This window comes from Helianthus annuus, chromosome 14 (genome assembly GCF_002127325.2).
Source record: "Helianthus annuus cultivar XRQ/B chromosome 14, HanXRQr2.0-SUNRISE, whole genome shotgun sequence".
Taxonomy (NCBI): domain Eukaryota; kingdom Viridiplantae; phylum Streptophyta; class Magnoliopsida; order Asterales; family Asteraceae; genus Helianthus; species Helianthus annuus.
The window spans coordinates 169,463,007-169,534,482 of record NC_035446.2 but is presented as its reverse complement, the minus strand read 5'-3'; the positions used below and the strand labels follow the sequence as shown (position 1 = coordinate 169,534,482).

The window sequence follows — 71,476 nt, the reverse complement described above, 5'->3', positions numbered from 1 at the left end:
ATAATAAAACGCTTTGTCTACTTATAAGTTCCTTAAAAAAAAGATCGAACCGTCAAATCGGAAAAATTGGTGAATGCCAAACATGTGTCTACTATTGAATTCCACCTGAGTAGTCAATAGGAATGTCCAATGCCAAAGTCACGTCACTGAATGGGTAAGGATACGTATACACGTTACACCATGATTGTTAATCGGAATGCAAGATCCAAAAAATATCTTTCCGTATTCCATGTGTGTTAAAATTAGATGTATAGAAGAATTTATATCTACAATACATAAGTTATGTATAATCGGATAAGATGTATTTACGGATACGAGTAATAAATGTTTATATACATGCAAATTTAAACAACACTGATAGGGCATGGCAGAAATTTTATCCAAGTCCTGTTGAATGGATCTGCCTTCTATGACGATAGTTACGTGTGACAACATTGATATCTATCACCGAAAGTAGCTTGCTAAACTTCTTGGCCGGCTTAGAAGGTTTAACAATTTTAGGGCCTGGTTGTTACTAAATTTGTCACATCGCACATGGTTTGATCTCGAGAATCATTTGTTCTAATTTGTTCTAATGGCATACAACACTAACAGACGGCAGAACACATTGAAGTTCCGATCAATAGAACAATATTTGTCCATTGCAAACGTCCATGGGCGGCAAGCAATGTATCAATCCAACAAATTAAGAGCACGCAAATTTTAGGATTCTAAAATAATTCTTAACCATTGAATGCCGTTAGATTTCTTAAAAAAATCTCTTAAGCCTTATGGTTATAGCATATACTTTTTTTGAACAACGACTATTTTATTAGATCATAAAATAGAACAACGGGCCAGTAAGGAACTAAGAGTCCCAAAAAAGAAAACGACAACATTACATAACAATATCTCGAACATTAAAGTCGCATCATCTCTCCCAAACTAAATCACCAAAAGCCGCTATGTCCTTAATCAGTTAATCCATAGGAACGTATCTTCTCTTATCACATCCACCACTCGCGGAACCGAAAACGGGATGCCTTCAAAAACTCTATCGTTACGAGCCTTCCAAATTCTCCAAACCATACACCACAGTCTCCAACACTTTTTTCCATTTTATAACATATACTTGTAGGATATTTCTAAATTGCATGTTTTAATCTTCAACATTTCCTTAAATATTCTGAAGAGTAATATTTGGGCTGAATATTCAAGCCTAGCCCAATGTCAGATCTCAGATGGTTAAGATTGTATATAAATAGTGTGCATGCTCAACCACCAATCCCTACACAGTCTCGTAATTCTCGCCGCAGCAGAAGCCATCAAACTCTACTACAATCTCGCCCTAAATACTCTCTACGTTACCATCACATCTCAGGTATATATTCTTTCATTATTTCACTTTTTATCATTCTGTACAATTATAATACAAATGTATATGATGTAATTCAGGGTTTGATCGTATCTGATTAAAACGTAGGGATTTTTATCAACCTGTACAATTACATTTTTTTTTTAAACTTCAATTTCATATATATATATATATATATGGTGTTGGATCGATCATCAATAGCATTAAAACCTTAATCAAACATTCAAGAGCGCAAATTTAGGGTTTCATATACTCCATATATGTTTATTTTATTTATTTCTCAACGGAGTATGTATTTTTTTTATTTGGTTTGTAATTTTATGGATTCTTTGAATAGATCTATCAATCAGCAATGTAGTTTACAGCAGCAATGAGGATCGCGTTAGTTATGTCTATCAAATCCCTGAGATGTTTTTTTACAACTGTGTTTTTTTGTGAATTGTGATTGGTCTAATGTAGACAAAACATGCAAATGATTTTAAAGTTTTCATATAAAAACAGATTTTAATAATGTTAGCTGTAACTTATGTTTAGAAAGATTTTTTTTAAGGATGGGAAAGTCTGGGACTTTTAAACGTGTCCAGGGCTAAAATAAATGTATATTTGTTCTAAAACTTTGGAGTGTTGAATTTGTATTGTTCGCTAATCAAAATAAAAGGGTGACGCTAAACGTATTCCTCATGTTTGCTAAACTAGGACTGCAAGCAAATTGAATGTTTAGCGAACAATTCTTTAACTGTTTAGTGGGAATGCGTTTGTGTTCGTTAACATAAACGAACTAGTTAATGCATTCGTTTAGTCAAATGAATGGACGTTAATAGACGCCGCGTTCGTTCATAATGTTGTTCACGAACGTTCGATAACATATTCGTTTGTGTTCGAAAGTTTATTAGGGTTTTTAATTTTTATATTTAATTTGAATACTTTAAAATTCTCCCTAATAAATTATTTAATAAATACTAGTGTGTTGTATATTTCATACGGTAATACATCTTATCCTTGACGAACGGAAATGAACCGAAAGTCTCGTTCAGTAAGTGTTCATAAACACATTTAGTTCCTTAACGAATAAATCTATAGGGGATGGGGTACGTCTAGCCCACCCTTCTTTTATAAAATTTGAATTTGGCTTCTCTGAGATAGTGAAATCCTCACTATTTACTATTAATCTTGTGACTATTTTAGTCTAAGTTTTATCCTAATTAGGAGGTTCAAAAGAATGTTTTTGCAATCTAATTCACTTCTATAAATTGAAACAACAATCTTGTTGAGTTGATTCTTGATCTTTCAGTATTTTTTTATTAACTTTGCAACTCACCATCAGTATCTAAATCTAGTCTTTCTAAACTGTCTACTTTTAGCCAATGGCACCAGCGCGCATGTTTGCTAAGGATAACAGTGAAGGCGTGGTTGATAACGTTGTCACTAATTTGGCTAAGGATAACAGTGAAGGCGTGGTTGATAACGTTGTCACTAATTTGGCTAAGGATAACAGTGAAGGCGTGGTTGATAACGTTGTCGCTAATTTTGCTAAGGATAACAGTGAAGGCGTGGTTGATAACGTTGTCGCTAATTTTGCTAAGGATAACAGTGAAGGCGTGGTTAATAACGTTGTCACTAATGTTGAAGATAGTATGTGTAGCATTGAACCAACTACCCTGTCGCAAGCTAGAAAGTATGTTCAGGATTCTCAAGTTTGTTTTTTATAGTATGTTAAACATGATTTTCTTCTTTTCTATTATTTTAGCAGCAAATCCCTGTTGGAGGGGCGACAATTCTTTCATTCTCGTACATTTCAGGTATTTCTTTTAGTTATTAAGTTAACAACTCACCATCAGTATCTAAATCTCTTGTCTGGTTTAGCCAATGTCATCAGAGTACTTGTTTGGTGACGAAGACAGTGACGACGAGGTTGATGATGAGATTACTGAACTTGAAGAAAAAAGAGTAGGTTCTAGTAACAAATAATAACATTGACAGGCATGCGATAGATAATAAATAACTAACCTTTTCTTGAATTGAATTCAGAGGCTGGATAGGTTTGTGGATGCTACCCAACATGAGAAGCGATTGATGCTTCTCTGGAACTCATTTAAGAGAAAGCAAAGGTAATTCAGTTCTCTACTTTTATATGTTTTTTATGATTTAACCTCGGATTAACTTAACTTGAGCATTGTTTATTTGTGGTGGTGTTAGGGTGGTGGCAGACGGACACATTCCGTGGGCTTGTGAGGCGTTTTCAACCCTGCATAGACAAGACTTTCTCCAGAGTCCAGAATTGCGCATGTATGCATCCAAACCCTTCTTATCACCATGCAAATAGATTTAAAAAAAATGTTACACAAAAATTAATTAATATATGTTATTAAATTAAAAACGAAGTTGTGAATCGGCTGCAGGTGTTGGAACGTATTCATGGTTAAGCTATGGAAGATTGGTCTTCTCGATGCAAACACGATGAACAACTGTGGATCCATACTTGGCCAAAATTCTGAAAAGAAAAACTGATTGAAGGTTTTGTTGTTGTGTTAAGATGTAGGTCTCAAGAAAACATTATAAGTTGTTTCTAATTCACTTAGGTTTGTTCTTGCAGTCAGTCAGATTTTGATGTTTGTTGTATAAGACAATCTTCCCATTCAGTTCCGAATTTATCTTCAAATAATCTCAGCTGATGTAGCCTTGTTCCATTACTGACAGATAAAAGCCCTTTACATATATAGGAAACTTTTGATTTGGAAATACAAAACTAAAATCTGTTTTTAAGTTACAAGGAATAAACTGAATTCTATGAAAGTTTTGTCAAAACAAATCATGAATCCTTGATTTTTACATATGTGATTTTGTACCAAAATATATAAATGGGATTAGTTTATAATTAAGAGGATAAAGGTTATAAGTTGGGGTAGGTAGATGTAAGAAGTAAAGTATTTTTTACATATGTGATTTTGTACCAAAATATACTTTAACCCAAATTAGGACCGTTAGGTATTCATTTATTCAAAATAAAGTAAGAATGTTGATTTATAAAATGAAATGCTAGAGGTGGTATATCTATTAGGGATCACAACGGACGTTAAGCAGACAGGAAACTCGAAACATCCAAGACACGCATTCGCATATGGAACTAGTTTTAAAAAGTGAAAGTTTGGGATATGTATGATACAAGGGGTTACTTGCTTGACTATCAAAACCTGTTTAGCCCCATGAAACTAGATATATATGTTAATAAATTATAATATCAGAATAATGGTATATCTATTATTCTCGTACAACAAGTCAACAGAAGGTTGATTTACAAAATAAAGAATGGGTTTTTTAATTTTCTTGGAACTGACTTAAAAGGCAAGCAGGAGGGTTTTTTTGGAAGTGTAGAGTAAAACAAAAAAGTGTTTTGTTTGGGGGCTGCACAGCTGGAATTATGGGACCATAAATGGTGGAACCAGGTTCCAGTGTTTCGGACTAATTTCGGGTTTAGTTTGAAGTTATTTTTCAGGCGATGAATAGTTAATTCACAGCAGTTCAGTGGCGAAGCAGTGATGGTGAGGGAGGTTCAATCCAGATTTGTTCGTGTTTTATTTTTGTCGGAGAAGCTTTCTCGCCAAGGAGGAAACTCGTAGCGAGAAGTTCGATTTTTTGACGGAAAAACATGTTGGAAATTTGTGGAAAAAGTATTTTTCACAAATATAGGAAAATGATTTTTTCCTATTTTGGACTAGAAATAAATATAATAAAATGAGCGGGTTTTATATATTTATTTGTGGGTTTGTGTTCTATGTCGGAAGAGCTTCGCAACGAACTAAACCACGTCCAAAACGGAGCTAAGATGAATGAGATATCGATACTCAAAGTTTGGTGTTTGAAACTTGAATACTGAAAAAAGTGGGAAGGTAGCACTTTGTCCCACATCGGATGAGAGATGAGATGGAACTTAAAGGGGTATTTAAGTGGGAACTCTCTATCCTTATTGTTTCATGAAAGCACTCACTAGTGTATTCGCGAAGGGTGCGGAGCACCCTAACCTGCGCACCCTAACCCGCACTCGCACACGCACGCGCGCGCGTGGCGTGGGCGATGACTGATGAGGCGCAATGTGGCGCTTTGATGGTGGAGCACAAGGGTTGCAAGGACCAAGTGGTTGGTGATGTGGCATGCAGGTGCATGACCCTAATGGGTCCGCGCGCGAGTACACATGGCGCGCACTGGCGCATGGAGCATGGGCACTGAGGTGAAGTGCGCGGCGCACCAAAGTGAGCCAAAACGGCGCGACTGTGTGGCGTGCTCGTAGAGGCTTACAGGTGACATGACGTGGCGTACGCGCGCATGGCAGTGAGCCAAAAGGACGCACCGCGCATGTGCGTGCAGACCTGCGTGCGCGCTCCAGTGTGTCTTGCGCGCGCGCAGAAGCTTCCAGCAGTAGTTAATGCTGTGCAATTACGATTCAGCATTCGAAACGGACAAAATTAATGCGTTTGACTGAGAATATAATGACGAATTAAGGTGCATTGAAGACGTTTAATGCAGTTTAATTCTCCCATTAAATTCGTTTTTCAGTTTCGACCTTCATCTGCAGTATAAATAGAGGATCGAGCTGCAAAATCAAAGACACCAAATTTACACAGGAAATTCAATCTTCTTCTCTGAATTCTTCTCTCATCTTCAAGAATCAAGGTACTCATTCGGGTTGGAGTCAAGACCAGCAGTGCAACTGCTTTGGGCTGTTGTATCCTGGAAACAAACGTGTTCTCCTGAGAGACACGAAATTTGTTTTAAGAGACCCGTGTCTAACACGATCCTCAGCTAAGAACAATTTTATTTTCTTGTAATTCTGTTCTTGTTTTTATTTTCTTTCAGTTGTAACCAGTTCTGTAATCTTTATGCTTTCCTAATTTCGCTGTAATTCAAGTTAATAAAGATTTTATTTTATTTTACACGAACGGATTACTACAATCTTAAAACAAATTTTTTAAAACACCGTTCGTGAATTCGAACCAGTTTTGAATTCATACAGTTATGTTTTAAAAAACAGATTTTCTTTTCTCTGTTTTGATTCAAAGTAGCGACTTTGTCAAAACAGAACTCTGCTTCTACACATTTCTGTCGCTGAGTCCTAAAAATCCTACTGTTGTAGTCTTCAAAGTTGGACTTAGAAGCTACACGGCTGGTTTTTTCGCACTCATAAAAATAATAAATTAGCGTATTTATTATTTTGAAAACAGTTTTATTAACTTGTTTTCTTGGAACTTTTCAGAATGTCGACTGAAAACGTGAATACCAGCAACACCAATGTTGTTGTCGGTACTCCTGCCAACACTGTGGGAGCGTCCACAGTGGCAAATCATGCTGAAAGACCTGAGAAGTTCTCGGGTCTCCACTTCAAAAGGTGGCAACAGAAGATGTTCTTCTACTTGACCACCATGAACCTTGCGAGGTTCTTGACTCAAACCGCTCCCCAACCTGCGGAAGGGGAGACCAACGCTCAGGCTCTGAGCGCAGTAGAGGCTTGGAAGTACTCGAATTTCATATGTCGAGGCTATGTACTTAACGGTCTCTCGGATGCACTGTATAATGTGTACTCTAATATCAATACTTCCAAAGAATTATGGGAGTCTTTGGAGAAAAAGTACAAAACGGAGGATGCGGGAACAAAGAAATTTGTTGTCACCCGTTTCTTGGACTTCAAAATGGTTGATAACAAGACTATTATGAACCAAGTCCAAGAGTTGCAAATTATACTACACGACATCCATGTTGAGGGAATGGTACTTAGCGAGACTTTTCAAGTGGCAGCCATGATCGAAAAATTACCTCCTGCTTGGTTGGACTTTAAGAACTATCTTAAACACAAGCGAAAGGAAATGACGATTGAGGAACTTTTCGTCCGTCTTCGTATAGAAGAGGACAACATGGTGGCCCAAAAAGGCACCATTTTGCAAGCTTCGGCTTAGGCAAACATGGTGGAAGTTGGGGAGTCCTCAAAGGGCAAGAAAGGCAAGGGTAAAAAGGACAACAAAGGGAAAGCAAAGGTTAACAACCTTGGACCTAAAAAGGGGGCTTTGAAAAAGAAGTCTGCGCCTTTCCAAGGTACTTGTTACAACTGTAATGAGACGGGGCACCGTGCTAACCAATGCAAGAAACCTAAGCGTGAGCGTGCGCATATGGTTGATGAGGATAGTATGCCTCTAATCGCAATGATAACCGAGGAAGCGGCTATGATTGAAGAAGTCAAGGCAATGGGTGAAAACCCAAAAAGGATGGTTCGTTGACACGGGTGCAACCCGCCATGTTTGTGGAGACAAGGCTCTTTTCTCTACATTCAAGGAAGCTTCGGGTGAAGAAAAGCTTTATACGGGAAATAAAGCTACCGCAAGCATCAAGGGGGAAGGCACGGTCGTCTTGAAGATGACTTTGGGCAAGTAGCTTACCTTGACAAATGTGCTTTATGTTCCAGAGATACGGAAGAATCTCGTATCGGGGTGGATGCTCAACAAGTTTGGATTTCGTCTAGTGTTTGAATCGGACAATTTCGTCTTGTCTAGACGTGGAATGTTTGTTGGAAAGGGCTATGCCCTTAATGGTATGTTTAAAATGAATGTAATGGTTGTAAACCAAAACAAAAGTTTGAATGAAACTTCTACTTCTACTTACATGGTTGAGTCTTCTAATGTTTGGCATGGTAGACTAGGACATGTAAATTTTAATTCTTTACGACGTTTAATTAAATTAAACTAGATACCAACATTCCATATCGAGTCCAATCACAAATGCGAGACATGTGTTGAATCCAAACTTACGAGATCATCGTTTAAATCAGTTGAATGAATAACCGAACCCCTTGATTTAGTTCATACCGATGTGTGTGATTTAAAAGCGGTTCCCACACGTGAAGGAAATAAGTACTTCATAACGTTTATTGATGATTGTACGAAATATTGCTACGTCTATTTACTTAAGAGTAAAGACGAAACAATAGAGAAGTTTATCTTGTACAAAAATGAAGTTGAGAATCAACTTAAAAAGAAGATAAAAGCTTTGAGAAGCGATCGAGGAGGTGAATATGTTGCACCTTTTGCGGATTTATGCACAAAAAGTGGCATTGTACATGAGTGTACACCTCCTTATTCTCCACAATCAAATGGCGTTGCGGAACAAAAGAACCGCACATTGAAAGAAATGATGAACGCCATGTTGATAAGCTCGGGAGTGAACCGAGAAATGTGGGGGGACGCCATTCTCTCAGCAAACTATCTTTTGAACAAGATACCTTTGAAAAATAGGGACGAAGCTCCATTGAGTTATGGAGAAAAAGGAAGCCTTCGTACAAATACTTGAAAGTGTGGGGGTGCCTAGCTAAGGTGATTGTACCACCTCCTAAGGCTCTTAGGATAGGACCCAAAATGGTTGATTGCATTTTCATTGGATATGCACATCAAAGTAGTGCGCATCGTTTTCTTGTATATGAGTCCAAGAATCCCGATGTACACAAACACACTATCATAGAAGCAAATTCCAATATCGTCTCATATTTTGAGAATGTGTTTCCTATGTTAGGACAAACACATGCGACTTCATCAAGAGCGGTTGATGAAGCAGGTCCAAGTTCATCTACGAGGATAGATGAAAGACATGAACGACCTGAGGTCGAGGAGGGTGAGCTTAGACGAAGTAAACGACAAAGGGTTGAAAAATCCTTTGGTCCAGACTTCATGAGCTATATGGTTGAGGGTGAGCCCAATACCTACCGCGAAGCGGTTACCTCCGCGGAAGGACCTCAATGGCAAGAAGCAATTTAGAATGAAATTGATTCTATATTGCAAAATCATACTTGGGAGTTAGTAGATCTTTCACCTGGTTGTAAACCACTTGGATATCGTTGGATATTCAAAAGGAAGATGAAAGCTGACGGAAGTATTGATAAACACAAGGCAAGGTTAGTGATCAAAGGATTTAGACAAAAGGAGGGTCTAGATTACTTTGATACTTACTCGCATGTAACGCGAATAACCTCTATACGATTGGTTCTTGCAATTGCGGCTCTAAGAAATTTGGAAGTTCACCAAATGGATGTAAAGACCGCATTTCTAAATGGCGATTTAGAAGAAGAAATTTACATGGAACAACCCGAGGGTTTTTCCGCCCCAGGAAACGAGGGCAAAGTATGTAAATTGGTCAAGTCTTTGTATGGCTTGAAGCAAGCTCCAAAACAATGGCACCAAAAGTTTGATCATGTCATGATTGACAATGGTTTCAAAATAAATGAGTGCCACAAGTGTGTTTATTTTAAAGACACACCAAGAGGTTATGTGATTCTATGTTTTTATGTAGATGATATGCTTGTCACACCCTGGCTTTGTGGAAGCGTGGTTAATTTGGTGTGACTCCTTAATACCATAGTTTAACCATAACAAAGCTATATGAAATAAAACCATGCAAGATCATCCATTTAATTAAGTTTTTAAAAACCAAATACAACAACATTGTTTTAACGGAAACACATCCTAACGACATAATCATTGTTCAACAAACACAAACATCAACATAACATAAACACAGTTTAAGGACTGTGACTTTTCCAGGAAAGAGTCACACTCCCTAAACTCGGATGACCTCGTAACTGGTGCAGCGGGAAAACGTGTCATACCGCGCCAGATCCTTTAATTCCCTGAAATACATGTAAGTTGAAAAATCAACAATAATGTTGAGCGAGTTCATGTGTAAGTGAGTAAATAAACCTTTGTATGCATAAAAATCTTGGTATGTAGCAAATAAGGAAAAAGAGATCACCAATGGTTTGCAAGGCCACTGATATGTGTGAAGTGCAAGTAGGAAGACTCAAACCTAGCGGATTTATGCGTTGGGCACAAAGTCACCCCGAGGTCCGTTATGCTGGGCCTGGGGCTGGGCTCGCTACACCCAGATAGATCTACCGCTCCTGTCCCTCGGTCCTACCCTGAGGATTAGTGGCCTCAAGTTTCCGCCTACCCACTCACATGATCTAAGTAGTAAACCTCCTTACGCTAACCATACCATGTATAAAGCATTCGTAATCAAAGTAACATGTATTTCACCCCCGCAGTTTAGAAAACTGAAAACAGTTAAGAGAAAATGGGGACATGAACTCACAGTGGTGCATCTCTACCAAGTATCTCCTGCTCAAGCAGCTATGCGACGACCTACACGTACTAACTCTATTAGACGGACGGCCGTGCCTTAGTTTTATGGTTTTAAGTTTTTGGGAAATAGTTAGACAACTATTTCGTGTTTACATTTAGCAAATACTTGGTAATCATTTTCCTTCCCAAGGATGGGGGATTTAATACATGTGTGTTCGAAATATATTGTTAAGTCTCACTTAAAATATATTTTATTTCTAACTCCAAAATATAAATATTTTTCTCAAAAATATTACATTTTTATTTCACATAGTTTTCCCAAAATAATACCTTGACAAAAATATGCGTTCATAAGTATTTCCTTAAAATGTGTAAGTTACGTTTTAACGATCGAGTGGTAATAATAATTACCGGTGTAACTTATATGTTTATCGTGAAAGCGTTTGTATTATTTTGGATTCGTTAACATTCGATAATATTATTTTTACCCTAAAAATAATATTTATGTATCTTCACAAATGATGACAAGTAACGTTGTGAAAAATATATTTACTAAATATATATTTATCACGTTTGATTTTGTGAAAATCCCACCTTCGATATTTTAGTAAATAAGATCGTGGCGAAACTTACATGTAAAAACAAGTTAAAAACGTATTTCTAACACTTGTGGTGAAAATGATTCTAAGTGTTAGGTTTTTAGAAAAATTTCGCCAGAGTTTCCTCTGTAACTGGAGGTGGCCACGCTTTCAAGCGTATCATTTTCTTTTATAAATCAACCAATCAATTTTCTCATTTACCCAAAAAAATATTCAACACATCAAACTAGTCAATAAACATGTAAATCGCAAAAATTACATGAACTTGTAGTTTTTCCAAAACTATGATGTAAATCCCATTACTTTTAGCAGATCTTTATATAAATCAATCCGGTTTCGTAAAAACCTTGTTTTTAGTGAAATTCCGTCTTTACAACTTCTCGTCATCTTTTACAAAAATAGTTATTTTGTCGGAAACTTGTGCTACACAAGTGTTTACACACTTGTGTGTTCTAAAAATCATTCTTGTTAGTGTAAGATCCGTCTTTAGAAAACATAATTTCTTTGATACTTGGTTCTTTGAAAATACCGCTTGTAGATCTGTAGATCTACTAGTTTTAAACACTATTTCACAATCAAAATCGCTTTTACACAAGTTCATGATTCGTGTGTGGTAGAGTTTCATCCTTTAACCCTTGTTACATCCAAAACAACTCTATGTCATGATCCATGATCATGACCAACCCGGGTTAAACGATGATCCGAGCTACCACAACATAGATCGGGTCCAAATAACTACACAAATCAAATACTACAAGATTTACACAACAAACAAGCTTTTAACCATCACTTTTAGTATTTTTAGTAGACTTTCATGCTTTAACTTGTATGTTCATGACTTTTAACCGTTACAATTCATTTTAACCATCTTAAAATAGTTCGAGAAGGTGATTCAAGCAACTTACTACTAGCTCGAGGCTAGGGAAGAATCTAGACGCAAAATGAGAGGATAAAAGCAATGAGAAGAGGTCCTTTGAGTTCCGAATGCACCAAGCCTCCTTATACGTGATCCTTGACACTTGTGTGATCTTGGAATGGCTTGAAAGAAATCGAAAGATGGATGGTTGTTTGTGGTGTGGTTCGGCCGAGAGTCTCTAGAGGGAGAGAGGAGAGTGTGTTGTGAATGTTATGTGGTGAATGATCAAGTGTGTAATCTCTAGTTCTTATAGACAATGTCAAGGTTATGATCCAATGGACTTCATGTCTACTAGATATGGGACAAATGAGATTAAAATAATCAAAGGAGTACAAGGATGTCCCCCAAGGGGACGGTTCGGTTTAAGGGGGGGGGGTCTTGGTTAGTTTTCAACTATTAGTTAGATATTAGTTAGGTTAATCTAGTTAAGTTTAGGGGTTAACCCGGTTAGTAGTGTGTTGTGCTTTATGGCGGGTGTTAGGGTATTCAGGGACCCTAACTGGCTCAGAAAAAGATAAATAATGTAATTGGCAATATTTTCATGTCCCGGGTAAAGTCCGGTTGTTCGGTTGGATAGTAATCCGTTAAAGCGTTAAACAAAGCTTTAAAGTGTCGTTAATATAAATTTTTGTGACACAACTTATTCCCGACACTTTGGAAAGTGTCTAGTAACATTTTTCTCATGTTTTGGCACTTTATTAGTTAACCAAATGCTGAATTTTTGGTTAATGTGCTGAATTTTGTACTTAGAGTACGCTTTAGGCACATCCGATCACTGTAACTTATTCCTAGAGACGCAGTTCTACAACCCTTGTATCTTCACACTCACTATTAGTGTAGTTAACTATCTCGGGCTCATACAGGCCTTAGAGGCAGTGTCTATCGGAGATACGAACCTTCCGTCTCTATCGGAGATGATTGAGAAAGGTACTCCATGGCGTGTAACAATCTCTCTCATGTAAATTTCGGCCAACTTGCTCGTATTATCCTTCTCTCTGATAGGTAAGAAGTGCGCTGACTTCGTTAATCGATCCACTATTACCCAAATAGTGTCATGGCCTTTTGGCGTTCTTGGCAACTTTGTAATAAAATCCATGGAAATTTGTTCCCATTTTCACTTGGGAATTTCTGGTTGTTGCAGAAATCCTGAAGGCTTCTGGTATTCCGCTTTAACCTTAGCGCATGTTAAACACTTGCTCACATAAACAGCCACATCGCCTTTCATCCTAGGCCACCAATAATAACCTTTAAGATCTTGGTACATCTTATCCGCTCCAGGGTGGATAGAGTACCGCGATTTGTGAGCTTCATCGAAAATAACCTTCCTTAAACCACCAAACAAAGGAACCCAAATCCTTTTCTCAAAACATAACGTTCCTTCCTCGTTTGGTACCAGTAGCTTCTCCATCCCACGGAGATATTCTTCTCCAAGGTTTCCTTCCTTGAGAGCTTCTTTCTGCGCGGCACGAATGCGCAAGGAAAGATCGGTTTGAATAATCATCTCTAAAGCCCTAACCCTTATGGGCTTGATCCTTTCTTTTCGACTTAGGGCATCGGCAACCACATTCGCCTTCCCTGGATGATACTTTATCTCGCAGTCGTAGTCATTCAACAACTCAACCCAACGTCTTTGCCTCATATTCAGCTCCTTCTGGTTGAATATGTGTTGTAGGCTCTTGTGATCTGTAAATATTGTACACTTTGTACCATAAAGGTAGTGTCTCCAGATCTTTAAAGCAAAAACCACTGCGCCAAGTTCCAAGTCATGTGTGGTATAGTTCTTTTCATGCACTTTCAATTGACGCGATGCGTAAGCAATAACCTTTTGGCGTTGCATCAACACACAACCCAATCCTTGACGCGAAGCGTCACAGTATACCACAAAATCATCCGTACCTTTCGGTAGTGCTAAGATTGGCGCATTGCAGAGCTTATCCTTCAATATCTGGAATGCTTCTTCCTGTTTGATTCCCCAATCAAACTTCTTATCTTTCTGCGTGAGGAGCGTCAATGGTTGAGCGATTTTTGAAAAAATCCTCAATGAATCTTTGGTAGTAACCAGCCAAACCTAAGAATTGTCGAATCTCGGTTGGCGTCTTTGGCGTTTCCCAATTCTTAATCGCTTCGATCTTGGTTGGATCCACGTGGATTCCATCGCCATTTACCACGTGCCCAAGGAATTGGACTTCTCGTAGCCAAAACTCGCACTTAGAGAATTTGGCGTACAACTGTTCTTTCTTCAGCAGCTCCAAAATAGCTCTTAAGTGCTGTTCGTGCTCATCCTTCGTCTTTGAATAAATCAAAATATCATCGATGAACACTATCACGAACTTATCTAAGTACGGCTTGCAAACTCTATTCATCAAATCCATGAACACTGCAGGCGCGTTTGTTAACCCAAACGGCATAACTAGGAACTCGTAGTGTCCTTAGCGGGTTCTGAAGGCTGTCTTCGGAATACTCTCCTCTTGTATCCTTAACTGATGGTATCCAGATCGAAGATCGATCTTTGAATAAAAGCTTGAGCCTTGCAGTTGGTCAAACAGATCATCAATCCTTGGCAGGGGGTATCTATTCTTGATCGTCAGCTTATTCAACTCCCGGTAGTCAATACACATGCGGAAACTACCGTCCTTCTTCTTGACAAACAAAACTGGAGCTCCCCAAGGCGAGAAGCTTGGTCGGATAAATCCCTTGTCTAACAACTCTTGAAGTTGTGTCGACAGTTCCTGCATCTCAGAAGGGGCAAGTCTATAAGGTGCCTTAGCCACAGGCGCGGCGCCTGGAACTAAGTCGATGCGAAACTCTACTTGCCTCAGAGGCGGCAGTCCAGGTAAGTCTTCTGGGAAGACTTCTGGATATTCCCTCACGACAGGGATGTCTTCGATCTTTGGTTCTGCAGCTTTCTTATCTACAATGTGTGCCAGGAAGGCAGCACATCCCTTCTGTAAACACTTTCGCGCTTTCAGGCAGCTGATAATTCTTAACGGCGTATCACGCTTCTCTCTGTGAACCACAATTGTTTCACCATCTTCGGTTGGGATACGAACGACCTTTTCGTGACAAACTATCTCAGCCTTGTTGCCTGATAACCAATCCATTCCTACCACCACGTCGAAGCTTCCCAACTGGACTGGTAGTAGATCCAGAGCAAACTCACGCTCTCCCAATTCGATCACACAACCTCTGATAACTTCATCGGCTTCTACTAACTTTCCATTAGCCAATTCGATCGAGTACGGAATATCTAATTTACTAGCGGCTAGACCAAGCATATCCTTAAACTCTAATGACACGAAGCTATAATCGGCGCCAGTATCAAATAAAACGGATGCATAGCGTTGGTTTACAGGGAACGTACCAGTGACAACATTGGGATCCTGGCGCGCCTCCCTCGCTTCAATATTAAACACTCTTCCACGGGCTTGGTTTAACCCTGGGCAGTTCCTCCTGTAGTGCCCAAGATCTCCACAGTTGAAGCATCCGGGTCTTTGCCCGTTTCCACCTCCATTTCCAGCTTGATTATTCCTCTGGTTGCGATTCACAGCGCCCGCTTGGTTAGCATTGTTGCCTCGGTTTCCATTACCTCCATTGTTTCCTTGTGGGTGATTTCCATTCCCACCCCGGTTGTTATTTCTGTTTCCGAATCCTCCCTGGCCTCCCTGGCCAGCAGTGGCCCAACAAGAATCCTTCAAGTGGTCAGGTTTTCCACATGCTTCGCATACTTTCACATTACAATGGCCAGAATGGTGTCGTTGGCAGGTATTACACTTAGGCTGGGTGCCCATATATCCTTTTCCTTTCTTTCCACTACCAGCTGTAACCTGAGCTGGCATGCTCGTTTCTCCTTTCTTAACCACCACACTGGTGCCCTGCTTGAAGTTCGAGAACTTCCGCTTGTTACCTCCTGATGACTCGACATGAGTCTCTTTCTTCTTTGGCTCAGCTTCATCAAACTTGTTCAGGCGAATAGCTTCCTCTGTGAGAGCCCGCTCAGATCAATCGCCTCAGTAATTGTCGCAGGCTTGGAGGAGGTCACCATGCTTATGATTTGAGGAGCTAATCCCCAAATGAAACGTTCAATTCGCTTGAATTCTGGAGTGACCATGTAGGGTACCACATGCGATAAGTCGTGAAACCTCTGAACGTATTCTGCGATCTTTGGACCTTCCATTTTCAAATGCCAGAACTCAGTTTCCAATCTTTGGATTTCAGCGCGGGAACAGTACTTTTTGCGCATAAGTTCCTTCAGTTCGGTCCAGGTTAGCGCGTAGGCAGCAGCTTCACCAAGTGTCTGTACTTGCAAATTCCACCAAGATAGGGCTCCATCCAAGAATAGCCCAGAGATATAGGTGACTTGCTGGTCTAGTGCGCATTTGCTCATGCGAAGAACAGATTCAGTTTTCTCAGCCCAACGAACAAAGGCGACAGCACCTCCTGTGCCATCAAAGTTGACAGGCTTGCAGGCTAGAAACTGCTTCTAGGTGTACCCTGCACATACATTATAACATGTGAACGGCATTAGAATCTTTGCTATAGATATCCAATTAGGTCATGGTATGTCTAAATGACTTAGTATTACCATGAGGCGGGTTGTTGTTGTTGCCAGTATTGCCGGAGTTGCTTCCACTAGTCCCTCCTTGAGAGGCGGCGTATTGCGCGATGGCAGCAGCGATGATTTGCTGGAGTTCTGCCTGATTGGTAGGCATTTGCTGTTGTTGACGTCTCGGCGGCATCTTCTAAAGATGTGTTTACGTCGGTCAGGCCATAGTAAAGCGTACGTATATAATGATAGTAATAGTACATAACATCTCATGTTATCAATATATCATTCACATAACACCCCATGTCATAAAAATATAAATAATCAATCAAGCATCAAATATGATGAGAATACTGCGATTGCCATATATCGAGACCACATAGTAAGTGTACAAGTACATCACAGTGTCATACAACATCAGTCGACTAAGGGCTACATCACCCCAGTCCAAAAACTATATCGAATCAGTGTCAATACATCAAATACATGTCAACAAAAGTCAGAATCATAATGTAGTCTCCAAAAATGCTGTGTAGTCAAAAGCAATCGTCGTCTTCTCACCAACGTCTACCCATACGGCACTGAAGAGCTCTACACGGATGGCGGTGGAGGAGGGGGAAAGTGAGTGTAAAACAATCGACGCAAATGGAGCCAGTCCTCCTCCATGGCTCTCTGGGTACGCAAGAAAGAAGCAACCTGCTGCTCTAGTGCAAAGAGGCGTGCAGCATAGTCTGGTGGCAGTGGTCGAGAGGGCTGCAAAGGAGAGTGGGTCTGACCCTGGCACTGACACGGCGGCGGCTGAGCTCTCTCAAGCTCCTGAATGCGTTGCGTGTGTGCCTCGTGCTGGGCGACAAAAGACATCAAAACATCCTCAATGGAATATCCCATATGGAAAGGATGGTAGGGGTCAGTCGGTGGCATGACAGGTGGTGACGACCAAAGGAATGGCTCGCGGGCTGGATCAAAAGGTGCCACACGAAATGGAGAAACAGGGGGAAAAGTAGTAGAAGACGGTGGTATAGCAGGGATAGATACCGGTACATGTCCAAAAGGGTGAGCCGAAGAACCCTCTCCAGGGCGCGCTGGAGGTGTAAACTGAGGAAATGAAAAGGAGGTATCAACGTGACGGGTATCAGTGATCTGAGGGGGAATAGGTGGGACCTCGTCATCAGCAGGAATCCACCCATGCTGGGCGTGCTCATCTCGTGGGTCCATCTGTGCCTCAAAAAGTGCACGATCAAACTGAACAGGCATAGGATCATGGTGGGGTGCAACAAGAGGGTCAACAGGTGCATCAGCAATAAGTGGGGGATCAACATGATCAGCAGCAATAACATGATCGCCTTCCAACAACGGAGCATCCACAGGGTGATCATCAATAGGTGGGTCAGCAATGACAGGCTCAAATATGGGTGCGCCAGCATGAACTGGGTCATGCTCAACCGCAGGGTCTAGAGCGGCTACCTGCTCAGGGGCCATGGCAGGCTCGGGATCATCAAAGGCCATCTCAAAATCAAACTCAGGGTCGATGGGATCAACTGGGTCTACTGGGTCGACTAGATCCTCCATAGGCTGATCCATAGGTATAAACTCTATATCCTGATCTGGGTCGAATCCTGGGGGAAAGACAGGATCGGAATCCTCCACATCATCGTGGTCGAAAGCAAAGCTAGGAACAGGGGCAACAGAGGACGCTTTATCTGGGTCTGAGCTGTGAGAGAAGTGCTGCGCATTCTGAGTGTGTGAAGGTGCGGAGGCCACAGACTCGAAAGAGTCTGGGACCGGAGAGTGAGGAGGTGACTCCTCAGCGGGAGCATTTGCGATCATCAAAAGATCACCAGCAGCAAGAAGGGCCTCGCCCTGAACCTCATCCTCTAGGGGCTCATCATCATACAGATCGACGTCGCCATCAGTGTCGGCGTCGAGAAGCAAATCGTAAGCAGGATATGAAGCAAGTGGTATGGGAGCAGGGATCTCCACTAGCGGTAGGTCCCCGGCCAAAGGGCCATCAGCGAGCTCATCAGCACCATCAGGTAATGCAAAGGGCTGAAAGTCATCCTCGTCTGTGCTAGTAACGTCGGATGTGTGAACCTCGCGCTCTGAAGACTCTAGGTCATCTGGTACTATAGGTCTAGGGCCTGTGGTGTCTGAATCACCAGTGCCGGTCGAGTCCATGTGTCTGTAACATAACACAAATATGCATAAATAATCAGTCATACAATCAGGTAAACACATTAGTCACCAATTAAACAATCAAATAATTCTCCTAGTCCCACTAGCCTCCCAGTCTCCTAGACTGATACTCCTAGTCTCACTAGCCAAATTCTCCCAGCCTCTCAGACTGCTCTTCCTAGTCTCACTAGCCAAATTCTCCCAGCCTCTTAGACTGCTCTTCCTAGTCTCACTAGCCATCTACCTCGATCTCTTAGATCTAGCCTCGGCCTCCAAGACCGAGCCTCAGCCTCCAAGACTGAGCCTCAGCCTCCCAGACTGAGCCTATAAATAATAAATAAAATGTGCTCAACATTTGTTTGTAAAAACGTTTTGGATCTGGACTTAAATGGTATGCAGTAAAAATGTTTCCGTGAGAGCCCTAGCGATCATAGTCTAGACTCGAGAAGGAATCCTAGTTCGCTATGATCTGAGCTCTAATACCAAGCTGTCACACCCTGGCTTTGCGGAAGCGTGGTTAATTTGGTGTGACTCCTTAATACCATAGTTTAACCATAACAAAGCTATATGAAATAAAACCATGCAAGATCATCCATTTAATTAAGTTTTTAAAAACCAAATACAATAACATTGTTTTAACGGAAACACATCCTAACGACATAATCATTGTTCAACAAACACAAACATCAACATAACATAAACACAGTTTAAGGACTGTGACTTGTCCAGGAAAGAGTCACACTCCCTAAACCCGGATGACCTCGTAACTGGTGCAGCGGGAAAACGTGTCATACCGCGCCAGATCCTTTAATTCCCTGAAATACATGTAAGTTGAAAAATCAACAATAATGTTGAGCGAGTTCATGTGTAAGTGAGTAAATAAACCTTTGTATGCATAAAAATCCTGGTATGTAGCAAATAGGGAAAAAGAGATCACCAATGGTTTGCAAGGCCACTGATATGTGTGAAGTGCAAGTAGGAAGACTCAAACCTAGCGGATTTATGTGTTGGGCACAAAGTCACCCCGAGGTCCGTTATGCTGGGCCTGGGGCTGGGCTCGCTACACCCAGATAGATCTACCGCTCCTGTCCCTCGGTCCTACCATGAGGATTAATGGCCTCAAGTTTCCGCCTACTCACTCACATGATCTAAGTAGTAAACCTCCTTACGCTAACCATACCATGTATAAAGCATTCGTAATCAAAGTAACATGTATTTCACCCCCGCAGTTTAGAAAACTGAAAACAGTTAAGAGAAAATGGGGACATGAACTCACAGTGGTGCGTCTCTACCAAGTATCTCCTGCTCAAGCAGCTATGCGACGACCTACACGTACTAACTCTATTAGACGGACGGCCGTGCCTTAGTTTTATGGTTTTAAGTTTTTGGGAAATAGTTAGACAACTATTTCGTGTTTACATTTAGCAAATACTTGGTAATCATTTTCCTTTCCAGGGATGGGGGATTTAATACATGTGTGTTCGAAATATATTGTTAAGTCTCACTTAAAATATATTTTATTTCTAACTCCAAAATATAAATATTTTTCTCAAAAATATTACATTTTTATTTCACATAGTTTTCCCAAAATAATACCTTGACAAAAATACGCGTTCATAAGTATTTCCTTAAAATGCGTAAGTTACGTTTTAACGATCGAGTGGTAATAATAATTACCGGTGTAACTTATATGTTTATCGTGAAAGCGTTTGTATTATTTTGGATTCGTTAACATTCGATAATATACCCTAAAAATAATATTTATGTATCTTCACAAATCATGACAAGTAACGTTGTGAAAAATATATTTACTAAATATATATTTATCACGTTTGATTTTGTGAAAATCCCACCTCCGATATTTTTGTAAATAAGATCGTGGCGAAACTTACATGTAAAAACAAGTTAAAAACGTATTTCTAACACTTGTGGTGAAAATGATTCTAAGTGTTAGGTTTTTAGAAAAATTTCGCCAGAGTTTCCTCTATAACTGGAGGTGGCCACGCTTTCAAGCGTATCATTTTCTTTTATAAATCAACCAATCAATTTTCTCAGTTACCCAAAAAAATATTCAACACATCAAACTAGTCAATAAACATGTAAATCGCAAAAATTACATGAACTTGTAGTTTTTCCAAAACTATGATGTAAATCCCATTACTTTTAGCGGATCTTTATATAAATCAATCCGGTTTCGTAAAAACCTTGTTTTTAGTGAAATTCCGTCTTTACAACTTCTCGTCATCTTTTACAAAAATAGTTATTTTGTCGAAACTTGTGCTACACAAGTGTTTACACACTTGTGTGTTCTAAAAATCATTCTTGTTAGTGTAAGATCCGTCTTTAGAAAACATAATTTCTTTGATAATTGGTTCTTTGAAAATACCGCTTGTAGATCCGTAGATCTACTAGTTTTAAACACTATTTCACAATCAAAATCGCTTTTACACAAGTTCATGATTCGTGTGTGGTAGAGTTTCATCCTTTAACCCTTGTTACATCCAAAACAATTCTATGTCATGATCCATGATCATGACCAACCCGGGTTAAACGATGATCCGAGCTACCACAACATAGATCGGGTCCAAATAACTACACAAATCAAATACTACAAGATTTACACAACAAACAAGCTTTTAACCATCACTTTTAGTATTTTTAGTAGACTTTCATGCTTTAACTTGTATGTTCATGACTTTTAACCGTTACAATTCATTTTAACCATCTTAAAATAGTTCGAGAAGGTGATTCAAGCAACTTACTACTAGCTCGAGGCTAGGGAAGAATCTAGACGCAAAATGAGAGGATAAAAGCAACGAGAAGAGGTCCTTTGAGTTCCGAATGCACCAAGCCTCCTTATACGTGATCCTTGACACTTGTGTGATCTTGGAATGGCTTGAAAGAAATCGAAAGATGGATGATTGTTTGTGGTGTGGTTCGGCCGAGAGTCTCTAGAGGGAGAGAGGAGAGTGTGTTGTGAATGTTATGTGGTGAATGATCAAGTGTGTAATCTCTAGTTCTTATAGACAATGTCAAGGTTATGATCCAATGGACTTCATGTCTACTAGATATGGGACAAATGAGATTAAAATAATCAAAGGAGTACAAGGATGTCCCCCAAGGGGACGGTTCGGTTTAGGGGGGGTCTTGGTTAGTTTTCAACTATTAGTTAGATATTAGTTAGGTTAATCTAGTTAAGTTTAGGGGTTAACCCGGTTAGTAGTGTGTTGTGCTTTATGGCGGGTGTTAGGGTATTCAGGGACCCTAACTGGCTCAGAAAAAGATAAATAATGTAATTGGCAATATTTTCATGTCCCGGGTAAAGTCCGGTTGTTCGGTTGGATAGTAATCCGTTAAAGCGTTAAACAAAGCTTTAAAGTGTCGTTAATATAAATTTTTGTGACACAACTTATTCCCGACACTTTGGAAAGTGTCTAGTAACATTTTTCTCATGTTTTGGCATTAGTTAACCAAATGCTGAATTTTTGGTTAATGTGCTGAATTTTGTACTTAGAGTACGTTTTAGGCACATCCGATCACTGTAACTTATTCCTAGAGACGCAGTTCTACAACCCTTGTATCTTCACACTCACTATTAGTGTAGTTAACTATCTCGGGCTCATACAGGCCTTAGAGGCAGTGTATGCCTGGTGCTAGTTATGACAGCACGTTCAATAGGTTATCCGTTCATTGTGCTACTGTGCTTTTGTGCATCATGTTTGTCACTAAGGTTCAGCATGTAAATAATGTAGTGACGGTAAATAGAGTATGATGCAAGTATGTACATGTATCAACATTCAAGTAGCAGTTTATCCATAATTTCAGATAAGCACAGTAATTAAGCAGTAATTAATTATTAATTAAGTCGTACGGATACCTGGTTTAGTGAGGGTTGTCACAATGCTTATCATTGGGAGTGATGATAACATGATCAACTCAACGAAAGACATGTTGAAAGCGAGGTTTGACATGAAACATGGGTCTCGCGAACGTGATTCTTGGAGTAAAAATCACTAGAACCCAAAATGGTCTTGTGTTGAGTCAATCTCACTACGTGGAAAAGATCCTTGGGAAATTCAATTCGGACGATACGAGTATAGCTCAAACTCCAATTGATAACACCCAACGCCTAAGGAAGAATAGAGGTGAGAGTGTTTCTCAGTTAGAGTACTCAAGGATCATTGGTAGTCTCATGTATCTAATGACATGTACTAGACCCAACTTAGCATATGTTGTGAGCAGGCTAAGTAGATACACCAGTAATCCGAGCGAGGATCATTGGAAAGCTATCACGAGGGTGCTCAGATACATAAGATACACGAGAGACTAAGGATTGCATTATACCCGTGATCCAGCAGTGAACGAAGGATACACTGACGCGAACTGGATATCGGATATAAAGGATCACAGATCAACAAGTGGTTACATGTTTACACTTGCTGGCGCAGCTATAGCTTGGAAGTCTTCCAAGCAAACGGTTATAGCTAGTGTCACAGCCCCCGATCCCTAAATCCCGGGAACGGCGGCCGCGAGCCAGTTTTGGTGGTATCGCGTTATTATCTAATTTGGCAGCGGAAATTTTCATCAGGACCGTAGTTAGGAAATATTAAATCAGAGTAAACCACCACATTTTATAATATTAAATACATGGGTAAAACCCAAGTTTTCATTACAAACTGATTTACAAGGATAAATCCCACTTTATTGAAATAAACACTTTCTTTTATTTAGGTAACTTTTATAGCCACTTTTCCAAGCCTTCAGTGCTGTCCAGCTGGCTTCTAATTGGCTTTCACATTGTGTTACCTGAAACGCGTTTTAAAAATATTTTGTCAGTGGGAAATACTGGTGAGTGAATCCCAGTTTAATCAAGAAATATGAATTCAATTTAAACAGTATTGAGGGCGATTACAATGTTTATATCTACCCAATTACTCATTCAGTACTGTCAATCCTGCCTTGTGGGTCATATTACACATTGGCTAACTCTTCGTCCAATGGTAACGTTACTCACATTTTGTATACAAAACCCCAACATACCGGCAGTAATCGTAGAATTACAAAGACTCAATCACTGCTAAATTGCATTGTAAAATAGTTAAGGTTTTGTAAAAACTGTTTACAAAAAGGAGATTACTCACATTGCTGTTTTAGGGTTTTTAGTAAGGATTTCCTGGGAATAATCTATAATTTACACAAATGCCCGTGTGTTAGTATAATAACCCATTTTAACATTAGTAATACTCTCCCCGAGACGGCATTCCAACGACTACGTCGGGCAGAACCACGACAGCCGTTACGGAACCCTAGATCAATCGGGCAGAGTATCTAATACGTATCCAGGGGTTATAATACTTACAACGGAGCAGAACCTCGCTATTTAGGGGGTATAATACCCGAGTATAATAACTTCCTACAGAAATTGTGATTTGAGATTGAAATTGTGAGCGACGGAAAACGAAAGCTGATGCCTTCTATTTATAGGGTCTGATCTTGACTCTCTCGCGGCCCGCGTAAGATAAGGCAAAGCCTTACGCGGCCCGCGCCAATGTTGGGTCAACGTGTAGCTTAGCTGGGTCATCGCATAGGTCTGCCGGGTGTTGGGCCACGTGGCCGCACCGGGCTGTGCCATCTACCTGGTTTCACATGGCCCGCGTAAAAGCTTGGGGTGGGTCTACGCGGCCCGCCTCAGCTTAATATTTATTGTTTTTAATTTATTTTATATGTTATGATCTATTTTGGGCTCGGTTTTCACATACGGGGTGTAATATAAGACATATTGGGACATTTTAAATATTTTTAGGGTGTCGGAAAAATTATCCAAGGTGTCGGTTCCGGGTTGTTATAGCTAGATCCACGATGGAATCCGAATTCGTCGCTTTAGATAAAAGCGGGGAAGAGGCGGAGTGGCTACGTCAATTTGTGGAAGATTTTCCAAGATGGCCAAAGCCGTTAACGGCGATTTGCATACATTATGACAATCAATCCGCGCTTGTTAGAGCACAAAGTGCAATGTACAATGGCAGATCAAGGCACATTCGACGTAGACACAACACGGTACGACAACTTATCTCAACGGGTGTGATCTCAGTTGACTATGTGAGGTCAAAGGAGAACATTGTGGACCCGTTAACAAAAGGCTTAAGCACAGATAAGGTGTATAGGTTGTCAAGAGGAATGGGACTAAAGCCCATAGATGAAGGGAATATGAGGGAAACCTAACCTAATTGATTGGAGATCCCAAGATCTAGGTTCAATAGGCAAACTTAATCATAAACCCAAAGGGAGTCACTGTGGGGGGTGCCTCAAAATTCATAAAGGGAGTTGTATACTTCCTAGTCCATTCCAATCAGTGACATGAAGTAAGGTTAAGCATGTTGAGGTTAAGGATTTTGAGTAAATCCGAATTAACCATGATGCTTTTAATGATTCAGAGGAATCACCTATGTTAGAGAGAAGTGGGGTCGCTTTGAATGGATTTGTGGGGAGGCGCAAATCCTAGAGCTCTCGCAGAACCAGGAACGTGTTCCATGACCATAAACGAACACAACCATGAGGACTTGACTCAACTAGGGAGAGTATTGTGTGAATGTATGTTGTCGCCTACATAAATGGGGGATTGTTCAAAGACACCGCGTTTACAAGACCCTAGGAGGCTAAGTATGCTTCACAAAAGAAGGTTCAAAGGTTACACCTACCTATCTTGCAATACTCAACTGTTGAACGTGTATCGTTGAAACTTGATAGATCGATTTCTATTCATGTGGGAGATTGTTGGAAATTTGTGGAAAAAGTATTTTTCACAAATATAGGAAAATGATTTTTTTTCCTATTTTGGACTAGAAATAAATATAATAAAATGAGCGGGTTTTATATATTTATTTGTGGGTTTGTGTTCTATGTCGGAAGAGCTTCGCAACGAACTAAACCACGTCCAAAACGGAGCTAAGATGAATGAGATATCGATGCTCAAAGTTTGGTGTTTGAAACTTGAATGCTAAAAAAAGTGGGAAGGTAGCACCTTGTCCCACATCGAATGAGACATGGAACTTAAAGGGGTATTTAAGTGGGAACTCTCTATCCTTATTGTTTCATGGAAACACTCACTAGTGTACTCGCGAAAGGTGCGGAGCACCCTAACTCGCACTCGAACTCGCACACGCGCGCGCGTGTGGCGTGGGCGATGAGGCGCAATGTGGCGCTTTGATGGCGCACTTTGCACTTCGCATCGCCGCTTGAGAGCCGCCTTTGTATTTTTGACCGCGTGCGCGTGGTGGAGCACAAGGGTTGCAAGGACCAAGTGGTTGGTGATGTGGCATGCAGGTGCATGACCCTGGTGGGTCCGCGCACGAGTACACATGGCGCGCACTGGCGCATGGAGCATGGGCACTAAGGTGACGTGTACGGCGCACCAAAGTGAGCCAAAACAGCGCGACTGTGTGGCGTGCTCGTAGAGGCTTACAGGTGACGTGGCGCACGCGCGCAGGTGCGCATGGGACTGAGGCGCACGCGCGCATGGCAGTGAGCCAAAAGGACGCACCGCGCATGTGCGTGCAGACATGCGCGCGCGCTCCAGTGTGTCTTGCGTGCGTGCGCGCAGAAGCTTCCAGCAGCAGTTAATGTTGTGCAGTTACGATTCAGCATTCGAAACTGACGAAGTTAATGCGTTTGAGTGAGAATTTAATGACGAATTAAGGTGCATTGAAGACGTTTAATGCAGTTTAATTCTCCCATTAAATTTGTTTTTCAGTTTCGACCTTCATCTGCAGTATAAATAGAGGATCGAGCTACAAAATCAAAGACACCGAATTTACACAGCAAATTCAATCTTCTTCTCTGAATTCTTCTCTCATCTTCAAGAATCAAGGTACTCATTCGGGTTGGAGTCAAGACCGGCAGTGCAACTGCTTTGAGCTGTTGTATCCTGGAAACAAACGTGTTCTCCTGGGAGACGCGCAATTTGTTTTAAGGGACCCGTGTCTAACACGATCCTCAGCCAAGAACAATTTTATTTTCTTGTAATTCTGTTCTTGTTTTTATTTTCTTTCAGTTGTAACCAGTTCTGTAGTCTTTATGCTTTCCTAATTTCGTTGTAATTCAAGTTAATAAAGATTTTATTTTATTTTACACGAACGGATTACTACAAAACAGTGGCGGACCCAGGAATTTTTTCATGGGGGTGCGGATTTTTTTTTTAAATTTAGGCGTCTAGATATATACATAAAAAAACGGGTTCGGGTCGGGTCGGGTCATGTAGAAAAAGAACATCAAACTTAAATTTATATAATCATCAAAAACACGTCAAACATTGTTACAAACATATTTAAAAAGTCGCCCTACGGGTTTTCATTTTTTGAAATCTATCCAAAACAACGGGCGTGTCGTGGAAGAAACGGAAGAGCGAGGAGGCTTAGGGATTCGTTTGACGAACGAGGGACACAACAACAGGTGGTTGTTGTCTTTGTTGGTGCTTGATGTTTGCGGGGAGGCATATCAATGAGGAGTCTGACAGGGTGGAAAAAAACTATCAAAGAAGGGTTCAATTTGTTTTACATAAAGTAAAGAGAACGGTTGTTCGGAGGGAGTATCGTTGGGAAAACGTTAATGGCAGGTGATCAGTTCAATATGTTTCGGTGGTGGTAAACCTCATAGCATTAGCAATTTTCAATCCAGTTAATATCAAGACTCTGTCCTTCCAGCCAAGGATAAGAACGAAGTAACCGGTGTAGGTTATTCTTTATGGCAGAAGTATCCGATCGGAATTTGCGGGTAGACAGATAGAAGAAGATCCGTTAAAGCGGGAAGGCTTTGAATCTTGTCGTGTCAAGCAAGGAAAGAAGAAAACGAAAGAAGCGGGGAGCTTTTTTTTTCTTTGATCGGTGGTAGACAGATAGAAGAAGATCCGTTAAAGCGGGAAGGCTTTGAATCTTGTCGTGTCAAGCAAGGAAAGAAGAAAACGAAAGAAGCGGGGAGCTTTTTTTTTCTTTGATCGGTGGTTAAGAACATGGGTGTTCTGGTGACTCAGGAAGAGGGAGTTAAACTTGGTCAAGGATTGAAGTTGTGATAACTATGCAGATGTGAAAGGTTAAAGGGAAAATGGTTTCCCTTTTAAAAGCTGATGGTTAGAGAGAAATAAAAATAAAAATAAAAATAAAGATAACTGAACAATAGGTTATTGGACATTTGGCACTCTATAAATCCTTCTTACACTTGATATAATATAATCGGCGATGTATCACAACAAAACGCTACCAACTGCTGCTATGCTAGTATGAAAAGAACTTTCAATCAGTTTCGGTTTTCAGGATTTCGGTCTCTATAGCTGTTTAGGATGTTGGCTAGCATTACAGTCTCCAATTGCCTCAACTTATAACATTTTCTTGAGATCTACATCTTAACACAACAACAAAACCTTCAATCAGTTTTTCTTTTCGGCATTTTGGCTTAGTATGGATCCGCAGTTGTTCATCGTTTGTGCATCGAGAAGACCAATCTCCCATAGCTTAACCATGAATACGTTCCAACACCTGCACCCGATTCACAACTATTTTTTAATTTAATAACATATAGATTATTAATTTGGGAGTTAATTACATAGTTAGTCCCTGTGGTTTGCACAAATTAACATACTTAGGTACTAATAGTTACAATCACATTCTAGGGTATTAACTTTTCATTTTGTAACGTTTGGAGGTATTAACGTTATTTGTAGGTTTAAAATTACATTCTATTAGTACCTAAGTATGTTATTTTGTGCAAACCACAGGGACTAACTACGGTAATACCCTAGAAGTTAATACCTCCAATCGTTACAAAATGAAAAGTTAATACCTTAGAAGGTGATTTTAAACAATTAGTACCTAAGTATGTTATTTTGTGCAAACCACAGGGACTAACTATGTAATTAACTCTTAATTTGGGGTTAATTTAATAAACTATTTGCATGGTAATAAGAAGGGTTTGGATGCATACGTGCGCAATTCTGGACTCTGGAGAAAGTCTTGTCTATGCAGGGTTGAAAACGCCTCACAAGCCCACGGAATGTGTCCGTCTGCCACCACCCTAACACCACCACAAACAAACGATATATATTAAATCGTAAAAACGTATATAAGTAGAGAAGTGAATTACCTTTGCTTTCTCTTAAATGAGTTCCAGAGATGCATCAATAGCTTCTCATGTTGGGTAGCATCTACAAACCTATCCAGCCTCTGAATCCAATGCAAGAAAACGTCGTTATTTATTATCCATCAATGTTATTAATTGTTACAAGAACCTACCTTTCTATCTTCAATATCAGCAACGTCATCATCAACCTCGTCTTCGCTATCTTCATCACCAAACACCTGCTCTAATGCCATTGGCTAAAAGTAGACGGAGATTTAGATACTAATGGTGAATTGTAAAGTTAAATTATCGGCGATGCATAAGATAGGAGAAAGTGGTAACCTGGCCCGTACGAGAATGCACAAAAGTTCGTCTCAACAAGAGGGATTGGCTGCAACAAGAAAAAAGAAAATCATATTTAAGTTTCTATGAAAACAAACTTGAAAAATGTTGAGCATACTTTCTAGCATCGTGTCCTTTATTTGAATCCAACACAAGTGGCCCCGCATGATTTTGATTTTGTCTCCCTAATTTCTTTCTTCGCATTGGCCGACGGCTGTAAAAATTGAGGTTAGGTTTTTTTAGTTACATAAAAATGCATGTGTTTGTATTGAAGCTCGTGGCTCGTGGCTCGAAGCTCGCTCGAAAAAAGCTCGTTATGTTTTCGAGCCAAGCTAGCTCGTTTTGAAATCGAGCCAGGGTACTCGGCTCGTGGCTCGAATTATTGGCTTGGCTTTGTGGCTCAACTCGTGGCCCGACTCGATTGCTCGTATGTATGTGTGTGTATATATATGTATATATTTTTAGAAATGTATGCTATAATTTTAATTTTTTTTTGTGAAAAAAATAGTTAAAAAACTTAAAAGAAAATTAACGAGCCGGCTCGAAGTTTTTACGAGTCGAGCTTGAGCTTGACTTTTCAACTCGAAACAATAATCGAGCCAAGCCGAGCTGACTCTTTTAAGTTCGAGCTCAAGCTCGATCCCAGCCTAGCTCAGCTCGGCTCGATTACAGCCTTTATACAGCTCGTGACTTACCAGAAGTTAAACTCCTTTTCTCGAGGATAAAGCTTTCTTCCAACTATCTGATTTCAAGAAGAATGGAATGTAATTAAAAAAGAAGAAGAAATCGCATCCGTTTTACGCATTCATAGTCTAAAAACCTGCATATATTAACTATTATCGAAGAGCAGAAACAAAAGTATGACCTCAGCGGAGGATGCATTGAACTTAGCCGATACAAACACAAATTGATAAGCCCCTTCACCCTAAACAACATTATAAGCTACGGTAAGTAGTCTATTTTAATGTGCAAACTAAAAACCATGGTGGGTTTGTGAAATTAACCAACCCGGAACTCATAGTTAAAGAGATCATGCGATGCTGGTAAGTGGCATGCAAGTCCCTGAAAAAAGACATCAAGAAACACACATCATCATATCATACCGTGTAAACTGCCATTTTGGTCCCTGTGGTTTGGTCACTTTTGCCATTTTAGTCCAAAACTCAAACTTTTTACATCTGGGTCCCTGTGGTTTCAGTTTTATTGCCATTTTGGTCCAAAAATGAAATCAGGTCATAGTTGTTTTATAAAATCCTGCTATTTTGTCCTTTTCCGCAGGGCCAAAATGATCATTTCTTTTTTATAAATAAATACCATATTTTGTAAGACAAATATGACCTGATTTGCCCCTGAGAAAAATGACAAAATTGCAGGATTTTATAAGACAAATATGACCTGATTTCATTTTTGGACCAAAATGGCAATAAAACTGAAACCACAGGGACCCAGATGCAAAAGGTTTGAGTTTTGGACTAAAGTGGCAAAAGTAACCAAAGCTCAGGGACCAAAATGGCAGTTTACTCTATCATACCCTATAGAAACTAGGTACCGAAACATTTATATACAAAAGGTTCGAAATTTACCGTGTAACTTGCGCATTTTAGCAAGCAAAATGGGCAAGTATAATCTTCAGTAACTGCAAAATGTAAAACATGTTTCCAATCAAGAAAAGCTGAAACCATTATAAGGTTTAACTGCAGAGAAGCTGATTAAATTATAGCAAGAAATTTCAGGCAGTACGAAACAAGACATTATGTTCGGTAAAGAGTAAAACGTCATTTTCGTCCCTGACGTTTGGCCAGTTTTGCGACTTTTGTCCAAAGGCATGTTTTTTCCGCATTTGAATCCAAAGGTTTAAAATCTTGCTGTTTTCATCGAGTTCGTTAACTCCATCCATTTCTCTCTGTTAAGTCAGGGGCACTTTTCGTCTTTTTTGTTAACTTAAAGGGCAATTCGGTCTTTTTCACTTTATGTACAAGCATTTAGCATAATGTACTTAAAGGGTAGTTCGGAAATTGCCCTTTAAGTTAACAAAAAAGACAGAAATACCCTTGACTTAACGGAAAAAAAAATGGATGCAACTAATGAGCCAGATGAAAATGGCAAGATTTCAAACCTTTTGGATCCAGATGCTGAAAAACAAACCTTTGGACAAAAGACGCAAAACTGACCAAACCTTAGGTACGAAAATGGCATTTTACTCTTCCGTAAATAAGTACCTTGTGTCTTGTGCAGCCTATCATTGTCGTATATGTAGAAGAATATGACCTCTCTTGTTCTTGGCCTGACAACAAAAGCATAGCAAACTGTAATTTTATTTCGAGAATGCAATGAGAAAAGATACATATTACATAAACTTCAACATTAACTACCTTTGATCTTCAGGCAGCTTATCAGTAGAAGTATTGTTGTATGAATGCACGTCCAAAGGCGATATATCTTTTGCCCCGAGCTCTTCTGCCGTAACAATAACGCGTACTTGTTGCAATACAACAGCTTCAGAATTATGCGGAAACCGAAAAGATAGGCATTTCTCCCCATCTGAACAGCTCAACTGCAAAACCAAACATTAAGTCGATCCTGTTTTAGTATTGTATTATTAATGAATCTGTTACATACCAAACGAGAGAACTCAACCCAAAAGACTAGTCTGGTGGGTGAGAGAGCCCATTTGGTATATAAACCCCACATCAGTTGCCCATACAACCGATGTGGGACAAGTCTCATACCTTGCAATGGTATTAGTCCATAACAATCGACCCTCCTTAAGGGCCAACGTCCTCGTTGGTCACGGCCATGTTGGTCACGGCTGGCTCTTTCCAGGCCACCACTCCAAGCCAGCCGTGACCAACGAGGCTCGGAGTTGTGGCCCATGGAGTGGTGGCCTGGAAAGAGCCAGTCGTGAGTCGTGACTAACATGGCCGTGACCAACGAGGACGTTGGCCCTTAAGGAGGGTCGATTGTTATGGACTATATACCATTGCAAGGTATGGGACTTGTCCCACATCGGTTGTATGGGCAACTGATGTGGGGTTTATATACCAAATGGGCTCTCTCACCCACCAGACTAGTCTTTTGGGTTGAGTTCTCTCGTTTGGTATGTAACAGACTCTTAAGTTAAGAGTCTTAACCAAACGTGCTTAAAGAGTTTACCTTCATATAACACGAGCTCAAGCTGATAGTCGACATAAACTGAGCTCTCCCTCCTATACTCATTTTAGGTGAATTCTCTTTTGAAAAATGAATAAAATCAAAAAGAGTCTTCCCCATTAGGCAGCAACCCTCGTTTGCTGCAATGCATGAACAAACTATAGTTGAGATTTTGGATGGAAGAAACCGAACATTGCATGTGAAATAACTAATAAGCCCACAGTGTCAATTATATGAAGTATATCTTACAGGGTGAATCCATATGATCTTCTGTTAGGTCAATCACTGTTCGGTTTGTTATGCCAGCTGCAAAAATCATAGATGTTAACAGCTAAAACAAAACAAAAAAAATTATATAATATATATATATATATATATATAGGTAAAGTGTACTGTACAAATGCCCTTATTGTACATTACGTACGCTACAATCTCAGCCGTCAAATCATCTTCCCGACATTTTAAAAATCGCATGTTGTTTTTTTATAACAATTTCGCATGTGATAATTTTTGATGAATTTGCATGTTTTTTTGTACCAATTTCGCATGTGATAATTTTTGATAAAATAGCATGTTTTTTTATAACAATTTCGCATGTGATAATTTTTGATGAATTCGCATGTTGTTTTTTTGTACCAATTTCGCATGTGATAATTTTGATGAAATAGCATGTTGTTTTTTTGTAACAATTTCGCATGTGGTAATTTTGATGAAATCGCATGTTAAAAAACCAACATGCGAAATTGTTACAAAAAAACAACGTGCGAATTCAATGCGGGAAGATGATCGGACGGCTGAGATTGTAGCGTACGTAATGTACGATAAGGGCATTTGTACATTAACCTAACCCTATATATATATATATATTCTTCCGAATACAATCAAACTAAGGAACATACCAAAGCTAACTAACAGAATAGCAAGAGAACCAGATTTGAACTCAGTTGATAACTTATTTATCTCCGGAAGAATAAATCTGGCTTGTGGTGATCGCATTGTGGGTGCTACGTTAAAAGCAGTCACTTTGCAGGCTCGTTTGAACCTATAACGGATAGATTGTAGTGCCTAGAAATCATACAAGAAAATCACACATTGCATAAGGGAAACTAGTGAGCATAACATTTAAAAAACAGAGAGCAAATAGAAGAATAAAACCAAAACACACACACAGTCACACACATACATATATATATAATATGTTCATAGAACTACCTCGGCATTTGTTGTAGGCACCGGTCTTGCCAACACTACATACAAAGGAAAAATATGCATTGTTTGGGGTCCATCATCGAGAGATCTGCTTATGGATACTGATAACTGTACCCTGAAAAAAGCACAAGCAATGTTAGATACAAGCTTAAACATGAAGAACCGAAAGATCTATAACTGAGTTGTTATGTAGTATCCCTTACCTTCTTTTGTGTTTCTCTTCTAATTTATAACGTAAACAATTTGCTCGAAACAATGGCTGCATGAAAATCACACCAACAGTTAATATACTCTTCATGTGTAATCATCCTTTTTTTCATATAATAGTTATTTCAAGAAATGGGGCAGCAAAGAATAAGTTAACATACAATGTAAATATATTAATTATTCCCTAAAAGCTAAATAAATGAAATAACGGAGAAGTATACTAATTACATAAATTACCTTTCTAGAAGCCCGGACCCCAAGACATTTGTACAACTCAACCGGCTTGAAATAAACAGAGAAGCTTTCCTCAGCTGCATTTTGTTCTTCCTCAAACCTGTAGTTAAAGATGTTGAAGTGTACCATTTATAAAGATGTGATTGAAGGGTAAAATGAGTATAACACATAATTTTGGTGAGGAAGGTTAACGTACATTACGGCTTAACGTACATCACGTACGACAGGTAATTACGCACGTTCATTTTAAAATCACGCACGTTATAATTCAAAAATCCAAAATCACGCATGTTGAAACACATTAATCGCGCATATTGAAAACATTAATCACGCATGTTATAGAACAAATCACGCACGTTGTTGTACGTGAAGTACGTTAAGCTGTAATGTACGATATACTTTTTCTAGTTTTGGTCATCACCACGTATTGTAACATCGATCCCCACTGCTCACAACTTAAAAATAAATACTTTAGCCCTGAACATGGTTAAAAGTTCAGGACTTTCCACACTTTTACAAAACTATTTCTAAACAAAAGTCGTAGTTAACAGTTTATGATTCTAACAAATGAAGAGCGTACCAGATTGGAATTTCTGGAATCTATGCAGTTAATATCGGTGATATATCGGTTATCGCCCCCCATGTAAAATATCGGTGTCATATATCAGTCAAAATATCGGTACCGATATTAGCGGCGATATTGACCGATATTTGACTGATATATCACCGATTTTCCTGATATCGGTACCTTTCTTCAGAGTCCTGCCATTCGTCTTTCTTCTTATTGCTGCTATTAGTGTTTTAAGTCTTAATTGTTAGTGTTTTAAGTCTTAATCAGTTCCTACTTGCTACAATCGTTAGTGTTTTGCAAGTTGCAAAAGGTTAATTTGTTAATGGTAGGAGAGTATACTGAATCGTTATTGTTAAATTGATATATATATAAATTCTGCATGATATTAAAATTACCGATATCCCCCACCGCGATTACCTATATCTCAAATAGCGGTCCTTGACCGATATCCGATTTTTTACCGCATTAATTGCATAGGCTGGAATTGAAATCGATTTTATACGGAGTTTTCATTTCCGTGTCCTGTTTACATTTCAAACGGTTACAAAAACACAAGATTTTGACTTTAGAAATAAATTTCTGGTTCATTCATCTCAAACAGATTCTACTAAACATCTCAACGATTTCTGAGACATAACTAATGCGATCCTCATTATTACGGCGATCGCCATTACTTATCGATAGATCTAATCAAAGAGAACTCATACAATTACAAACCAAATCAACAAATACCAAATCAGGTGGATAACAAAATAATTAAGCATAAATGGAGTAGATCAAATCGAATAACGTGATAGGTAACAGAATTTAATGGAGATGATGAAAGTAAATCTGTAATTATATTTGGTAAACTGAAGAAGAAAATACAAATACTAGCCACCGAAGTGGTCCAGGGCTATGCCCTTCTCATGCTAATGCAAGAGCCTAACAACTTCCTAAAATCTCTCCTACCTTCCTAAATGACTATTGATCCTTATTTATAGAAATAGCAATTACACTTAACCCCCTCCTAGAATAGACAAATGACAATAACGAGAGTATGATTCCTATCATTACTCCCCCCTTCAAAACAGTCTTGCCCTCAAGACTGGGAACGACAACTGACTTGACATTCAAGCGTAGATTTCTTCGAGAGTGACTCAGGTGGTCGAGGCTGCCCATGCACCACCCAAAGATGACTAGTGGGAATCATTCCTTCCTTACAGCCTGAACGTCGATCGTAGAATTCGAGCGAAAATTTCCCCCTGTCAAAGGGAACTGAAATTGGGACAAAAACCGGGGGTTTTATCATCCCCGCCAGCAAGAATTTCCCAGCAACTTGGATAGAGATATGTACCGAAGGCAAGGGACAAGAGACCAACTGTGATGCGGAATAGATGGTGTCACGAAACAGAAACTGAATTGCTGAAGTAAGTACGTCACCCGGCGATCCCAGACGTGTAGAGCCCAAATCCACAACCATTTTCTGTTGAATACGTAGGCCCACTATAGTGTCCAAGCCCAACTTTCCTTGCAAACTATCTGATGTAGCCCAATCAGCCCTGTGCGACCCTAAATTCCCAGCGCCAAACGTTTTAGCATCAGCCGAAACCATCGAAAACGGCAATTGAGAGCTGGAACCTGAAATACGTGAAATCGTTGGATCACACCAACGTGCTTCAGATCTGGACACGATTGCCTCCAATTGAGCTAATAGAGCCGAGCAATCACCAGACAAATCCCCATTGGAAGCAGATGTGAGACTAGAAGAAGTAAATACCTCACCGGAATCGACTCCCGAACCAAGCAAATCTGATAGCCCTGACTTTGGTGGAAGATCGGTGTGGTTTGTCTCCTGAACCCTCATCCAAGCGAGCATCACCTTACGAAATTCAGCGGATTCCGCCCGATACGCATCGACGGTATCAGTGATGGAATCCAATCGAGAAGACTGATTTGCCATATCATTCTGAAGCTGCTGAAGCAATTGATCCTGAATGTCCAAACGAGTAGAGATATTCACCATATTGGAGATTGTATCAGAAAAGAAAACGAACTGGAGAGATCTGGAACTCGAACAGGAACAGAGGGTGAAACCAGTGATTGATTTGAAATCGGAACTGAAATCCGATAATGAAATCAAACGAAGAAGATGCGGCAATTGAAGCAGATCTGGAACGAATTGGAATTGAAAAGTGAACGATGTTGAAGCTGACGTTGGATCTGATTGAAGAGAGATCCGAAAATTCAGGGATCTGATCGAAGATAGATCCGAAAATAAAGGGATATCGGATTCAAATTGAGAAATATCCGAAAATTCAGGGATCTGATTGAAGATAGATCCGAAAATTCAGGAAACACAGATCCTGAAATTGAACGGATGGAGAGCAGAGTAGGCAGGTCGGACCAATGATAGGTAACAGAATTTAATGGAGATGATGAAAGTAAATCTGTAATTATATTTGGTAAACTGAAGAAGAAAATACAAATACTAGCCACCGAAGTGGTCCAGGGCTATGCCCTTCTCATGCTAATGCAAGAGCCTAACAACTTCCTAAAATCTCTCCTACCTTCCTAAATGACTATTGATCCTTATTTATAGAAATAGCAATTACACTTAACCCCCTCCTAGAATAGACAAATGACAATAACGAGAGTATGATTCCTATCATAACGCATATCAAACGAATAAAAGAGACTTATACCCTGATTGTCTTGCTACGAGCGCCGTTTTCAAACTCTCCATATAGAGTCTGCTTCAAAGTTCAAACCCTAAGTTTTCCCCTCTTCAAATGTATGATTTAGATTTTTGTGCTATCGGCCTAACACCGTATATATAATTGTACAAGTTTCAACTTAACCCCCTACATCTTAATTAGTTAAAATCAAACCTCACATTAACAAATAATGCAACTACAACCCCTAAAGACAGCTAAAGCCATGTATTACTTGATATGTGAGACGTTAATAGCCCTAGTAAGTAAAGTAGAGTGTATTTTCGGTAAGGTCCAAGAGTTTAATGACTTGAGTGACCAACTCTGCATTTTGGTTTAACGTTACCTAGCTGGCAATTTATATAAAATATGTCAATCCGACACTTTCACCATGATTCCGAAAGATCAAGAATCAACTCAACAAGGTTAAAAACAGATTAATTTACAAAAGTCCGTTAAACTGTGAAAACATTATTGTAAACCTCCTAATAGTAAAAAAATGAGGATTTCATCATCTCAGAAGCTATGTAGTTAATATCGCGATATATCAACCGATATATCAGTGATATGATATACTGATATATCGGTCATCGGTCCCCTGCCGAGATAGCGGTACGAAATATTGGTCAGAATATCGGTACCGATAATATCAGCGATATTGTCCGATATTTGACCGATATAGGACCGATGTTTGATCTATAAATCACTGATTTTCCCGATATCAGTACCATTCTTCTTATTTCTACCGTTCATTTTTCTTCTTATTGCTGCTATAAGTGTTTTAAGACTTAACTGTTAGTTATTACTGTTAAATGTTAGTGTTTTAAGTCTTAGTCAGTTCTTACTTGTTACAATTGTTAGTGTTAAATTGCTATACATATAAATTTAGCATGATATTAAAATTACCGATATCTCACCGATATCCCACCGCGATAACCGATATCTCAAATATCGGTCCTTGACCGATATCCGATATTTTACCGCATTAACTGTTTAGCTCAGAAGAGTCAAAATTAAATTTTATCATGACTAGTGAAAAATTTAATAAAGATGCAACAATCAAAAGTTTTCAGAACAAAGACATTTATTTTAGCTCCGTACACGTGTAAAAGTATTAAGATTTTCCCCTCACTAAAAACACTTTTAGAAAGTTAAATCTAAACATAAGTTTTATATGAAAATTTTGACGATCAGTTCCTTGTTTTGTCTACATTAGAAAGAAATTTACGGTCCATTCATGTCAAAGAGATTCATAATAAACATCTGAATGACTTTAGAGACAACTCCTGTGATGACCTAATTGTAACTAAATCCCCATTACTGATTGATTGATCCAAAAACAATACAGAGAAAATTAACATGACCCAGTATAACACCCTAGGCAAATCTCACATTGACTGTATCCGGAAGAGATTCTCGGTTCATAAGAAATGTCATGCCTCTTATATCACCAACGCGTTTTGGGCGCAAATGGCTATGGAGCATATATAAACTCCATAGTTAAGTATGCTTAGCTGGGAGTAAGTGATACTAGGATAGGTGCCGTCTTGAGAGTTCTTAATGGGCGGAGGCAAACCGATATTGGTGGTACGAGAGGCCGGAGGATGTTACAGATCCACTCAAAGAGAACTCACACAGTTACAAACCGAATGAAGAAATACATGATCCAATAACAAGTAAAAGGAACTTGTACCCTAGTTTTCTCACTACAAACTCTTTTTTTTTCAAACTCTTGAGTCTACGTTAAACCCTAATTTCTCCCCTATTGGGATGTTTGATCAAGGTTTTAGTGTTATTAATCCAATAGCATATGTATAATAAATGTACAGGTTTCAACTTAAGCCCTAAGTCTTAATTAATTAGATAGAACAATCTCCAAATACAGAATAAAAATAAAACTGAAACAATGAAAGAGTACCTGAGATGATGCGTGATCGTAATGTTTCCGGCGAGATTGTAAAGTTGTTTGATGACCTCTGTGACTGACGGTGGTTACGTCGCCACCTCTGCATTTGGTACCGGCACATGTTACTTTTCAGAATATTTTAGAGAAGAAAGAACGGACGTTTTTTACTTTGTTAAACACGTTAGTTAACGTCATCAAAAGGAGGGTATGGTTCGGACAAGTCATAAAATTAATTTAAAGAGTTGTGTAAAGTCGTAAAAATAATATAAACATTAATATGGTTAGCCACAGATAAAATAAAAAATGTTATAATGTGTCGCACGTTACGATGTGAAGTCATAAAAGTTATTTCAACAAAATGAGGTGTCAAGTAAGTAGAAAAGGTTGTAGAGTCAAAGTTATCAATTGTCAAAAGTTAGGAGGAGTAATGTTAATAAGTTGGAGAAGATTTGAGGGTCAAAGTTGTCAATTACCAAAAGTTAAATGCGAATGTTTATAACTTACTTAAAGATGAAGGTTAATAGTGTTTCATGTCAAAAGTTTGAGAGGTTAGAAGTGAAAATATCACCGACCTTTCTCTTTAAGAGCCTATGTAATAACCAAGAAAAAAAATCATAAATTTAAGTTTTAAAAAATTCAACATTTTGCTATCTAACTTGGCAAAATTTGATGGATGGCACTTTAAACCAAGTTGACTCAATATGTGTAATAAAATTCTTATTGAAAAGGGAAATATCATAAAAAAATCAATATACTTTCTAATTTTTCTTATAAAAGTCACTCAACAATTTTTTGTACGTAAAAAACCAGCATACTTTCTAATTTGTCTCACAAAAATCCCTCAACAATTTTTAGAACATTAAAGTCCCTTCACATGTTAAATTTGAACAAAATTATGACAAAAATAATTCAAACAACTTGGAACCGTTATGTCCATCGGTTCTTTTTGGGTTTATTCGAATATTTGGTTCCTATTATTCGGTTGGAATTTTTTTTAAATCAAAAATCGAACCAAACTAAACGGAATATAATTACTTCTATCATTGGATAACAAACCATATTTGAATTTGGTTTGGTTTTCGGCTGCAATCGAATACAACGAATTCATATAATTGGGTTTATTCAACCGAGTATAAAGTATGGTTTACTATGTTTACTCGGTTTATTGAGCTACATATAAACCGAATTCATAATTTGTTGTTATGGATACAACGGCATTGTTTGGCAAGCACAATTTTGCCATCCGCTACAACTTGATGTTAGGCCAACAAGACTAAGGAGATACTTCAAAAGCCGAATTAATCTAACAACAAATGCTTGGTAAGGCTGGAGGGTGTGGGGGCGCCACCCAAGCCAGCTGGGCATCTATAGCGCCCCAAGGGGCTCCAACCACACCCTATAGCCTAAGAACCATATACAAAAGGTATGCGCCTTAAAAAGTACATGATTTCATTTGATTGGTTATGTGACGTTCATAACTTTATGGTTCCAGCAACAACCGGAACCAAAGAATGTATGAATTGCTAAACCAAGCATCAGAACCCATGTCCACCGCATAACAACACAACAATATGAACTTCCGCTCAAACTGCTAACATATACTGTGTTCTTACCACTAATATGAAAAAAATTATATCGAAACGCATCATCAATTTTCGTTTTCAGAAGAATCAGTTGGTTGGTTGGCTTCGATTTTGCTCCCGAAAGTTCTCTAGTATCAAGTGACAGCTGTTCATCGTCTTAGCATCAAGAAGACCATGGTTCCATAGCTTAATCATGAACAAATTCCAACACCTGCCGCAAATCACAATTTACAGGTTATGCAATTATATCTTAAATTAAAAATTTTCGTAATACCATCTAGGGCTGCAAACGAACCGAACGAACACGAACAAGACTTTGTTCGTGTTCGTTTGTTAAGAAATATATGTGTTTGCGAACCGTTCACGAACACTTATCGAACGAGATTTTATGTTCGTGTTCATTTGTTAAGGAAATGAACTTGTTCGTGTTCGTTTGTGTTTGTTTGTTAATTTTAGGTAACGAACAAAAACGAACGTTCACGAACAAAAATGAGCACAAACTAATGTTCATGAACACAAATGGAAATAAACAAACACAAACAATCGTTCATGAACAGAATATATAATACACCGACACTTATTAGATATTTAATTTGTCATAACTTTGAAGTATTTAAATAAATATAAAAACTAAAAACACTAATGTACTATCAAACACAAACGAACACGTTACCGAACGTTCACGAACATAAACGAACGAACACGACATCTGTTCATGTTTGTTCATTTAACTAAACGAACGAAATTTCTTGTTCGTGTTCGTTTGTTTAATAAACGAACGAACACAAACGAACTTCCCGCCGAACGGTTCATGAACTGTTCACCGAACGTTTGGTTCGTTTGCAGCCCTAAATTACCATATTTATGAGCTTATTCAAGTAGACGTTATCTTAAATGAAAACCGAATCGAGATAATCTGTTATAGATACCAGAGTACTTCTGGGTTCCGGATAAATTCTTCTCCATGCTGGGTTGAAAATGCCTCACAAGCCCAGGGAACATGTGCATCCGCTAGCACCCTAACACCACCACAAACGAACAAATTCAAAGTCAAAAACACATATTACATTATATACTGTATACAGATGAGTTTTATGAATTACCGTTGCTTTCTTATGAATGAGTTCCATAGATGCATCATTTGCTTCTCGTGTTGCGTAACATCGACAAAGTCATCAAGCATCTGAAATGTATCAAAAGTAAATGTGATATTCATAATATTTATAATTTGTTATTAGTGTTATCAGTAATTGTTATTATTTGTTAGTTTGGTATGCGTTTAAACAGAACATACCCTTCGGTCTTCAAGATCAGCAACGTCATCATCAACCTCATCCTCACTATCTTCATCGCCAAACACGTACTCTGGTGCCATTGGCTAAACATAGAGAATTTAAAAGGAAAAAAACAGATTAAGATAGTGATGGTGAGGTTTAAAGTTGTTTACCGACAATAAAGAAATACGGGGAAAAATGTGACCTGAGCTCTATGAGAATGAAAGAAACTGCCTCTATGCAACAGCGCTTGGCTGCAAAACAAGAAGAATAAATTATTTAAAATATATAGAAGTGTTTAAAATAGAGTTAAATGCCATTTTAGTCCCTATGGTTTTGGTCATTTTGCCAGTTTAGTCCAAAGGTTTCATTTTTCACCTGTGGGTCCAAAAAAGTTTCACTGTTGCCATTTTAGTCCACTGGGTTAACTTTATCTATTTTTTATGTTAACGAGAAGGGTAATTCGGTCATTTTATATGGCCAAATTGCTCTTCTAGTTAACAGAATTACATATAAAATAACCGAATTGCCCTTCTCGTTAACAGAAAAAATGGATGAAGTTAACCCAGTGGACTAAAATGGCAACGATGAAACCTTTTTGGACCCACATGTAAAAAATGAAACCTTTGGACTAAACTGACAAAATGGCTCAAACCACAGGGACTAAAATGGCATTTAACTCGTTTAAAATATAAATAAAATTCATCAACATACTTTCTAGGATCGGAACGTTCGACTGATAACTTTCTAGTTTTTGCAAATTGCAAGAGTGCGGTTGGTGCAATGCTGCTGCTTCCTGGTACTGATTGGGAAGTAGATTCGGGTCCACATGATGTGATACCAGCAACACTCGACACACCTACAGCGTTAGGACTGTATATTTCACAATCCATACGCTCAGAAACACCTGAAATCCAGAAGAAAAAATATCTAACATATTCAAAAGAAACTAACAAAAGTTGTAACAAAAAGTCACCAAGTGCTGGAGGCATATGTGAACCCAATGCAAGTTGACCCGCTTGATTTTGTCTCCCGGATTTTCTGCTTCTCGAGGGCTTATGGCTGTGAAAATTGGAGTTACGTTCATATAAGTTAAATGCATTGATATGTATTAAAAAGTAAAAAACTTAAAAAAAAAAAACAAGAGCAAACCACTTGCCAAAAGAAAAATGACTGTTCTCTAGGATCAACCGTTCTGCCGAAAATCTGTATTCCAGAAGAAAAGAAAAAAAAAACACAATTACTGTCTGAAATCGAGATTTTAAAAATCTCGATGAGCGAACTTTAAAAGAGTGGAAACAACATTATGACCTCAGAAGTGGAGGTCGTAGGAGATACAACCACAACTTGATAATCCTCATCAACCCAGAACTCGTAGTTAAAAAGATCGTGACAGGCGAGCAAGTGATATCTCAGGCCCTGAAAGACATCAAGAAGATATGCATATCATAATCATACCAATATTTATAAACAGCCAAGTTCAAACAGAACCATATTTACCTTGTAACTTGCACATTTTAGCAAGCAGAAAGCACAACAATAATCTTCTGTAACTGCAAAAAAAAAAGTGCTCATGTTTCAAAAACCACGAAACCAATCAAGAAAAGTTGAAACCCTACGGTTTCAATTGAAAAACAGCCACAAACAAGATATTATATTCAGAGATTATATATTTATATCGAATAAACATGAGGTACCTTCACTCCTTTGCAGCATATTGTTGTAGTATTTGAAGTTGAATATGACATTTCCTGTTCTTAGCCTGACAACCAAATTATAACAAATTGTGATTTCAATTCCAGAAGCCACAGATGATGTCATAGGCCTGTAAACGAACCGAACGTTCATGAACTGTTCGTGAACTTGTTCGGCGGGAAGTTCGTTTATGTTCGTTTTTCTAATAAACGAACGAACACGAACAAAAAAATTTGTTCGTTCAATTAAATGAACAAACATGAACACACATTGTGTTCGTTCATTTATGTTCGTTTATCTAATAAACGAACGAACACGAACAAAAAATTTTGTTCGTTCAATTAAATGAACAAACATGAACACACCTTGTGTTCGTTCATTTATGTTCGTGAACGTTCGTTTATTTACGTTCGTTTATGTTCGTTTAAATTTTAGTAAATACATAAATAGTTATATGTATATAAATATTAGGTTTTCTAACTACTTATATAAATATAACTAATTAGTAATTGAGTTTTCTAGTTATAAAAATGAAATTTTAAAATGTAACTGATCGTTTACTTAATATTTATATAAAAAAAGCTACTTAATTTAGTGTCTATGAACCCTAATTTAGATGTGTTTCCAGATGAATTGTAATATACTAAACTTGTTCGTTTGTGTTCACTAATGTTAAATTGTGTTTGTTTATATTTGTTCAATTACATTCATTTGTGTTCGTTTATGTTTCTTCAATCATGTTAATTTATGTTTATTCAATTATGTTCAGTTAAGTTTTTTTTGTTTATGTTCGTTTGTGTTCGTTTATGTTCGTTTAGGCTTTAAATGAACGAACATAAACGAACACGAACATGCACGATTTCTTAATGAACGAACACGAACAAAAAATTATGTTCGATTATATGTTCGTGTTCGTGTTCGTGTTCGTGTTCTATGTTCGTGTTCGTTCGGTTCATTTACAGGCCTAGATGATGATAAAGGAAATACTAGCGGTAACATAAAAGTAAACATCAATTACCTTATGACCTGAGACAGTTTATCAGTAGGAATGTTGTTGTATGAATACAAGTCATAAGGCGATATATCTTTCGCCCCAAGCTCTTCTGCTGTTATAATAACTGGTACTTGCTGCAATATACTCTGCGGTAATCATAAATTGGCACAGTCGCAAGTAAGAACATAATCATTAAATAAGCTCAAAAAAATCACACCACAAAGCATTAAGTCAAGACGATACATACCACAGCTTCGGAATTATGGGGAAAATGAAACGATAGGCTTTTCTCACTGTCTGTACAACTCAACTGCAAACCCATCCAACACCCATCAACGAGATTGAGGAAAATAAACATAACAAACTCTTCATGAAATATGCTTAAAAGGCTTACCTTCATATAGCATGATTTCAAGCTAACGGTTGAGATAAACTGAGCTCGCTCTCCTAAACTTATGTTAGGCGATTTCTCCCGTGAAAAATGAAGAAAATCAATAGGAATCTTCCCCATTAAACAGTAACCGTCATTTGCTGCCAAGCATGACCAAATTATAGATAAGAAATCGATACAAGAAACTGAACACTGAAGACGATATATCATATATGCCCATGATATCAATAATATGAAGTATATCTTACATGGAGAAAACATATGATCCTTTGTTAGATCAATCGCTGTTGGATTTGTTATATCAGCTGCAAAATTCATAGATGTTAACAACTAAAAATAAAACACAATATTCTTCTGAATAAAATCAAACTAACAATTGTGCATTTGTGCCATACCACAGCTAACCAACAGCATAGCAAGAGAACCAGATTTTACTTCCATTGATAATTTATTAATCTCGGGAAGAATAAATCTGGCGCGAGATGAACTCGTTGTCTCGGCTCCTCTAAAAGCAGTCAACTTGCAGGCTCGTTTGAACCGATAACAGTTAGATCGCATCGTCTAAAAAGCAGACCAAGAAAGTGTACATGCGGCATTAGAGAACTTAGTTGAGTATAACATTCTAAGAAAAAAAGATAGTGTTATTTAATTAACCCAAAAATATATACAAAATTTAAAATATACCTCCCCATTAGGAGTAGGCACCGATCTTGCCAACAGTATATACAACGGATAAAGAGACTGCGTTTGCAGTCCACCATCAATCGGTCTACTTATAGATACCGATACTTGTACCCTAGATAAAAACACAAGCAAATCAACAAACAGTATACAAACCAAGAATATAAAAATGATTAGTTGAAAAAGCTGTGAGATTGTGTAGTATCGCCGTATCGGTTACCTTCTCTTGTGCTTCTCTTTTATCTTGTAGTGCAAACATCTTGTTAGAAATAATGGCTGCGTTAAAATCATACCCACAGTTAATATTCATCTTTTGTAATAAAAAATGAAGATGAAGAATGATACAAAAAAAAGGTAAAATACATTGTTTTTGGCCCGGACTTGAAGAAGGTTGTAAAATTCTACAGGCCTGCAATAAACTGAGAGGCTTTCTTCAGCTGCCCTTTGTTCTTCTTCAGACAAATGAACCCGAATTTCTGAGTCTCTAGAATAGCTGAAAACAAAAGTAGAATACAACATGCATCAATGAATTTAATCCGCAAGTAAATAAAATGTAATCTTTACAAAGAACAAAGCAATATAATGCAATCTTTACAATGCACAAGCACTTGAAAGGAACGTAATAAGCATATAACTTGCATCGCTTCCTATAAGTAACACAATATGTTTCCTAAGAAAACAACTTTATATGACGTCTTGTGTCAAATTAGTGATTTTGTCTCTTCATTTTGGAAAAGAAATTTTTTTTAATGCAAACAGTTTTAGCAACTACTTCAGAATATAAAAAGGGTATTAGGACCATAGTGTAACCATCAGACAAAAAAATAACATGGAGAACAATTAACAACCGCGACAATAATAATAATGACAAGAAACACAAACTAATAAGTACACGCATGCTATGAACACCATAAAGTATCTAAAGAAAGCTTATTTGCCCAAATAAATAGTGTAAAATGCAAGATAAACATACTTGGCTTCACGAGAAACTAAAGGTATGCCTGGCATACTTGTTGAACAACGCCAAATTAGACCACCATTGATTTCTTCACTTATCCAAGGTTGCAACTCGTTAGGGTCACTTTGGGCTCCTGCCAACCTGTGCATTTAATAAATGTGAAAATGATCCAGTTATAAAGATGTAGATGAAAGGCACAATAAGCATAGCACATCATTCGGTTCATCCCCGTGTAGTGTAACCATGGTTTTAAAAAACGGTTGAGGCGTGCGCCTCGAGGCGAAACTCCCAAGAAAAGATTTTGAGGCGCGACTTAGGGGGTTTATATTGTATGTGCGCCTCAGAGGGGCTGAGGCGCTAAAACGGATGCGCCTCAGGGGTTTTTGACATTTGTTTTTTGATGTTTTTGACTTTTTGTGTCAATTTCAAGCAATTTACGTATTTTTTGTGTGTGTTTTTGATGCTTTTGATGATGAATTTAGTTAGTATTATTGTTATTATTTTTATAAGAAATATAAATTTCTTCTTATTATTTTTTTAATTCTGCCTCGGGCTTACGCCACGGTTCGCCTCGAGGCTTACGCCTCGTGAGGCGAAGGGAAAACGCCTCGAAACTTGTTTCCATTCTTTTAAACCTTGAATGTACAATCCAAAACAATAAGAACTCAAAAGGATCGCACAAGTCAAATTGACTCCGGCATAGTTACTCAAATCAAATTTCAAAACATATAGAGCATTACTGTACATAACACAAATTCGTAAAAACAATTCATGTAGACTGTAGACTACTACCGAATGAATCATGCAGTTACGTACTCACATATAAGAAAGTAACATTTTCTACAAAGATTGAGTTCTAAAGTATACAGCAACTCTTAACAATTACCAAAAAAAGCAACAAATATTTTATATATCAAAAGTAATTTTACAAAAAAAAAAGCCTCATCCAAATGGAATGTTTACACAACTTTACCGTCAAAAAGATCAAAAATAACTTCCGAAATTCGTCATTAATTCCCGTTAGAAATTAAAAAACTTGTTAAAAGATTGACATATCTGTTAGACAGAGCTCTTTGTCACAAAAACTAGACCTTCTATAAACACAACAGGGATTTTAGGAACAATCATGATAGATCTCGTCTTTCAATTAAAAATCCTACCACAAAATTTTTTTTTTTTTGAGCAAACTCAAATGGAATTTATATAAGTGCACAAACCAAATCAATAAAGTAACTAACTGAATGAGAAAGAAATCAAATAAACATAAAAGGAAGCAGAGCAAATCAAACTACACATATCAAACAAATATAAAGAACCAGTACGCTGATCTGCTTGCTGCGATCGCCGACTCTATAGTCTCCATATCAAATTCTATAATCTGCATATTTAATATTTAATTTTTAATTCTCCTTCAAGCCCTAACTCTTCCCCTCTTCAAATGTATGATTTAGGTTTTTGTGTTGCGGCTGCCGAACCGACACCGTATTTATAATTGTACATGTTTCAACTTAACCCCTGTCCCCTTACATCTTACTAAGTTATAACCAAACCCCAAATTAATAAATAATGCACTATAACCCCTAAAAATAGAAAAACAATGCTTTAAACCCTACAAAACATCCAACGCTACATACCATGTGGTATAACCTACAAGATATATCTCAAAGACTCAAAACACAATTGTACTCATCGAGGACCAAAAAGTTCAGATACCAGCACTATAAACAAGCTCACACTTTTTATAATAGACAATGCCCCTTAACTTCCCATAGCAGTAACATAATCTTACAACCGCTATCCTAAATCCTAAATTTTACCATTATGAAATCAAGCAATAACAAAGTGTGCCAGTTATCCATTCATCGTTACAGAATTACCAATCAACGTAAATGATGTACAATCTCATTTGAGGCGTATGCAGGGCCGATCAACAAAAGAGAGCAGTGACAAACCTTCGACAGTGAAAAAAGTCAAAAACACAGCACAGATTGAGAATCAAATGAAGTCCACTCGACAGTCGTCATAAAATTCAAATGTCGTTTTATAGATGAATTGGCATTCTTCTAGTTAACCAGTCAATAATTGATTTGGAAATATTAAACAACGCGACATAAATCAATCACGTAGCTAACATTTCTCGGTTCAGTAGCTATCATTCTATCATACATCTGTTAGATTCAGTTTCTCTTCTTTTGCAGTGGACATATTAATGCTTCAACTTGTGATTTTTTTCAATACTGGTAGAATTTTAGTTGTTCAAATGTTATATTTCTTCGAGTAGCCATATCAACAAGCTAAAACATACTGTAAGACATAATATCGTAACCGATAATCAACCGAACAAGCGCCTACCTGAAAGCAGACCGTCTTCAGCCGACAGAAACCCTCAGCGGTATAAATCCTTAGCCAATTCAAAAAATAAACCTAAAAAGGAAAATCATCGTCACATTCTCTACAACAAACACTTAAATTAGGGCACGAAAGTGGATGATCGATATGAATAGGATCATCGACAGATGATTTGAGTGTTTATATCTTTTACAGGTGGAATGAAATCAATTAAACCTAAATGAGTATAGATGATCAAATTGGAAACCCTAGGTTGAAAATAAAGCAAAGAAAGGTTATTACCTGAGATGTTAATAGCCCTAATAGTGAGTGATGTGGAGAAGAGGAGGTATATTTATTTCCGGCGAGGCCGCAGCGTTTGATGACTTCTGTGACGGTGATTGTGTCACCAACTCCTGTTTTGGACCGTGTTTAGTGGGCTTTTAGATTGGGTTTATGTTTAGCCCAAATGAGTAACTACCAGGCCCACTAGCACTAACAACTTGAGGTAGAGTTGCACAAAATAACCCGTTAATTAACCGTAACCTATAACCCCTTCCCCCATTGTGACGTCATCATTGAGAGGGGGGGGGGGTGCTGCTCTCTCTATCACGAGCACAATAACGACGGAAAACGAATGATTTGTGGGGCCCACTTCACTTTACACTTTAACCAAAAAAAATAGGGGGCGTCATTGTGAGCAGGGGCGGATCTACCATTGATCAAGGGGGAGCCTCCGCTACCGCTTGATCGGAAAATTTTTGACATTTTTAGTGTAAATTTTGGAAAAATTTGACGTTTTTTCGATTTCGTTACCGCCTATTTATAAAACGTTCCCGCTTGGTCGGAATCCTAGATCCGCCACTGATTGTGAGGCTTTAACTCATTTATTGGTTGTTAAAGGGGGTGTCATTGCTTACATGTCACTGATGTGGTGTAATGAAAGCCCCATCAGTACCACCCGACCTAAGTACAATACTAAAACTATATTAAATGAATAAGTAACGAGCTCATAATGGATCAAACAAGATTTTGTAGTCATGCAATATAAGTACATAACTACAACATGTTTTGGCAATCACTTAGAGCATTCACATCCCATTCATCAAAGCATCATTCATCTTTAAATTTTAAAAAATTCTTCTCAAAACTACTGTTGATGTAATTTTCAATAAATGTAATAGAAAGCAAGAAATCATAACAAATGTTACAAACACCACAAAGGGTTTATCAACTATATAATCTTTAGCTATAAAACATTTTGAAAAAAAAAAGAATAGAACCAAATTAGTTAGCATAATAAACTAAAAAAGATGGTTGATCATTTCACAACTAGTTTCCTATACTTGTTGCCAGCTTCTTCCCTTCCTCATGACTAGATATTCCGAAATCACCATCAGCGTGTGAACGTTCTATGTGAATCGCAGCAGAAGTATCAACTGTTTTCCGTTTTATTTTTCCAGCAACTAACTCGTTCTTTATCGACATGTTAATGTCTGCATATCAAAATCAACACTGTCATTACCAATGATCATAATACAAAATACAAAACTCAAAATACCGAAGAACAAAAGATCGACAAATATAGAAACCTAAATTCAGAAAAAAAAAAAAAAGGACCTAAAAACAATCTGAAATTACAAATAACAAATTAAAATTTTCAGATACACATCGACCCGAGCCTCTTCATATTAAAATCTATTATGATCTCTCAATGTTATTTCAGATAAAATTTATAGAATACCCGAAAAAACCAACATACTTCTTTTTTTCTCGTAAAAGTCACTTAACAATTCTTTTGCACATAAACAAACCAATATATATTCTTGTAAAAGTCCTTTAATAATTTTTTGCATGTAAAAACATATTTTCTGTTTGATAAAAAGCATAAAATGTGTTGGTTTTTTACATACATATTTTCTGTTTGATAAAAAGCATAAAGTGTGTTGGTTTTTACATGCAAAAAAATGTTAAAAAGACTTTTACGAGAAAAAACCAAAAGTATGTTGGTTTTCTATGGTAATTACGTTATCTGCAAATCGTGAAATATACCGTATAAACTCACCTGGATTTGAAAACAACCATAGAATGAGAGCACATAATAGAAGAATGAGAGGGATGATATGAACAGATTTTTCTGAAATTCGAGCGCGGCCTAATTTATCCTTTTTAGCGGTTGAAGGAAGCGAAGACGATTCATGTTGCGGCAATTCATTGGCTTCGAGAGCCAATGCTCTGAGGGCCGGTGACACTGCCTTTGACGTCGGCGAATGGTTGTAGATGCTGTAGTATGTATCGTCGGAAACTCTGCTGGTGCTTACCGATCTAAACATTTTTTTGTTTGTTTGTTTTGGATTTTGTGAATATTCTTGGTTTATTTATGAAAAGTGAAAATGGAAAAGAACCGAAATTTTATGGTAAACTTGTGGGAAAGGAGGATTGAATGGTCAAAAGGTGTGGCTTGGATTTGGGATAATTTGTTGTGTTAGAATTTGGAATGTGGGTTTGGAGGTTTGACTTTTGCATGGATCTCAACAAAATAAGGTGTTTTGGACAATGGTTTTGTTATATCATTGTCATTTTTATATATTATAATAAATAGGTTACTGACTTAGGTAGAGGATCCTGTAAAAAGTGCTCAAAGTGTGAGAAGTGTATTATAACACTGTATATAATACTATATAACACCATATAAACAATGTATAACAATATGTAACACCATATAATACCATATAACACTATGTAACACTATATATCATTATATAACAAATATAACACTATAGTTTGTCTGATAGCATGTCTATAATAGATGTATAGTGTTATATTTGTTATATAATGATATATACTGTTACATAGTGTTATATGGTATTATATGGTGTTACATATTGTTATACGGTGTTTATATGGTGTTATATAGTATTGTATATAGTGTTATAATACACTTCTCACACTTTAGGCCCTTTTTACAGGATCCTTACCCGACTTACTTATATACTTATATATTATGTGGGTTGAATAATGAAAACGATACAAAAAAACTTGCTCAATGACTCATGCATACAAGTTTGTCCCGAGAATTGAATGCTTATGAGGTTTACTAACACTAAAAATTGGCTTTTTAATCATCAATTTCATATTTTACCACTAAGTTTATCAAGTAACCAGTCTACAACAATCCAATTATGATTATTTGAGCTCAAAATGTGTTCTTTAGGGTGTATGTGCGTGAGATATTTGAGAGCGACTTGTTAAAATCTCAAAGAAATCCAAGCAAGAACCTCACTTGATCCTAAAATATAGATTGTTTAGTAAACGAGTTCGAACCCATGCTAGGCTAGGCCTGTAAGCTTAAACGAATCTATTATTATATAAATATAATAGTATTCGTATAATATAATATATAATCACCGCATAAATATTATTTTTATTATTAATAAAACAAATTAATATATATAATTTCTCTATACGTAAAAACAATTAAATAAAAATTTAGCGAAGCCCAAGTTAAGCTCGAGCTTGGTCAAACCCAAAAAATATTGGGATAAATGGTGAGCGAGCGATAGAAAACATTGTACAAATGTGAACAAAATGATAGATTTTCCTGCAGTATGAAGCTTTCTATACACTGCTCTCCAATTGTTACAAAAAACAGGCCTTTCGAGTCAGTAATGTATACCGGTTTAGCAACATTCGAAAATTAAATAATGAACATTAATATGTACAGGGATATTTTCCTCAAGACAAAAGTGTACCAAAAATTAGTCATATACAAGCATTGCAGCTAAATTTGTATTTCTGGCAGCATGTTTTAGTTTCTCCAGTGCAACAAGGCCAACCTGCCTAACTCTTTCCCTTGACAACCCCTTCCTGAAATAATAATGTATATAAGATTAAAATGCAATATATAGCACAAGTGATGCATTTAGATATGGAATAAATGCAAAAAAAATATATATATATATATATAAGTTAAATGAAATTCCTATTTTATATGGGTTAACCAAGGTTCCAGGGCCCATGAAAAATTCAGTTTTGGGCCTCAAATTCAGAGTTGTCCATGTGAGGTTGCATATGTCATAAAGCCTAATATTTTTTGTAAGTAATTGTTTATTAGTGTGTCTCACATGAGACCAAATTACAAAACTATGTAATTTCAATAATAATCTTTTTTCAAATTAAAATGATTTGTGAAGGTAATATGCATTAAAAATACACTCAGGCCACACGGTGTGGAATAGCGCCCCATGCCACGTCATCCCCATAGTGCCCCGCACAGCGCTGCATGGGCGTTAAGGGGGGGGGGGGGGTTGTGCTATGGATCAATGTGCCGAAGGCATAACGAGCTTTAAAGGGATGATTGGGGCCCACTTGCATGTCACCAATCAGATTTCCTTTTTTAATTTATTTTTTCTATTTTTATAAAATTAAATGGGTTTTATTCCCAACGTGGAATTTAACAATAAAGCCCCCCTCTTACTTGGCGACGATGTGGCTTGATAAAGCCATAGGGGCTTTATCCCACACTATGCAGCTTTATAGCTTTATGGCGACTTTAGCCCCCTTTTTAGCTTATACTATTGGCTACGCGTATTGACCCATTCATAGTTTCAAAATTATCAAATCACACCACTGTATCGCAGCGGATATGTTATACCTTCTACTTATATCCTCCCAAGTAAGATATTCATTGTCCAAACCATAGTAAAGATGTATGATCTCTCTTTCCCGTTCCCCCAGAGTCGTTTTAATGAGATTTCTTACTTCTTCCTGCAAAATACCAAAAAAAAAAGTTAATTTATTTTAGTATCAGAGGAACGATCCATTAATCCAATTATTTTAACTTTTACATCTGAAACTTGTTTAACGAAGAGCATGATTTCATGGTAACAAGAACAAAAGAATCAAAAAGAGAAGTAATGTATAAATGCAAAGTACCTTGAGAGCCCCTACGTCTACCCCGTGCCATGGGTTGTTGTCTGGGCAATCGTCTGCGATGTACTGCAAAGAGTACAGAACTGAGGTTAAAAAAGTTTTTTTTTTTAAATTATTGGTTCGTCGTTTTGATTAATGTTACTTACACTATGAAGCGTATCTCCAGGAATACCGTTCAAAGAAGGGAAGGCTTCCTTGTCAAGTGAGAACACTTTACAGACTGCCTACATGGAGAGACATGCATACAAGAGTAAGCGCATAACAAACAAATTGAAACCGAAAATCAAAATTTGTTAAATAATTTGAGTACCTCAGTGGCGTTTGTAACTTTCTTTCTTGACATATTCAGGGTTTCGGCAATTCTCTGCAGGAAAAAAAAATGTAAAAAAATATAAATAAAAAAAACAACAGAACATAAGACAGAAAAGCCCAAAGATACAGTTTCATGTCTTTAAATAGAATGTAACATTCATCTTACATCGATCGATGGAGTTATTCCCTTTCTCTCTAGTTTGGCCTTGGCGCTTCGGATTGCACTCAATCTTTCATGCAAATGAGTAGGCAATCTAAGAGTTTTAGAATTTTCAAAGAAGGTTCTCGTGACACCCTGACATTAAAAAAAAAAAAAAAAAAAAAAAAAAAAAAAAAAAACAACCGGTTTAAGTACACAAGTACTTCATTCTGGTAACATTTTAAAATATCAAGAAATGTAATGTAAATTTGTCGTTCTCACCTGTCGTATCCACCAATAAACATACGTAGAAATCTTGTGCCCCCTAGATGAATCATATTTCTCTATCCCTCTAAGTAATCCAATTAGACCGCCCTACACGAGTACAAGATCAAAACATGAGTGAGAGAACAAATATTTAAACAGTTATAGATGCGAATAATACTAACGCTTACCTGAATTAGATCAGACATATCTGCTCCCATGTGTTTATATTTTTGCGCAACAGACATCACCAGACGAATGTTGCTCAACGTCAACTTCTCTCTTGCCAACGTGCACTCCATTTGTTTGGTTTGCAAGTCAACTTGTGAAATCTTTAGAAAATCCGCAAGTTGTTTCTCTGACGGTTCAGTCCCCAATCTTTCCTTCAAACTGTAAATCATTCAAAGATTCCGTATTTTTAGCAAGAGTTTTTGGTTCATAAGATAGACCATAAATCCATAAACAGATATATACAAAAACGAGTTAACTGCCATTTTCGTCCCTGTGGTTTGTCCAATTATGCTAGTCCAGGCCAAATTTCAAATTTGTACCATTGTCGTCCCTAGCATTCTTGAAACATGCCAATTCCGTCCAAAAAACTTAGGTTGAACTGAATAATTGAACAAACCACAGGGGGACAAAAATGACTGTTAACTCATGTTTTTTTGGACGGGAGTACGAGACTGACATGTTTCAAGAACGTCAAGGACGGAAATGGTATAAATTTAAAATTTGGCATGAACTGTCATAATTGGACAAACTACAGGGACGAAAATAGCAGTTAACTCAAAAAATTATTACACTCCCTGATAAGTCCAATACCTTGACTTCTCTTCCTCTAATTGTAGACCAATTTTGATCTTTTCGGATAAAGCAACAACCTCCGAATGAGTCAACAACGCTTCGTTTTTTACACCTTTAAGATACGCTTTTTGGTAACTTTGAAGAAGCTCCGGACTGATGATAGATCTCAACTGCTTATTTCCACCATCTTGACAATTTTTGGCTAGTGTTTTATTTTGAGCATTTAATCGACGCCTTCGGGCAGATACCCCTGAACCCGTGACAACCTTTTTGCTCTTCTTTTCCGTAGTTATTGTCTCCTCGGTTGTTAGTGTCCATTGTTTTTCCAATAAAGATTTATGTAACAATAGTAAAGCATCAACCGGAAACTCATGTTCCGAGACTTCTTCATCCAGATAGTCGAATCTGTGAACCCATTGATCTGTAGTTGAAGAATCAAGAGCGGTATCTACGTGTTCCTTAACGGCTCTAGTGGGGTGAGTATCGCGTTTGTTTACAAGACTATGGCTATAGTTGGTTGACTTCTTTGAAATGATTGAACTTGTAGTCGGGACAAATATGAACCCGATATTGCTACTGCAAGACAGCTTTTCGCTGACCTCAGAGTAGTAAGACGATGAACCTAATAACCGTTCTCCTGCTCTTAATCCAACAACTGCATTTGTAGCCATCATATACGTAACGCGAGTTAACTTAATAGAAATGGTAGCACATACTATTAGGAAGTTGTTTCACAGCAATCATAAATCCTTCAGACTTCTTGATGATCACTTAAAAATTTCTGCCAGTTACAAAGAAGATATATAAATAAGAGTGTTTGCCAAAAAGGAGCTACTACAATTATAACTTATTAAAGCAACAAAACATTTCTCAAAAGTTATAGAAACCCAAAAATTATACTTGTTTTGTTATTGTTGGCCTATTGGGCTAATTACGGTACTCGAGCAGATGGGTCGGTATAGTGCGCCGCTAATTCGTGTTATGGTTTAAGTGGATTACCGGCAGTGGCGAAGCTTGACGATGAAGACGGGGTTAAAAACGTATATACCCAAAAAATTCTATAGAACAGGGGGATCGAAAACGTATATACCCAAAAATTTCTACATATATAACACTACTGAGCGAAAAGTTCAGGGGGTCCCCCCCGGCCCCTCTTAAGTTGCGCCCCTGATTACCGGGTCATGTTCTTTATAACCTAATCAAATTCAAAGTTGTGGATATGGCTAGGAGTTTGTTATCATTTTCAGGGGCTGTTTGGCAACATCTGAATGGTTAAGTGCTGAACCAGTAAGAGGTCTGAACCATTAAGAGCCTGTATAATGCTTAACCGTTCAGAGGCAAATGTCTGACCAATTTAGATTAGAGGTTAACAAACAGTCTGAACTATTAAGTGTTGTCTGAACCATTAAGAGTCTCATTAAGAGGTAAACAAACAGCCCCTCAGAGTTATATTTTTTTGGTTAATAAGATTGAAAGTTATTCAATCCAAATTCATCCCGTGTTTTTTCCTTTTTTAACTGCTTAAATTACACCAAATCCGCCTTCTGCCATTACTCTCAAAATTTAATTAGAGAGGCTAATAACTAATAAACTAATAACACACAGAAAGTAATCAACTATTTTGACAATAATTTCTAATAATCGACATGTACACCATTAAACCTTTTTTAAACTCACTAACATGCTTAACACTTATAATTAATCATTGACAAAAACAACTAGTTACAATAAGCTGGCAGGCAACAAGTTGCGCTGCAACCCCTTTTGAACAGTTCTAATATCCGAACACTTCCGGAATCATATTATCATACTCCAGCACCGTAAAACACAGATTATTACATGAGATCATAAGTATTACCTTAATGGAAGTTGCTGAAAGATATCTATAACAGAGAGATGAAGACGGTGGTAAACGTGTGGTGCTGGTTAACCAAAACAGACTATTTATTATGAGTAGGACTATGTGTAGAACATTTATGTTTTTAAACTATTGTTATAAAAAGTTATAGAAATATATATATTTTGTAGAAGATATATGAAAGTTTATATTTTTGTATAGGATGTGAACTGTTGGTGATTGGTGGTGGGACCTATAAAATACACAGGGATAACGGGGCTAGTGATATTAGTGGATTCTTGGATCACATATCCAATCTGTTCATGCTTACGTGGACTTATCAACAAGTGACACGTCATCTAGTTTTTTGTGTGTTTCTTTCCTTGCTTCTCAACCATATGTTGAGATTGTTGTCAACTTGAATGGACGTGTGGTGGCCATGTTTACTCTTTTGTTACATTTTTCGGTTAAAATTGCAAAAAATAATAATAATAATAATAATAATAATAAATAAATAAATAAATAAAATAATGTCGTTTACCATATTAACCATTTTTACTTTTTAAAATGGAGTTAAATGCCCGGATAGTCCCTGTCGTTTGCCATTTTTTCACCTTTAGTCCCTAACTTTCTAAAATTACAGATATAGTCCCTAACTTTTTCAATTTTGTTCCCGGATACTCCCTAGCACAGATGGAAGTTAGTCTTTTCAGTTAAGTGGGTGTGAAATGACCTAAATACCCCTACTATTAAAAATAAAAAATAAAAAAATGAAAATTAAATTAAACCAATCAAGAATGAAAATAAATTAAAACATTATAATAAAGAAACCTACCACACCATAAGTCGTCTTCGTCTTCTTCCCGTATCACCGCCACAATCACCGTCTACCACCGCCGGCGACCACCATCCACTATCACCTTTCAGTTTCTCTTACAACTCACCTGTTAGTTCACACTACACCCCTATCGTTTTACAGAATCGCTATCCCCATAATTATCAAGTTATCAAAGAGCCATCATCACTGCCATGTTCAAAGTAGCACCACCGGCCTCCCCGTGTTCAAAATGGTCTGATTCAGCATCCCCATCGTCATTGATGTGTAATGATTTTCATATTTGTAATGATTCAGCATCCCCACTGCGTTGATCTGTGACAATTGTCAAATGATCTCAGCGACGACCTGGCATCTGATCAGATGTCCGATTAGTTCTAGTTTCTTGGGTGGATTGATCAACAAATGGACTACGTTTGTTGCTAATTGACCGATTAGATTCAATGTGTTGGGCAAATGTGTACGAATTTGTAACAATCCACTTTATGTGGGTCTTACTTTGATTCATGGAGCTACTGCAAAAAGGTGCATGTGGGTTTTTTGTTTTTTTATTTATAGAAATGAAATGTGTTTGTAGACCCACATAAAGAAGAAGAATGAGGAAATTGAAGTGGTCGCCAGAATAACGGGTAGCGACAACTCATAGTGTAGGGTGGGATACGGTGGTGAAAGTTGGATGGTGGTGGTGAAAGGTGGAGATGGTGATGGTGGTGAAGAATTAAGAAGAAGAGGTGTGTTTGGATTGAAGATGAATTGAATATGAGGAAGAAGATGTGTGTTTGGATTGAAGATGGTTATTGATTTAAAGTTAATTTTTTAATAGTAAGGGTATTTAGGTCATTTCACACCCACTTAACTGAAAAGACTAACCTCCATCCGCACCAGGGACTATCCGGGAACAAAATTGAAAAAGTTGGGAACTATAGCTGTAATTTTAGAAAGTTAGGGACTAAAGTTGAAAAAAGGCCAAACCACAGGGACTATCCGGGCATTTAACTCTTTTAGAATGGTATTCATTTTCGACTACTTAAAAAGATGGTTTATTTACTCTTAAACTCTCAAAGTAACTTCAAAAGTTCTTTTTCGTTTTTTCAACAAGAAAAAAGAAAAGTGTTTTGTTTCCTTCCGTTAGTTATATGTATACATGATTTAAATGTGTTTATGGCGAAATTAATATAATTTATGGATTAAGATCCTTTTTATGTTAGTTCGACTTCATTAACTTGATAGATAAAACATCACGGATATTCATAAACCTCAAAACCACTTTTAGGTGAGATTTCAGACTTGGTAGTCTAGTGTCACACCCCGATATTTCCATATATTACCGGTGGGCCGGCGGGGAGTATCGTGACGTAGTTGATATCATCATTGTCAATACACACAATAATATAGCACAGCGGAAGGCTTGGTGAATAAACTATTACAACCATAATGTCTGAGTGTTCGAGTTTAAGAATATACAGACTGGAATGTAATAAGATCCATAGGCGGATCATAAATGTACAAAGAAACAAAACAACAGACTTCAGGTATCTTATGGACTTGCAAGATCCTCTATGACACCCTATAGCTCCAGCCTATTATGAGAGGTACCTGTCAATCAGTCTTTAAGAAAATACGTCAGTTTACACTGGTAAATACAATTTAACTGACTCTTTTGAAAACATTTATGAAAATTGATTTAGGTGCACATGGCACAAACCATTTATAACTTGGGATAATCTTTAATAAAATCTTGTATACAGTTTTACATGTTTGTCATACATATGGGGCCGGTTTGGAAGCCGGTCATGATTAACTGACTCACCACTTATAAAACCCACAGAGAAGTTATCCCCAACTTGTGGGTAATTTAATATTTAGCATTTGCATCTGTCAGGTGCATGCCTGCACCCCGTGCATAGGTCGTGGCCATTAATAACTTAAATGAGCCGAGGATATCCAGGACACGGTCGTTAACCCGCAATGTTTATGTTATCCAACTAAATGATCTCATACCCGACCAAGCGGTATTTTTATGATACCGTATCCCAAGCCCGTATAAGGGAAAATAAGTTAAAAGTATTTACCTGATGCTAGCAGTAAAATCCTAAAGCTTTTTGAAGGCACTTTTTACCGGAAGCTATTTAATCTGTATAGAAGGTTTATTAACCTATTAGGATGCTAACGGGTCTTTAATTAAGTCAAGGACTTAGACCGACTAGCTAGAAGGAAACCTTACGGTTCTAAACGCTAGATTAAGCGGAGACCGGAATAGAATGTGGTTTAGACCCGACAAGCTTGGATACTTGTATAATATGGGTAAACTAAACATATTCTAGAAAATGAGAATTAAATGATAAGGTTAAGCCCGTTTCGGCTATTTTACGTAAACTAGTCACGTAAACCGATCCGAACGCATAAACAAGTAACGGGTAACCAAATAAATTATATACAGGTATTAATCGTTATTATGCTCAAAATATGTTAATACATCAGTAAGATGTTAACATATATGCCCAAAAAGTACTTTAAACCAAAATAAGTCCCATAAGGGCATTTTGGTAATTTTAATGTCCATAAAAGATTTTAAATGTGAAACTGAGTTCCATGTCTGATTTAATCAGTAAAAGTATGTATTTTTATAAATTGTAACAGTAGGGTATTTTATATATGTGAAATTTATCTTATATAACCAAACTATGCACCATAGGGGCATTTTGGTAATTTCACATAGGCTTTAAAGGTCAAAATAGACTTCTGAGTTTAAAAACTTTGGCTTACTGTTTAATTATATAAATTAACTTAAAACATCAGTAGATAATAAATTTAATATGCCAAAAATAGTTTTAACCCATACTAGGTGCTAAAAATGCTTAAAAGTCGGTTTGAAGGGATATCCGGGATAAAATATGAAATCTGAGTTTTTGATCAGTTTATAAAGTTCAAATATTTTATTTATCAAATAAAATTAGTGGCAAAAAGTTTGACATCAAAATGTTATGTAAAACTCATTTTATGCATGAAAAGGGTAAAACCGACAATTACCGAAATCAAGCTATAATCCTATGTTATACTTAGCCTAAAAATAATTAAAAATCTTCAAAAATCCCAAAATTTTATTTTACATCAGTAGGTAAAAAGTTTGGTATCAAAAAAACGGGTTTAGATAGGCTTTATGCTACTTACGCCATTTAAATAACAAAAAGCTCCTTAATTACGCTATTGAGCATAACTCCTATTCTAGACCTCAAACTGATGTCAAATTTTCGGGACAAGTCTAAATATCAGTAGCAAAGGTGTTTGTCCATTCACATTGCTAAAAATCTAAGTTGTGTGTAAAAAGGGCGTTTATGGCATTTTTAAGCATAATCACGATCAAGTGCATATAATTCAAACCATTAGGCATTATGCAATATAACTTCAGAGGGTTATACTACTGAGTAATGTGGTCCTAATGGAAGCTTAAAACATGGAAGAATTAAGCTTGAATGGGTCAGAACTGAAAGTCAAAGCAAAAGTCAAGTTTTTGCGACTTTCGGTTATAAATTGACCTTAGACCATTAATTGCCGGGTTGGGACTGATAAAACATGTTTTAATATTAATTACCAAGTCATTAAAATGTTAAAATATAATTTAGAACCTTTGTTTTATTAATTTTAATCATTTGTAAACATTCTGTCCAGTTTGACTTTTTGTCAAACTACTTTGACCCGACAATTAACTGGTCAAACGAGACAATTAGGAGGTGCCCTTTTAAGGGGTAGCCGCCCACACTAAGATGGTTCCATAACCACCTTCAATTTGATCAGTGGCTGGACCATATAGGATTAAAACGAAAGTCAAACCTAAATTATGATAAGTTTGACTTCTAGGTACTTAAGCTAATTAAAGTGACTAAGCAAGTGATTAGGAGCTTACTAAAGGTCCAAGTTGTCTTTTCTACACTTGAAAGTCTTCTCCTTACTGATGCAAGCTCCAGAGATGAGTGTTTGAAGATGTTTGCAAAAGTGAGTCTTGAACTTACGAACTAAGCTCCTTAAATACTAAGTAGCAAACATTTGGATCATCCACAGCTGTTAAGGGAGGCCCTAGGATCACCCCAGGTGTCCTAGTGGTTTATAAAAACCATCCAAAAGTCCCTTGTTTCGAAACAAGTAAGCTTGAGTCGGTTTAACAGCTGAAACATACATCTGTCCAAAATTATGCCCAGCGACAAGCTTACGGACCGTAAGGTAATAGCCTTGCGGACCGTATTCAGCTCTAACCGACCCTGAATTGCATCGCCCAGTTATCTCCTTGCGGACCGTAAGCCTAGGGCCATACGGTCCGTAACCGATGACCAGAGGACAAAGTTTTTAAAACTTTCATACACTTGACCATGCATTTCAATGACCGAATCTTGAACAATAATGTAGTATAATAGTCCATGTGGTCAGTTCTGTATACTCAGATTACTAGTCCATGAAGATTCGTCGGTATTGCACATGAATTTCAAATTCTTGAATTGTTGCATGAACTATCACCAATTAGCTGAAGTTTATGGATTTTCTAATAGCCATTCATAAGGGTGTATTATACAATTTATAATGCTTTTGGGAAACGTTTAAAAGGTCATTCAGAGGTAAAATTAACATGTTGACACGTTTAATCCCCGAAGCTTTATTATCTTTCATATATATACACAAACGGCTTCTTATATTTAATTAATCTTTCGATTAATAATATATTATCCACGTAGTGTCAATCAGAGGCTCAAGTTCGGCATGTTGACATTTTAAGTCCTTCAAACTAAATTTTCCATATTTTTGGAGTTTAGGACACGTGTCTATACATAATTGGACACGTTTTTACGTGGTGTTACATCTAGCGCGATAGAAAACCAAAAAAAGAACGAGTTGCTCCTCATGTTGTATTCTTAGATAGACATCTTCTTGATAACACATGAAACTTGTTTAAGGGAACCAGCCTAACACATAGGCTCATCAACTTTACTTCTATCTCTTCTACTACATTTTATTTGATATAGTTGTAACCCATTTTGTACTTTCATTTCATACTTTATTTGTTTTCCCTTTATGTTGTATTCTTTTCTAATCATGATCGGTACATTGAGACAATAAACTCAACAAAAAAATCACACAAGAATTAATGTGTCAAAACTAAACAGAGATTCAAATTCACTAATGTTCAATGATAAGATAGTAAAACTCTAATCCCCATCATGATCATGAACGCTTATTACGACAAGGAGTGTTGAGTGGACTAAACCCAAGCGTATAAAACCAGATCAACTATCTAAGTTGAACAAATAGATGGAAGTCATGATGAAAAATTCAACAACCCAATCAACCACATTCTTCAATCAAATGACAAATGACACATCATTATTAAATTATTTAGCCAACTTATCCAAACACGTTAAACAAGTTGGCTGGTAGTAATCAAGTTGTAAACATGCTAATCGTGTCGACGGGTTGAAAAAAGGTTATAAATATTAAACAGGTTAGTGGGACAATGTTTTAACTAAAAAGGTTAGCAAGTAAAAATAGAATTGAGCATGTTTCGTAAAGTTAAACATGTCAACACAAACACAACCTATGATTAAGTAGGGTACTTGACTTGCAAACAAAATTAGATTGGGGATAACGCCATGTCTAGACACCAAAACATAAAATGCTTAGTGATGTGTGTAAAATGCAACATATAAATTACATCAAATGAGGCATAAAACTAACCCTTTTTAAGTACTAATGTTGGAAAAAGTGTGCTTTTGTCTTCCTTTTGTATTTTCAGGGTTAAAAGAGCTTAAATGAACAAAAGAAGCAAAAATGCAGCCAAATCCAATATAAATACAAAGAAAAGGAAGAAACGTGGCATGCCCGACTCCTCGACAGCATCTCCCAAAGCAAAAACAAGAAGAAAGCTGAGCATGGGGCTGTGTCCAGCTGAGCATGGGGCTGTGCCCAGCTGAACACGGGGCTGTGTCCAGCGGACACGGGGCGTGTCCAGCTCAACACGGGGCCGTGCTCAGCGAGCACGGGGCAGTGTCCAGAATGGTCAGCCCTGGCACAAAAGACAAAGTGGTAGAAGCTTCTATTGCCCACCACGGGGCCGTGCCCAGCGGACACGGGGGCGTGGTCAGAGTGCTGCAGGTGCATTTATTGTAATTGCGAATTACAATTAATGAAGAGAGAGAGTGTCAGACGGGCACGGGGCCGTGTCCAGCGGACACGGGGCCGTGCCCAGGCTTCTGTTCAGCCTATAAATAGGAGTGCTTGGCTTCATTTCAACTCATCCCTTGGCACACCACCTCTCTCACACTTCATCCACCACCCACCACCACCATAACACCATCATCCACCACCATCATCCATTGTCCATCGTAGAGTGTGTGAGTCGTCTCGGGATCCAAGATTGATCGTAAGAGTTCTTGACAATCAAGGCCATGTTTGCCTAAGTCTCTTACATCACTTGGTGAAGACAAGTGTTTAGTATAATACTTTTTATTTTTAATCTTTTGCACTTTTTATTTGGTTTTGTATTAATGACTTTAATAACTAGTTACTTATGTTGAAGGTGATCTTTCCTTATCGTTTGTCCGTGGTGTCTTGGCGTTATTTTACTGTCTATATAAAATAAAAGATTTTCACCATTCATATCTCCACGGTCTATATGGAGGTATGTTGGCTACCTGGTCGGGGGTTAAGGGAACGGTTTGGTAAGGGTCTTGCCCTTGTTCAGCGTTTAGAGGTCCTGCTTGGGACCTGGGTCAAATTTAGTAGGATCTCCTTCAATGCCCATAGGTATTGGATGGCGGGGATCCAAACTCTTTGACCCCCTCATAAGTTAACTACTATTAATACTATAACCCGGCTATTTAGGACTGTATCCCTGCTGACTCAGACTACTTAGCCGAGGGTAACGTCGCCGCCAAAAGCGGGGCCTACCATAATTTGCATTAATAACTTAATTCATTATCTTTCAATAATCCGACCCTTTAGGATTGTATCCTTGCTGACTCAAACTACTGGGTTGAGGGTAACGTCGCCTTCAAAAGAGGGGCCTACTACAATAACTAAGATAATCTCTTAAACAAGTGCAAAAGTGCGAAAATAATCAAAGGTTATACTAATACACGTGTCGGAACCAAGTGATTCATCTTGTCTATCTGTTTTTATTTTATTTTTATTTTCAGCATTTAGTTAGTTTTTATTTTTCTTAGTTTAAAACATTTTTCTAACCTTTTTGATTTGATTAGACGTTGAGGATAAACCGGTATTAAAAGCTCTTGTGTCCTTGGACGACCTCGGTATCTTACCAACACTATACTACGTCCACGATGGGTGCACTTGGCCATATGTGTGCTTAGTGTTAGTAAATATCGTGTTTTATAAATTTAAAACTTGGCTAAAAGTGTAAAAAGGGCTTAAATATATATCTAAAAACATATATACACTAACACGCATCAAGTTTTTGGCGCCGCTGCCGGGGACACAAGGATTTTAAGAAAGCTTAAAATCGACGGCCTAATCAGTTTTTCAAAACCTTTTCAAAACGCGCGCATTTTTTCTGCATTTTAGTTTAGTTTTGCATTTACAGTAGCCTGAACACGGGGCCGTGCTCGCTGAACACGCCCCCGTGCTGCATATTTTTAGAGTAGATACCCAGATACAGAGTCTGAACACGGGGCCGTGCTCGCTGAACACGCCCCCGTGCTCAACGTGACCAGTAAATTTAATTAAAACGCCCAGATACAGTCCCTGAACACGGGGCCGTGTTCACTCAACACGGGGCCGTGTCCAGCTTCTGTTTCCGTCTTTATTTTTGTTTTCTGGTCCCGAGACTCAGTTGTGATCTGTTGAGTGATTCTTATGGATCAATACTCAAGAGGTTACAACTACACCTATGATGAGGATGATTATAGGGGTAATTATTGCACTAATTGTCGTAACGCACGCTCGGTTCAATATAATAACTCATATCAACCATCCAATTCATACAACCATTATGAGGAGCCCAGGTACGAGCCATCAACTTCATACACATCCTATGAAGACCAAAGGTATGAACCTACTCCCTCATACTCATATTTTGATGAACCAAGGTATGAGCCTTCATACTCATACTTTGAAGATTCAACATATGAGCCACCACCTTCATATTCTTATTATGAGGAACCATGGCGTGAACAACCCACCTCATATGAGTACTATGAAGAACAAAGTTTCGACCCTTATCCATCATATACTTACAATGAAGAACAATGGTGTGAACCATCTACTTCATATGAGTATTATGAGGAACCAAGGATCGAGCAACCGGATTCAAGCTTTGAGGATCCAAACTCTTTCAATCTCACCGAAGTAACTAATAGGATATTAGAACACATTAAAACTATCGAACGTTGCATAAAAGAATCTCGCGCAAGGGAAGAGGAATCCCGCGCAAGAGAAGAGTTAAAAAATGATAATAACGTAGAGATAGTTGAAAGTGTAAAAATGGAAGAACAAGAAAGTGAAAAACCGACACATGAGTTAAACAACGAAAATGGTGAGTCCAATAATGTCAAAATTCAAGAAGAGTCTAATTTTGAGGAAATTATTCTCTTATCACCTACTTTCGAAAATCATTGTTTAATAACCCCTCATGCCAAGTTTTTAAAAGAGCTAAACACTAGTGCTAAAATCAAAGAAATGGTAAGTGTTAAGTTAACTAATGATCAAACTTCGCTAATAAAAGAAGATTCTTTTGAAATTAACATTACACCGGTTCCATGTTTCTTTCAAAATTCATTTATTAGTAATATCACCATTGATAAAGATCTTTGTGTTAACATAATGCCTAACTACATTTTTGAAAAGCTAAGTATTAGTGATTTTGCTCCACTTCAAATACCCATTTTTCTATCCGATCGGAAAGTAATAAAATCAATCGGTGTAGTTGAGGATTTCTTGGTTCAAACAAATCAAATGGTTATTCCAACCGACTTTGTCATCCTCGATGACGCTCCTCTAGTCTTGGGAAAACCTTTTGTAAAAACTCATGAAGCTTTGAAAAACCGGAAGTTTAATAATCTACCTCTTCAATTAGGGGCATTCAAAAGGAGCATAGATCTTGAGCGCTCAATGAAATATTCTTTTGGCAATAATGACCCCCTAATTGAAGATGAGCCTGAACCACCCGATAAGGAGGGTCTAGCCAAGGACCCTTATAAACGTGGCGCACCACGGAGGCATTCCGCGGAACTATCCTTAGTTTTAGATTAGTTTAACTTTTATGCTTTCTAGTTTAGTTTTAATTTGCAGGAATAAAACACACTCGGGATGGTGAAGGATACTAAGGGAAGCTTGAACCAACACCCCATGCGCAAAAACAGAGCCTCTCGACAATTTTTCTTCATTACTGCAAGTTCAGCACGGGGCCGTGCTCACCCAACACGCCCCTGTGCCCAAAAATCTGCAGAAATGCACAGTTCAGGTACCTGGACACGGGGCCGTGCTCACTGAACACGCCCCCGTGCCCAGCCTTCTGTTTACTTTTGGTACTGGCAGTCTGGACACAGGGCCGTGCTCAGCCAACACCACCCCGTGTTCAGCTACCCAGTACCATAAAATCTTGTTTTTAACCCACTTTTACACATTTTAATCAACCGAAAAACTTATTTTTTGGAACACATTGAGGACAATGTGTAATTTAAGTGTGGGGGGATGCTAAAACCTTGAATTTTGCAAGTCCTAATTACAAGCCTTACACAAAACTCTATTGGAACCGCTAATCACCCCAAATTTTTTCAAAAACTTTTCATTTTTTTTACTTGTCTTGGTTTAATTTGGGAATTTCAAAATTCTAAAAAGGTTATATTTTTACAAATTTACAACCGATAACGTCGTAATAAAAAGAACCAACATAAGAAAATTATGAAACGGCATGACAAGCTTAGTTAAAATTTGATTATATATACTGGATCACATAAAAAACCCATTCCCACAAAAGTGAGTTTTGAGCCTTTATTGAGCATACAAATATACATCTTTAAACAAAATGCTCATTTTTCGTTTCTTGTGTGAATAGCCGCTTGGTTCTTACGACTCTAGAACTTGCCACGACGATACATTCCCGGTCCTTACCAACTTAAACCCGAGTAAGTAAATGATGGAGGCATTAGGACTAACCCCTTTTTATTTCTACACCATTAATTTTCCTTTTTTTTACCACCTACCCAAAAATCCCCCTAGTTAACCCCTTTGAGCCTAAACCTTTTCGTTTCTTTCCCCAAAACAAACACCCTTTACCCACCAAAACCTTTTTCATTTTAAACCCTTTATTTTAGTAACAAAGCTCGGTTTTCTTGTGACACACAAAAAAAAAAAAAGAGGAGAAAAAAAAGAACAAAAAAAAAAGAGATGAAGTTAGCAATAAACAAACAAGCTCATCAAAAGAAACCTTGTTTGAAAAATGCTTCATTAGAATAAAAAAAAAAGAAGAAAAAAAGAGAAAAAAAACAAAGTGTTTTACGAAAACCGACGCTTTTTACGCTTTTCGCCCTTTTACTAACCACTAACCCAACCACCCACCTTTAGCCCAAGCCTAACCCTTCACCCAAAAAGTCCTCTTGATATTTACAAAGGTATAAAGTTAAAAAGGAGGAGGATTGATTGCTTGGCAAGCTTATGGTAGGAATAAGTTCCATGCCGCTCTCGAGTGATTCACTAAAAATACACCTTCGGCCGAGTGTTGAGTGATCCCCCGTGAGGTATGTGAACTTGTATATAAATGAAATTTTAAAAAGGCATGCTATGCCCTAATAAGTAATTTATCTTATGAAACGTTCTAAATAAATCATAACGAATAGGATTGTAAATAGTATAAAAATAAAACCCAATAAAGATCTTGGATTCCCGACACTCAAGACAAGCCCAAAACCTTCTCTTCTACCCATTCCATTTGGGAGTGTAAGCCACATATTAAAGAGTTTTGCTTGAGGACAAGCAAAGATTCAAGTGTGGGGGTATTTGATGTGTGTAAAATGCAACATATAAATTACATCAAATGAGGCATAAAACTAACCCTTTTTAAGTACTAATGTTGGAAAAAGTGTGCTTTTGTCTTCCTTTTGTATTTTCAGGGTTAAAAGAGCTTAAATGAACAAAAGAAGCAAAAATGCAGCCAAATCCAATATAAATACAAAGAAAAGGAAGAAACGTGGCATGCCCGACTCCTCGACAGCATCTCCCAAAGCAAAAACAAGAAGAAAGCTGAGCATGGGGCTGTGTCCAGCTGAGCATGGGGCTGTGTCCAGCTGAGCATGGGGCTGTGCCCAGCTGAACACGGGGCTGTGTCCAGCGGACACGGGGCGTGTCCAGCTCAACACGGGGCCGTATTAATAACTAGTTACTTATGTTGAAGGTGATCTTTCCTTATCGTTTGTCCGTGGTGTCTTGGCGTTATTTTACTGTCTATATAAAATAAAAGATTTTCACCATTCATATCTCCACGGTCTATATGGAGGTATGTTGGCTACCTGGTCGGGGGTTAAGGGAACGGTTTGGTAAGGGTCTTGCCCTTGTTCAGCGTTTAGAGGTCCTGCTTGGGACCTGGGTCAAATTTAGTAGGATCTCCTTCAATGCCCATAGGTATTGGATGGCGGGGATCCAAACTCTTTGACCCCCTCATAAGTTAACTACTATTAATACTATAACCCGGCTATTTAGGACTGTATCCCTGCTGACTCAGACTACTTAGCCGAGGGTAACGTCGCCGCCAAAAGCGGGGCCTACCATAATTTGCATTAATAACTTAATTCATTATCTTTCAATAATCCGACCCTTTAGGATTGTATCCTTGCTGACTCAAACTACTGGGTTGAGGGTAACGTCGCCTTCAAAAGAGGGGCCTACTACAATAACTAAGATAATCTCTTAAACAAGTGCAAAAGTGCGAAAATAATCAAAGGTTATACTAATACACGTGTCGGAACCAAGTGATTCATCTTGTCTATCTGTTTTTATTTTATTTTTATTTTCAGCATTTAGTTAGTTTTTATTTTTAATAGTTTAAAACATTTTTCTAACCTTTTTGATTTGATTAGACGTTGAGGATAAACCGGTATTAAAAGCTCTTGTGTCCTTGGACGACCTCGGTATCTTACCAACACTATACTACATCCACGATGGGTGCACTTGCCCATATGTGTGCTTAGTGTTAGTAAATATCGTGTTTTATAAATTTAAAACTTGGCTAAAAGTGTAAAAAGGGCTTAAATATATATCTAAAAACATATATACACTAACACGCGTCAAGGAAACAAACCGTGACTCGTAACAAGGAGGATGGGGTGGGGGGTGCTCCTTGTTACCACTCTCCGGCGTGAGAATCAGTAATCTGCTTGGGAAGCAAAGTATGACAGTAGTAGTAGTGAGAGAGTTGTGAAGAGATACCTCAAACCTGGTTTGGGGTTGGTATTTATAGCCGAGGAGTGAAGGAGGAGGATGATGGACAGACTGACGACATGCTGCACCTTTGCAGGTGTGTCAGGCTTGTCGGGTGTGGAGGTTACGCCACGTCAGTCTGTTACTTACGTAGCCCTGACAGATGACTGTCATCGGTGCTACTTGCACTGTGGTGTCAGTCCCACTTGTTGGGCGTATAGGATGCGGTGCGAGCCGCATCACTGCCTGCGGTAACATCTGATGTTACCGCGTCCCTTGCTTGCGATCAAGAAATACGCGAGACGCGGTGCCAGCCGCATCGTCGCCTGTGGTGACTGTCGCACCTTCCTTGTATTGATAGAAGTGTTCACTGGACGCGGTGCCAGGCCGCATCGCTGTGAATACTTCCGTTTTCATACACCAGATGTGATGCTATGCCGCATCACCTTACCGTTCTCATATTCCAGGTAAGTCCTCCTCCATTACTGGACAGATTGGATTCAACCACTGTGTCGATGCGTTCCCGCACGGACACAAGTAGGTTGTTAGCTAGTGGGGGTTTTGATAAGGGTAATGGTCACTCGCGGTCGATGCTGACGCGAGATCTGGGACCATACCCCTTCAAGTCCCCCCAGTCTAGTGTTGCTGCCATATGCAAGTTGCATGTGGGAGGAGTACTGGACTATGGTGTTTAGAAGGTAGTTTGGAGTCTGGAGAAGATTCTAGACCAAGTGGATGGTCTTTGCTCTTTGTAAATCAAGCTGGAGGTCTGGAAGAGTCATTTGATGCCTCTTCCGTACCGGTGAGAATGATTCGTCTGATGCAAAATTCTCAGCCTCGGGTTGGGTGCCACCTGTTGGTGTGTCGAACCAACCTGAGACCTTGCTGGGCGTATGCACAAACTTCGAACCAACCTTTGAAG

At 38.0% G+C, this 71,476-nt stretch overlaps 5 protein-coding genes across 6 annotated transcripts; 1 reads left to right on the top strand and 4 right to left on the bottom strand.

The window, feature by feature from the left end:
* Positions 1–2,960: 2,960 nt before the first annotated feature.
* On the top strand, positions 2,961–3,998 carry LOC118486786 (polycomb group protein EMBRYONIC FLOWER 2-like). Its single transcript, XM_035983554.1, has 6 exons — positions 2,961–3,029; positions 3,102–3,153; positions 3,218–3,301; positions 3,383–3,462; positions 3,551–3,640; positions 3,754–3,998. The coding sequence occupies exons 1-6, from the start codon at positions 2,989–2,991 to the stop codon at positions 3,860–3,862; spliced, it is 456 nt and encodes a 151-aa protein (XP_035839447.1). The 5' UTR covers positions 2,961–2,988; the 3' UTR covers positions 3,863–3,998.
* A 23,883-nt stretch (positions 3,999–27,881) lies between these two features.
* LOC110905014 (polycomb group protein EMBRYONIC FLOWER 2) lies at positions 27,882–37,278 on the bottom strand. The gene is made up of 19 exons (XM_022150890.2): positions 37,199–37,278; positions 33,947–34,043; positions 33,706–33,761; positions 33,506–33,617; positions 33,193–33,358; positions 32,543–32,599; positions 32,297–32,433; positions 31,516–31,697; positions 31,363–31,427; positions 30,727–30,779; positions 30,152–30,205; positions 30,009–30,068; positions 29,839–29,885; positions 29,262–29,357; positions 29,144–29,192; positions 28,975–29,058; positions 28,826–28,905; positions 28,667–28,756; positions 27,882–28,221 (listed from the first exon to the last, which is right to left on the bottom strand). Exons 1-19 carry the CDS (start codon positions 37,237–37,239, stop codon positions 28,113–28,115), a joined length of 1,635 nt encoding a protein of 544 aa, XP_022006582.1. The 5' UTR covers positions 37,240–37,278; the 3' UTR covers positions 27,882–28,112.
* A 3,261-nt stretch (positions 37,279–40,539) lies between these two features.
* On the bottom strand, positions 40,540–49,455 carry LOC110905013 (polycomb group protein EMBRYONIC FLOWER 2). The gene is made up of 22 exons (XM_022150889.2): positions 49,321–49,455; positions 49,042–49,113; positions 46,705–46,830; positions 46,095–46,224; positions 45,952–46,007; positions 45,735–45,846; positions 45,446–45,611; positions 45,299–45,355; positions 45,054–45,190; positions 44,907–44,969; positions 44,684–44,805; positions 43,668–43,732; positions 43,471–43,523; positions 43,282–43,389; positions 43,130–43,176; positions 42,947–43,032; positions 42,685–42,877; positions 42,176–42,224; positions 41,991–42,074; positions 41,800–41,879; positions 41,626–41,715; positions 40,540–40,907 (listed from the first exon to the last, which is right to left on the bottom strand). Exons 3-22 carry the CDS (start codon positions 46,737–46,739, stop codon positions 40,784–40,786), a joined length of 1,857 nt encoding a protein of 618 aa, XP_022006581.1. The 5' UTR covers positions 46,740–46,830; positions 49,042–49,113; positions 49,321–49,455; the 3' UTR covers positions 40,540–40,783.
* Positions 49,456–50,251: 796 nt separating this feature from the next.
* Positions 50,252–51,350, bottom strand: LOC110906286. The gene is made up of 3 exons (XM_035983170.1): positions 51,083–51,350; positions 50,371–50,513; positions 50,252–50,266 (listed from the first exon to the last, which is right to left on the bottom strand). The coding sequence occupies exons 1-3, from the start codon at positions 51,348–51,350 to the stop codon at positions 50,252–50,254; spliced, it is 426 nt and encodes a 141-aa protein (XP_035839063.1).
* Positions 51,351–52,595: 1,245 nt separating this feature from the next.
* Positions 52,596–57,530, bottom strand: LOC110905012 (RNA polymerase sigma factor sigA). Of its 2 annotated transcripts, none has more exons than XM_022150888.2 (10): positions 57,327–57,530; positions 55,487–56,249; positions 54,856–55,054; positions 54,683–54,775; positions 54,428–54,556; positions 54,260–54,313; positions 54,096–54,173; positions 53,953–54,015; positions 53,672–53,784; positions 52,596–52,884 (listed from the first exon to the last, which is right to left on the bottom strand). In XM_022150888.2, the coding sequence occupies exons 2-10, from the start codon at positions 56,140–56,142 to the stop codon at positions 52,776–52,778; spliced, it is 1,494 nt and encodes a 497-aa protein (XP_022006580.1). In that variant the 5' UTR covers positions 56,143–56,249; positions 57,327–57,530; the 3' UTR covers positions 52,596–52,775. The 2 variants fall into 2 exon arrangements, with proteins under 2 accessions (XP_022006580.1, XP_035839446.1); XM_035983553.1 differs by lacking the exon at positions 57,327–57,530 and adding an exon at positions 57,195–57,300.
* Between the last annotated feature and the right edge of the window lie 13,946 nt (positions 57,531–71,476).

Excerpts from the sequence above, each read along its gene's own strand:
- LOC118486786 (XM_035983554.1), top strand. The coding sequence starts at position 2,989 with ATGTGTAGCATTGAACCAACTACCCTGTCGCAAGCTAGAAA. Across the intron at positions 3,154-3,217 it reads TTCATTCTCGTACATTTCAG|CCAATGTCATCAGAGTACTT; the intron begins GTATTTCTTTTA and ends TGTCTGGTTTAG. Across the intron at positions 3,302-3,382 it reads CTGAACTTGAAGAAAAAAGA|AGGCTGGATAGGTTTGTGGA; the intron begins GTAGGTTCTAGT and ends AATTGAATTCAG.
- LOC110905014 (XM_022150890.2), bottom strand. The coding sequence starts at position 37,239 with ATGGAGAGTTTGAAAACGGCGCTCGTAGCAAGACAATCAGG. Across the intron at positions 34,044-37,198 it reads CTCGTAGCAAGACAATCAGG|GTTTGAGGAAGAACAAAATG; the intron begins GTATAAGTCTCT and ends CTTTAACTACAG. Across the intron at positions 33,618-33,705 it reads GAAGAGAAACACAAAAGAAG|GGTACAGTTATCAGTATCCA; the intron begins GTAAGGGATACT and ends TGCTTTTTTCAG.
- LOC110905013 (XM_022150889.2), bottom strand. The coding sequence starts at position 46,739 with ATGCCAGGCATACCTTTAGTTTCTCGTGAAGCCAA. Across the intron at positions 45,847-45,951 it reads AAAGAGAAGCACAAGAGAAG|GGTACAAGTATCGGTATCTA; the intron begins GTAACCGATACG and ends GTTTTTATCTAG. Across the intron at positions 42,225-42,684 it reads GAACGTTCCGATCCTAGAAA|CCAAGCGCTGTTGCATAGAG; the intron begins GTATGTTGATGA and ends CTTGTTTTGCAG.
- LOC110906286 (XM_035983170.1), bottom strand. The coding sequence starts at position 51,350 with ATGTTTAGATCGGTAAGCACCAGCAGAGTTTCCGACGATACATACTAC. Across the intron at positions 50,514-51,082 it reads ATGGTTGTTTTCAAATCCAG|ACATTAACATGTCGATAAAG; the intron begins GTGAGTTTATAC and ends TTTGATATGCAG.
- LOC110905012 (XM_022150888.2), bottom strand. The coding sequence starts at position 56,142 with ATGATGGCTACAAATGCAGTTGTTGGATTAAGAGCAGGAGAACGGTTA. Across the intron at positions 55,055-55,486 it reads TTAGAGGAAGAGAAGTCAAG|TTTGAAGGAAAGATTGGGGA; the intron begins GTATTGGACTTA and ends AATGATTTACAG. Across the intron at positions 52,885-53,671 it reads TGGGAGGATATAAGTAGAAG|GAAGGGGTTGTCAAGGGAAA; the intron begins GTATAACATATC and ends TTATTATTTCAG.